Source organism: Amphiura filiformis, chromosome 2, assembly GCF_039555335.1.
Source record: "Amphiura filiformis chromosome 2, Afil_fr2py, whole genome shotgun sequence".
Classification (NCBI taxonomy): domain Eukaryota; kingdom Metazoa; phylum Echinodermata; class Ophiuroidea; order Amphilepidida; family Amphiuridae; genus Amphiura; species Amphiura filiformis.
In genome coordinates, this window is record NC_092629.1 from 68,614,446 (window position 1) to 68,681,511 (window position 67,066).

The 67,066-nt window shown below is 36.8% G+C and overlaps 2 protein-coding genes across 2 annotated transcripts; both read left to right on the forward strand.

Moving 5' to 3' along the window:
* Positions 1–12,710: 12,710 nt before the first annotated feature.
* On the forward strand, positions 12,711–47,948 carry LOC140146550 (ovochymase-like). The gene is made up of 15 exons (XM_072168424.1): positions 12,711–12,823; positions 18,373–18,568; positions 19,753–19,931; positions 26,073–26,188; positions 31,240–31,374; positions 34,854–34,986; positions 35,286–35,591; positions 36,307–36,600; positions 37,151–37,462; positions 38,983–39,181; positions 39,827–40,005; positions 40,491–40,606; positions 43,585–43,722; positions 44,320–44,464; positions 45,190–47,948. The coding sequence occupies exons 1-15, from the start codon at positions 12,739–12,741 to the stop codon at positions 45,285–45,287; spliced, it is 2,631 nt and encodes an 876-aa protein (XP_072024525.1). The 5' UTR covers positions 12,711–12,738; the 3' UTR covers positions 45,288–47,948.
* A 4,002-nt stretch (positions 47,949–51,950) lies between these two features.
* LOC140142424 (uncharacterized) lies at positions 51,951–52,340 on the forward strand. Its single transcript, XM_072164395.1, has one exon. It carries the CDS (start codon positions 51,951–51,953, stop codon positions 52,338–52,340), a length of 390 nt encoding a protein of 129 aa, XP_072020496.1.
* Positions 52,341–67,066: the final 14,726 nt, after the last annotated feature.

The window sequence follows — 67,066 nt, forward strand, 5'->3', positions numbered from 1 at the left end:
TTAGATTAATATTTTAAAGGCGAAGAGTCGTCTGTCATATATAAGCGTTAACATGTTAATGAACATGTCTAGGCGCTGTCTTCAAAGGGGAAATTTTATTTGACAATGCAAATGCATCTCAATATCCACCTTTTGGCAAAATGACTTATTTTATGTATTTTAAATCATCACTTTGAGTGTTTGCATCGAACGTTAACAATCACAACCGGAGTTATATATTGCCCTTGCAAGCTTTTAAGGTCTCAATGCAGGCTTAACAGTTTTAGCTTAGTAATGTATTACTGTTTTGCATTTTTCATCATAAGTTATATATTGCCCTTGCAAGCTTTTAAGGTCTCAATGCAAGCTTAAACGTGTTAATAGCTTAGTACTCATATTACTGTTTTTAAGGTGCCCTCATTCCTATGTTTTCCTCGCGATTTTTTTTTCTTTTCTTATCTTTCTGTTCGTTCTCGTCTGCTCATCCTTCTTGTTTCGTTTTTCTTAATTTTCACTTACATTTATTTTCTATATTATTCATCTAAGACAATAACTTCCGAAATATGCGTTCCACACACACACAATGACGGTGTCTACCAACATTAAAGGACAACACACAAAAATCGAAGCTGTTCGAAACACAGCAAGAAAACACAGCACTATCAAACAAAAGAATTAACAATTCCATGCTGTATTTCTAAACACAGCACAAAAACACCGCACTATAATATAAAACATAAGAATATAAAAATATTCATGCTGTATAATGCTGTGTTTGGAAATACAGCATGGAATTGTTAATTGTCATGCTTTCGATTATGATTATAGTACTGCATTTGGAAATGCATCTTGGAATGTATAATATTTATGTTTTTATTATAATTCTATGTTGGTGTTGTGTTTTGAAATCAGGCATGGCCTTTTTAAATTCTTATGTTTTCTATTAAAGTGCTGTGTTTCGGTGCTGTGTTTGGAAATACAGCATGGATTTTTTAATTCTTTTAAATTCTTTTCTATTATAGTGCTATGTTTTAGCATAATTATTCTGAAAAGCTAAACTACTTTAAAGGCAAAACATAAAAAACTATACTACGGATGAACAAAGTAAAAATAATTTGAAGTTGCTGGGAATAGTTTTCAATTTGACAGTGTTCCTGGTAATTTATTATTATAACTTTGTTCCTAACCATTTTTGCATGTGAGCTACACTGGTTCGTGGATGTCTTCTGACTGAATATGAAAAAGGTAGTTTCAATGCGACAACTTTCAGTAATGATCTTGGTATAAACTTAATCAAAACTAGATGAGGAAAATTACTTTACCAAGTTACTTTGTTAGGATTGTGAGCAATAACACAAGATGGTGTTAATTTGACAATTCATTCGCATTAATTAAGTGTTTTTGTTTATCCGCCTCAAAGAATGGTTTTCCAATATGATAAACATTCGCTCGTATTAAAATATAGTCAGTTTGATAACAAAAAAAATCTTTCCAAATACGTTTTCAAATTTTCGGTATACCATTTATTTTTTATAGAGAGAACGGTTTAAAAAGGTATCGAGACTGTTTTGGGACAAAATGTACATCTTGGAATATTTAATTCTTATGTTTTATATTTTAGAGCTCTCAAAGCTGTGTTTGGAGATACAACATGAATTTTATTTAAAAAAATGTTTTCTACTGTGTTTGCGTGATGTGTTTGGAAATCTAGCATTATTTTTTTTTAATTCTTATGTTTTGTATTATAGTGCTGTGTTTTGGTGCTGTGTTTGGGAATGCAACATGTGTTTTTAATTCTTATGTTTTCTATTATAGTCCTGTGTTTGTGTGCTGTGTTTGGAAATACACCATTGACTTTCTTAAACATTCTTATGTTTTCTATTACAGTGCTGTGTGTTGGTGCCGTGTTTGGAAATACAACGTGGAATTTAAATACAAAGGATGTTTTATATTGTAGTGCTGTGTTTTGAAATAAGGCATGTATTTTTTTAATTCTTGTGTTTTCTATTAAAGTGTTGCGTGTCGGTGATGTGTATGGAAATACAGCATGAATTTTTTTAATTCTTATGTTTTCTTTTATAGTGCTGTGTTTTGAAATACAACATGGATTTTTTTTAAAGTATGTTTTATATTATAGTGCTGTGTTTGGAAATATATACAACATGTTTTTTTTTAATTCTTATGTTCTCCCTTATAGTGCTGTGTTTTGGTGCTGTGTTTAAAAATAGAGCATGGATTTTTTTTAATTCTGATGTTTTTATATTATAGTGCTGTGTTTGGGAATGCAACATGGTTTTTGTTAATTCTTATGTCTTCTAAACAACTAATCCCCTTAAATAATGGCCATTATTCAAAAACGGGCAATTGTATTACAAATCTGTAAAATGTGTTGGAGGCAGAATTTTGACACCTCATTTGTAGCAATTAACTAACTATTGACGTCACAGCGTACATATAAATCAATGTAACCCAAGATTTGAAAGTTACAGTAAATTCTAATGATTTGTATTCAATATAATGGAAGGAAATCTGTGTAATGATATCTGAGTGTTTTTGTATTGTTGTAAGTCCAACTTTCAAATTGACTGATTTTTTATTGTTTTCTGGGCTATCATATCAAATGAGGTGTCAAAATGTGCAGAAATAAATTTTGCTTCCAACGCATTTTACAGATTTGTAATACAATAGTCTGTTTTTTGAATAATGGTCATTATTTAAGGGGGTTAGTTACTTTTTTTGAGATGTTTATTAAAGTCATATGTTTGCGTGCTGCAAAGCATTGATTTTTTTTAAATATGTGACCATCCAGCACAACTGAGCCCTGAAGTCGCCAATCATCATTTATGAGATATTCAACCAAAATATTCTGTTTGAAATTAGCTTTAAAATGATGTATATCATGTCTATAGTACTTGACATTTAAGAAGTGAAAAATCAATAAAACAATCAATAAATCCTTTCTTTCCTATTATGTATTGTTAAGTTCAATGGAGCATATCTCAAAAGTGGCACTGGAGACATCCGGGCTCAGTTATGGTGGATGGTCACATATGTTTTCTATTATAGGACTGCGTGTGTTGTCCCCGGGGTGCTGTCTGTCATTCTGCAGCGCTTTTCCCTCAATCGTGCAGCGTATCACGGCAGTAATATATCAAAACAAAACAAAATGAACTTGAAGGAAGATTATTGGGTATTGGAAAATATTGGTATTGGGCTATTGTGTACAACAACCATGCAGTTGCGCTTTTCACTCTTTAAAGATACATTTAAAAATGTAAACAATTTTGTTGCAAAATTATATAGGCCCGATTCACATGTATACGGTTTAAAGAAAATTTAGTTCATGGGAAATACAAATTATGGGTTACCTTACTTATTATTGGGACAAGACTCATGCAGGTATTATACTGACACTATGCAAGTTGTGAGCCATATCCCTTTAAGGTCCACAATCGTTGGCCTGGTCAACTAGTAGGTGACCATGTCCTTATAGATCACACTCCTGTATACTTGTATACCTGTCTGGACTTAGGGACCGTTCACAAACACTTATCAGGGGGGCTGATGCAAGAAGGGGGCCCTTAAAATGTTTGACCCTCCTGGGGGGTTGAAAAAATGACCACAAATTTTCCTGGAAAAATTGAGTTTATATGCTTTTATATAATTTCTTAGGTCTAAAAAGGGGGGAGAGATTTCGAAATATTTTTTTGCATCAGCCCCCCTTTACAAGTGTTTGTGAACGGTCCCTTAGCTGGTGTCTGGATTGGCATACACTAGGCCACATAACTCAATTATGTAGTTCATTATTCCAAATGTGGTGGTAGACCTTTAAAGCGATTTTGTTACTAACCATGGAGGTCAAAATAAACTGGAATACTCTCTCATAATGAGAAACACGGTTTTTTGGTCATCGCGAAAGACTGTTCAGTCGAGGTTCAACGCGTAGTTCTGGCGTAGTTCTGAGTTTTAATAATTCTGACCTTGTATTTTATATAACACACGTCGTAGCAATGGCACAGTGTATAGGAAAAGATGTTCTGCCTTACATGTACACTAATGGCGACAGTAAGAGAGAATTTATCCTGGAAAGGACACGGGAAATATGCGGTAGAAAGGTAACATGATAAATTGTGTGCGTACGTTGAGGTAAAATAAAAGTTTTCGATGATACAGTTCTTCCAGGGACACCCTACACATCAATGAAACACGGCGAAGGGAAATGAGTCTAATAGCGCTAATATTGATAAGCTGTATACGGTATATAACTTGGTAACGGGAACTTCCCTTTACATGTGGTTTGCATTAAACGTAGCAGGTTTGAAGCGTTACTAACTGGTGTAAAAAATTAATGATATTTTAACCTAATTTCTGTTGATCATGTTACAAATGAGATGACCATTCAGTTTATAGGTTATAAACTTAAACAATCGAAGTCATTCTTTCTAGAGTTGGCCAGCAAATTGTGTACATAATTCATATTAGTTGATAAAAGTATGGGCATATTATTGAGTTTAGATCTGATGTCTCTTGGCTTGCGTACAACAGGACGCCTAATGGGTACATTGTTTTTGACTGGCCTGCAATAAGCCAATAAAAATCCCATAGATAACAAGAATAGACAGAATAACTGTATGGATATTCAAAATTTAGCGATGTTATGTAGTCTTTATTTCAAATAGTTAGCATAAATATTCTAACGTTATCTGTTTTGAATACAAATACCTGTATATGAAACTATTATCAATGTTATTGTATAAATCCTTTTACAAAGGGTGAAATATTGTGCGTAGTATAAATAAGGTACCAATCCTTTACAAGTCTCTATTGGCAAAACATGACTAAATGTCACGAAATTGAACAAAGTGCTAGCACTATTCTCTTATTGTTAGGTCAAGGCATTGATGCCTGAAATTGGTTTTGGAAACTGCAGTTTCATCGCAGAATGTAAAATATGCAAATTAAGCATTTTCAGCATAATCTGCACAGAAAATAGTATTGATTTCCACACAATACTTGTTTTAAGACATTACGTGAAACTTGCTTTGGAAAACTTGATGTACGATTACAAACAACAGTCACTGTCATCGCAGAAAGTAAAATATTTTCCAAGATGATATTATTATTTTTCTTTCATATCTTGATTACTTATTATCAGTTTCAGTCAGCAATATCTGAAATAAAAGATGAAAAAATTACATATTTCAGTTTCGTTATATTCAGTATAATAATACAAACATAAGTATGCCTTGTTTATTTTGTATTCCAGCATTATGTGTGTGCTCAACACTACCATCAATAATATTTTTTGATCATGAATATGTCACTCCTCTTAGCATCTATGTTAGATCAACAGAACACTTTTGTTCAGGAAAAATATATCATGTAAATTTATTGCCTATGTTGGTGTAATGTGCACAAAAAAACCTAGAAAAATACAAACAAAAACATAAAGAGTGTTTATATTGAAATTGATTGTCTTGTTGCGACACAAAGATGTGTGAAACCTAAGTGCAATTGACCTTTTCGGTAAATCCCATAAGCCTTTGCGAGTACACCTAAGAACTCGTCATTTGACGTCACGCCGATTTGCAATGCGCAGTAACGATGTTCCATAAACGATGTGCGCATCGGCGCAGATCGACGTGACGTCAAATGACGAGTTCTCAGGTGTACTCGGAAAGGCTTATGGGATTTACCGAAAAGGTCAATTATTAAACTAGTGTGTATACATATAAACTGTATGGATAGTAGCTGATAATGACACATTTTGTGTTGTATATTTGTAAATATTGTATAAATTACTAAAAAAACAAGAGCTTGTATATAAAATGTAGTTTTATACAAAAGAGTGTACTATAGTGTAATGTCGATATACCATGATAACTGAATGTTTCTTAAAAATGTAAAATTTTATATAAATACAGACTTGACATTAAGTGTGAGTATTTTTTCGCAAAGATGTCGCCAATACTAATCTGAAAGGGATAAAGCTTTATTGGGGTGTGTCGGGAGATGGTGTCAAATAATTTTTGAATACGTGCTTTCCATGAGTTTACATTATGGTGCTCATAACGTAGTGAATGGCGGATTAAAAGAGACTGAATTTGAGTTTTTGGAGGTAAAATTTCTGAATTTCTGAAAATTGTTTTATTGAAGTTTTTTTATCAAATTTATTGAAGTTTGAGGTGATATATACTGAGCCTAAATGCCAATATGTGTTGATCAGAACTGAAATGCACTTGTAATGTACCAGTTCTGAAGCTTTAGAAAAAATGCCTACTCAGAATGTTTGATTTGTCCCCTGTGGGCCAGTGTTATAAACGCACTGTACACAAATAAACAGCGTGAGTTCATTGGACAACCAAGAATCCGTGCAGTTGTTTTTGTACCGTAAGTTTATAACATGTGACCCCAGTGAGGGACATTCAAACTTTTTGAGTACGTACCATATTTAAGCTCCTCTCAAAAAAAAAAAATAGTTACATTGCAAGTACATATTGTTAACTTCTGGAAAGCACATTTTCTATAGAAAATATATCAAACAATTATTTTGCACCCTCTCCTGGTACACCCAATTAATATTTAGCCCGCGCGGTTTATGCAGACCTCTTCCAGACTAGTCTTGGCACTTCGTGGAATAATATTCCATACTTCATGTCAAGTCTGTACTATAAGAATGAATGGGGCAAAGTAAAGATCAGAATTTAATTTTTAATATTCAACATGGTTTTATAATTGACAATATAACATTTTCACTGAATACACTAAACGTAAAACGAAAACAAAAAAACTAATTTTATTCTTATTTAACCTGGGCAAACCTTACAATTTACTGGCATTTTTCTCTCAAGGTGTCCAGAAGGAAGAAAATATAATAAATGAATACAGGAAATAGAAATTAATGCATATTAAAGGAAACATTACAAAACAAGTAAGTTTTATTGTAATAAAGTATGACTCTGTAGATTGTGATATATTTTGAACAATGTTACCAAGTACCAGTGGTAGGAGTATCCAGGTAGCTTAATATTGTAATTGTTTCTTGTAAAATATTTATTAAGGGTTCAATGACGTCAATGACAAGCACTGTAAACCAAACTGGCTCTCTCATTGAGATCAAAGATATAGTGTTATGTTAATCTGGTGTGTGATTCATGAACTATAATTAAATAAGTCCTAGAATGGGTCTAAATCACTTTATTATTATCAAATATTACAAGCATTTCTCGAACTTTGACAATCTCCTAATAATGTTATTATAAAGGCCTCGTGTTTGACGATCAAACTGTGGTCTCACACTTCAATGGGGAATACAAACAATGAAATAGATGTACATGTTACATTAATGTTTGAAGACCGAATCCATCACATGAATGCAACATTTCGTTGGAGTTTATATGCAAGCTGCGGAAGGAAAGCGCCCAATTGTTTCTTGAACAGACATCTTTATAACTTTCTATTAATAGACAGAATGTATACTTGAGCCTAGAGGAAAATATTGTGTTTTGGTAGGGTATTTTACCTATCATTATCTCACCTTAATAAATGGAAACTCCAATGTAAATAACTCAAGTGTTTGTAGTAAAACTGTTATGGTCAATTATATAGAGCGTAAATATTTTCATGTTTTACTCTTTTAAGTTTAGCTGTGTCTGAAACTTAATTTACAGCCACCACATTTGTGTCAAATCCAGAAGTTATTCACTGACAACTTTATACTTGCTGTGCATAATGGTAACTGAAATTTAAAGGGTGAAACATAGAGTATGTATTATATTTCTATAATGTATATAATACAAATATATAATCCACAATTTATATGACATTCATCTTTCATATTTTCACCTGTCCAATTTTCAATTTCCTTAGCAAAAACATGCTTTGTTTTCTAATGCAAATAAATATGATTAAGCCAAACATTTAAGGATCACAAGTTTTGAAATCAGTTTGCAGCCTGGATTAAATCCGAAATAACTTATTCAGTTATAGGTTTTAATATTCTACTATCTAAAATATTGTTTATCTAAATGTGGGCAATCAAATATACCGTTTGTAAGCAATGATAATGATACAATAAATGATGATGATGATAATAATAATAATAATAATAATAATAATAATAATAATAATAATAATAATAATAATAATAATAATAATAATAATTTCACACCTCCTTTATCCGTTTATTAAAATGTAAATTAATAATAAAAAAATATAACGCATATCGGATAAATATTAATTGCTTTGAACGTTCAAATTAACTTGTAATGATGAAAATATGACAGTGGAAATAATAAAACGTGTCTTGTGTCTATCTTTTTTGTTCTCTTCCTGGCAAAACTAAGAATTATGCTTGAGTTGATGTAGGTAAGGTTCTTGGTAACGGTAGCGACGCTAGGGTTTTTGTAATCATTATTCATAGCTAATTTAAATTCGTAAAAAGACGTACACGCAATATCGTGCTCATTCTTGTCGACATTTGTGGACACTTTGTGGCAATCTTTATCTTCTTTGGATAATAAAGGTGTGATGTGCCCTGAGTAATTTGATTTAATTTAATTATTTAACTTTGTTTACAAGCTGAAAGTATTTCATGAGATGGGAAACCCCCTTGTACGTGCAAGATAATGGTGTGGAAAGTCATTGTGGAATTCCCCAAATTAGTGTAAACAAAGTCAGATCTATGTTTGGAACTTGGAAATCCCTAGTTCAGTATATTGCACCATAGTCAGAAAACCCCCCAGGAAGTGATGTAATGTGAAAGGTGAATGTGTATAATTAATATTGGGAAATCCCAAGACTGCAGCAATGTTGTGAAAATGTGATTGAAGTAATGGTTTATTAAGAGATGATGGGTTTTTTGCATGAGTACTGATATAAAAAGCTGGAGGCTTTTGTTGGGACTTTTCAGAATGTCATGGGAGATTGAAAACTCCACATGTGTGTGATGGTCTTCGTGCTTCAAAAAGAAGTACATTTTAACCAGTTTATATAGCCAATAATTGAGCTAATTTTAATACAGCAACGAAGAAGACAGCGAGCACACAAAAGTGCTCTTCCTCATCAAAGGATTAAAAGTTCTTCTGTCAAATTGCTGGAGTTTGCTGGGTTTGTGAAGGCCACGCATCTGTCAAAAAACAGCGGAGCTGTGTTAAAGAAACCTGTTCCCTGGAAAAAGAGTGATTGGTGAAAGAAACACCATTTTTGGAGAAAGCAGCGCAAGGAGATATATTTGTGGAGAAAGCAGCGCAAGGAGATATACATGTATTTGTGGAGATAGCAGCGCAAAGGAGATTGGAGGAAGCATCATCATTTTCGTATGAGGATTTTATACGCAAGGATTTATAAATGCAAGTGTACTATGGACTTCGCTGATTTTCGCAGGACAAGTGAATAAGGATATATTACATCAGTCGTCCAGAACATTGCAAGAACTCTAGAATCACCAACAAGAAGACCGCTGGTTAAGTACCGATAGAATAAAACTGATTGTGTGATTTTATTTTAATTGTTGTTATATGTACCAAGCATACTTTTTTTTTTCAATTAAAGACTTAGCTTAAAATCAAACAGTGTATTTGTGTTGTGTATTCGTGTGAGTTCGGGTAAAAGGTGATTTTGGCCTTGAGTCAAGTACGACTCGTAACAACGTTGATAATAAAAATTGCTGATATACTTTACTAAACAATAGAATCCAAACAAAACACTAATTTCAAGACTTGGTGCATTCATATTCTTTTGTTACAATGGGCGTCGTCATCATTTCATCAACTTACTGTTGAATTTGGGTTTGGCGAATGCGGATTCATTAATCAATCGGTTATTTTTAGTCAATTTAAGGATTGTTCAATACACCAGGAGGAGTGGAAGTTTTGATAAAAAAAACATCTCGTTACCATCTCGCGTCCGCTAAAGACTTTCGGATTCTCCTCTTGTTTTCCTTTGTTTTCTCCATATAAAACTTATAATTCCCTCTATAGCCATCATGATTCGAGCATGTGATGGCCAATATATGAATATTTCAAATACATCGATCAAGCTCAAGACAAAGGGTAGTTTATTTTTTTGATAATGGTCCTCTAGTACAGGGCGCTATGGGTTTGGAATGTTATTTTCCTACAATAGTGGAACCAATGTTTTTTGGCATCCTTACACCTTCTATGCCCCCTGAGGCATGTGGTTCCCACGAAGGGTCGAAAGTCACAGTGGGCAAAACTTAAAAATAGTCCCATTATGTTATTATGTGTCTCAATTTGATCCTCTTATCACACGGAATAAAAAAATCAGTTGTCATATTTTCTACTAGTTTTGCCCACTGTGACTTTCGACCCCTCGTAGGAACCACAGGCCTCAGGTGGGCATAGAAAATGGAACCAATCATATTTGTATCCTTTCAGGTTTAAGGATGCTAAAAAACATTGGTTCCACTATTGTAGGAAAATAAAATTCCAAACCCATAGCGCCCTGTACTAGAGGACCATTATCCAACATAAAAATTTCACTCCCCTCGGGCCCGTACGCAGGGGGGGGGGGTGCGACCGCATTTCCCCAAATTTGCAAAAGTATATAAAAAGTCCCAAAATGTCAGAATTTGCGAGCGAAGCGAGCAAAAAAATCAGTTTTTTACGCTTTTTTGGTCAAAAAAGGTCCAAATTTTGGGAAGAAAGTCCACTTTTCACAAAATCGCCCCCCTTGGAAAAAAGTCCACTTTTTCAAAATCAGCACCCCCCCAAAAAAAATCCTGCGTACGGGCCTGACTCCCCTTAACATAGGAAATCTCAAACATATACTTAAAAGTATATGTTTGAGATTTCTTATGTTAAGGGAGTAATTTGAACCAGCTTTGATGAAATCGGACCATTTTATAATGTTGACCTCTGTGAATGAAATTTTTGACATTTGACATATTCGACCTTATAACTCTTGAATAATGTTATTATGTGTCTCAATTTGATCCTCTTATCACATGGAATAAAAAAAATCAGTTGTCATCCAAAAAATTATGAATTAAAATTCACAATTTAAGTGCATTTTTGTATTGTCATGTCCACCTTCAGAGTTCCTACAGGCAAAGTCCAATAGAAATATGTACAAGCATAATATATTTGACCCATAATTTCATCCGATTCTGAGGTTATAAATTTCTCAAATAAACTACTTTCCTATTTGGTCTACCGAGAGGAGTAATTTAAGACAAATTTTGGATCGGTGCATTTGGAAAATTCTGTGGCTTCTGTGCATGAGATACAAATTGACATTTGATCTTATTTACTCTATAACTCCTGAACTAAGCACCCTTGTGCAAAATGATAATGACTTTTTTTATTCCTTTAAACAATTTGATGTATTGCAACATGATAGAACAAATATTAAATTGTGTCCCTATTATGACCTACGACCCCTCGTGGGAAGCATAGGGGGCATAGAAAAATGAACAGATTCTAGTTTTATCAGTTGAGATGTAATGATGCTAAAAAAACATTGGTTTCACTAATGTAGGAAAGCTAGATGCTAACTCAAAAATCACCCCATAGCGCCCTGTACTACATTATCATATATAAGAAGTTTCATGCTCATCAAATTTACAAAAATGGACGAGATAGAGTATACCTGGTCCTCAACAATGACCTCGAATTTGGACGGCCTACCTTACCCACGGGTAATGTGGTTGGGTAAAACCAATGAGCACAAAGGATAGTTGGGTAATTACATGCAACCGTTTGGCGGTTTATTTTAGTGTTTTACGACAAGAGTAACAATTCCGGTATAGGCTTACATGCTCACAAAACAAGATCTATTTAAATGTTATTATGCTTAGTCCCAAAAGTCACAGGCATCACTACAAACACATTCTTATATGTGGAATGTTTTGCAACCTCATTATATTATGGTATCACTAAAATCACCGTCAAACCTAATGCGAAAATTCATTTAGCTGAAAATTTCTGAATTTATGGTGTAAGCTATATATTATGCATTTAAAATTTTTATCAATCTCACCAAAAATGGTTGCAATTTGTGTAAAAATCCAAGTTTTTAATGATATTTTGGAAAAATCGAGCATTTTCATACATTTGGGTGATCGGTGAACTGCTCGGTATTCTTGTATAAAACTAAAGTTTTTTTTTTTTTCATTCCCGAGAAGCCCCAAAGTAATTTCAAATCTGAACTGTTTTTCTAGTTCCTTGTCAACAAAAATTTTGTCATATATGATTTGGTGTACTGCGACCCATCAATGCATACTGCTTACTTACTTGTAGCAAAATCAGACAAAAGTTGGCATATCTAAATTTTTAGATTTGTTTAAATATTGTTTAAATGGCTCGTGTATAAGGTTCAATGCATCTCATACCTTGATTAAGTCAATTGCCCTCCCCCACATCCCTGATATCTATGTCTATCTTCTTGAAATTCGGTTATTTTATATTGTTTGTAGCCATGTTTTTAGCCTATATCTTCTAAAATGTCCTGGCGACTTTTAACTGTTTTTGTCACATGGATAACACAGTTAGAAGCCAAAAAGAGACAGGAAAAGAGAGAACAGACAGGAAGCTTAAGCTGTTTCTAATAGTCATTATTCACCACAAAGTACCCACTGGACCTTGTCCAAATCCTGTATGCCTTTCCTTATGATCTAGATTTGTGCTTCGACACTTCCTCTATTATGCCTAGAGAGTTGTGGACTTGAACTTGTGATTCAAACGAATGAAATTTATACCATATAGTTGCTAAAAAGTTTTTATTTTTCTGACATAATACATGATCATGATGAGGCATCTTATACAGCTGATGGTCGTTGGGCTGTCGTTTTTGGTAGCTATAGCATATTCCCAGCATGTCGAAGGTAAGATCAATCAGAACAAACTGTGTTGCTTGTTTTAAATATTAAATAATATAAGCGTGAGAAATTGAAAATCAAACGGAAGTAGCAGTAGCACGAATTAGATGGTAAGTTGTTGTCACTTGTTATTCAAGTTCATTTGATCCAAAAGTTAGATCACTTTTCTTGACAATTTTTTGGTTTAAGGTGTACTACACCCCCTGATCAATTTTGTGACTAATTTTGCATTTTTCTCAAAAAATAACTACACACTGGTACACAGTGAAAGAGGCTTACGCAATGCGTAATACGAATCATACACTGGAACATGGAAACATTCCAACATTACAAACTAGCGCACGAGATCAAATTAATGATGCTTAATTGTTATTCTTAATATATTAATATACAGGGAAAAGAAGAATTACGCATCGCACACTAGCACATTTAAATATGAATTTATAAATCGATTATCTGTATTCGGAGTGCCAATCACTGTGCATCATTAGCGCATGAGGCGTCTCTTGTCATTTGACTCCGTGGAACGGGCTGAAAATGAGGTAGTTGCGTAAATTCTTTTATTTCAAAAACGGAGCAGTCAATTGTCAAAATTCAAAAAAGTATGTAGGTGATATATTCCTCAACCACATCAGCTATTTAGTTGTGATTGGTTTATACGTTAAAATACCCAAACAGCTCAGTTTCCGGTGATACAGTTCTTTCAGGGACACCCTGTACCTGCCAGTAACAAAAGTTATGTATATTATAGGGGCAAGGAATCAAATTTCAGTGATTCAAGACAAGTGGTTCATTATATATGTTACCTCTTTTCTTATCATAAATAACGTACCGCTTGTCTTGAGTCACTGAAATTCCGTGTAGTAACTGGATCTTGCCCCTATAATATACATAACTTTTGTTACCAGTGTGTTATTATTTTTTGAAGAAAAAGAATAGTCACAAATTTATCAAGGGGTGTAGTACCACCTTAACAATGGCAAAACGTAAGAAAAAATAGCAATACATACCGTCGTTTTATCTTTTCAGTTTCTGTTTCCGTATCCGTAATAGTTTTTGTAAGTCATTGTTATTCTGAAGTGGTAGTCTCCCAGGTGTGACCAATCTTTTATTCTAGCCTTTTGTTAGTTACTGAAAATTTGAAGCTCGTGAATTTCAGTTTTCGTTTTGGTAAGTTATATTGATTTTTTACATAAAATCTTGAGATGTGCGGTTGGGTGCTAATCTAGACAAAAGAAGAGTCTAAATTTTACGGTCCTAAATTCACGGGAAATTGTACGGCTTCAATTGACTTGTGTTTGGTGTATATGCACTTACGCCTAGACGTAAGTGGCTCCTAAAAATAGTCTTGCATTGAAATATATACTAACCATATTGCCAAGTTATAAGCAAAAGTCTTTCATATTGGCGATGAAACGAGCGTCTAAAATAGTCAAATATCTCCCAATGAGGAGCGTACAAGTGGTGATTTGGTAATCATGTTTTATATTGAAATGCAATACAAAAGAATTGCACTGGAGCAAAGATAATGTATTCTATTCATTCGTACCAATGGTAAGCTAATCTGATAATTGGCTGGGTCTATATGTAAGGCTCGGGTTTATTTTAAATGTTATTTTGCAGAGCTTATTTTCAGTCATGGATCATACTGATAAATTTCGCAGGGAGGGAGGGAGGGAGGGAGGGAGGGAGGGAGGGAAATACTTGAAAGTGAACAAGTGGGAGGGGGGAGGAAGAAAGAGAGGAGAGGGAGAGACTGAAAGACTAGAAAGAGAAGAACTCGAGAGGAGAGAGTAGGGACTGGGGAGGGAGGGGGGAGACTGATCATGGGGGGGTCAGGAGGAAGCAAAATAGGGAGATAGACATTGATGGAAGGGCGACACTGTGGCCATGCACAAGTGCTTTGGGGTTCGACAGGCTCATAAGCGGACCTTTTGTGATTTTAGGGCTTATTTGCAACGTTTTTACAGAAAAAAAAGTGGACTTCGTCATTCGGATTGGCATGCATTTTGTCAAATCAATGTAGATCAATTTGCCAAGAGGGCGCTAGGCCATTAAAAACACTGGTGTTAACATAATTTTTTCTCTCCCAGTTTTATTGACATATCACCACTATCTAATCACCTCTATTGAAATAAGCTGATTGGTACTTCAGAGTTAACAATGAAATCAGATTACAGTAACTTACTGAATCCTTGCGTTTTCGTATCTGAACAAAGACTTACGGAAACTGAAAAGATAAAAAGACCCATAGGCTCGTTTTATCTTTTCAGTTTCCGTAAGTCTATTGTTCAGATACGAAAACGCAAGGGATTTAGTAAGTTTACTGTAACATGACTTCATTGTTAACTTTGAAGTACCAATCAGCTTATTTCAAAAGAGGCAGTTGCTTATGTCAATAAAAGCGGGAGAGACAACACCGCTGCAGGCGGTGATGGAAGCGATAGCGCCAATTTTGAGGTCGCCATTGGATTAACACATAATCATGAAATCTTCATAAACAATTCTAAATTTGTTATGTGGTGTCTTACTCTAAAACCGCCGGGGTACGACCGTGTACCACACTGCAAGTATGTTAATTTTCCATTTGTAATTGCTAACCGTGTATTTTGAATGGGGCTGTCAGCCCTGTATCTTCGCCAGCCTCGTACGTCACGTGTTGCGCTTCCTATGCCGCCTGACCGCTGTTTTTAATGGCCTAGCGCCCTCTCGTCTTTGATGCATGCCATCCGAATGACAAAGTCCACTTTTTTCTGTAAAAACGTTGAAAATAAGCTCTAAAATCACAAAAGGCCCGCTTATGAGCATATCGCACCCCAATGCACTTGTGCAGGGCCACAGTGTCGCCCTTCCCTCGTATCAATGTATATCTCCCTATTTTGCTTCCTCCTGTCCCCCCCCCCCATGATCAGTCTCCCCACTCCCTCCCCGCACTGCAAAAAAAAGTGTTCTGAACTTGCACACTCAAAATTGTAACACTTATTGAACATATTTAAGTGTACTGATTGCGAACACCAAGTGTTCCAGACTTTAACACAACAGTATAATTTGTGAACATTATGTATGTCAGAATGTTCAATAAGTGTTACAAAAAGGGATACAATACGGCTACGCAAAGCAAGGTACAATGGGTCAATGTATAAATGTACACCTTTGTCCGAAATTTAATTGTAACAACAGACTCAGTAGTAAATTACAGCAAACCTAGGCCTATGCATGTTTGACGAGTGCAACATCGCAATTACATCTATTCCATCAGGCATGCCATGGCATGAAATCGACCCGCATACTGACCAGTTGTAAGACACACTCGTCAGAGGTTTAGGCCTACAGTATAATTCACATTAGGCCTATATCAAATTGCAGACTATTTGCACACTGTCTGACCATGTGACTATTGCATGGTCATGATTGATAAGCTTACTGCGCATTCATTAAAATGCACTAAAACCATGCAATACAAAAACGATGAATTTACATTTTTAGTCTCAGGCGAGCATTGTATGCAATATGCCTATAATAGTGTTGTGAAAATTGTAGATTAAACATACAGTGTTCGTTTTATGAACATTTAGTGAATGATGAACACTATGTGTTTAAAAGTTTCCTCTGACGTTATGTTACGAACACTAAGCATTACAAAAGTGAATGCTGTATGTTAAATAGGCCTATATGTCGAATTTGAACAGATGGTGTTCTAATGCTGAACACTTCAAACACTATGTGTTAAAAGTTTCCTCTGACATTATGTTACGAACACTAAGCGTTCTGAAATTGAATACAGTATGTCAAAATTTGAACAGGTGGTGTTTTAATGCTGAACACTTCAAACACTATCTGTTTAAAAGTTTCCTCTGACGTTATGTTACGAACACTAAGCATTATGGTTACGAACACCAAGCATAATGAAATTGAATACAGTGTGTCAAATTTTGCACAGGTGGTGTTCTAATGTTGAACACTTTTTTTGCAGTGCGGTCCCCCGGTCCCTACTCTCTCCTCTCGAGTTCTTCTCTTTCTAGTCTTTCCGTCTCTCCCTCTCCTCTCTTTCTTCCTCACCCCCTCCCACTCTCGCTTGTTCAGTCTCAACTTAAGTATCTCCTCCTCCCTCCCTCCCCCTCGCGAAATTTATCAGTATGATCCATGACTGAAAATAAGCTCTGCAAAAATAAACATTTAAAATAAACCCGAGTCTTGCATATAGTGCCAACCAATTATCAGATTAGCTTGCCATGAATAGAATAAATTATCTTTGCTCCAATGCAATTCTTTTTGTATTGCATTTCAATATAAAACATGATTACCAAATCACCACTTGTACGCGCCTCATTGGGAGATAATTGACTATTTTAGACGCTCGTTTCATCGCCAATATGAAAGACTTTTGCTTATAACTTGGCAACATGGTTAGTATATATTTCAATGCAAGACTTTTTACGAGCCACTTACGTCTAGGCGTAAGTGCATATACACCAAACACAAGTCAATTGAAGCCGTGCAATTTACCGCGAATTTAGGACCGTAACATTTAGACTCTTCTTTTGTCTAGATTGGCACCCAACCGCACATCTCAAGGTTTTATGTAAAAAATTAATATAACTTACCAAAACGAAAACTGAAATTCACGAGCTTCAAATTTTCAGTAACTAACAAAAGGCTAGAATAAAAGATTGGTCATACCTGGGAGACTACCACTTCAGAATAACAATGACTTACAAAAACTATTACGGATACGGAAACAGAAACTGAAAAGATAAAACGACGGATAGTATGGTAATTAACATATTTTGTGAACATCAACGACGAACCCAGTATAAACTTGCCAGTGGTTATTCAGAGATACTGACCTTTAAAGTATTGGCCTATTGCAGCTGAAATCTAAACACCTTGGGTGACTCCATTTAGAATCCACACTCCCTGTGTGGGAAATTAAGGTCATATTTTCCATAGTGGGTGTATGGTGTTTAATTGCAATTCCTATTTCTTTGCGGAATAGACTAAGACGAATCCAGTGTAAAGTCGCAATTCTGAGAGTTTCTTAGATTGAAAATAATTGAAATCTCTTTAAAACACGCTTTAAAATGATATATCACTTGTCATAATTACTTGAGAAACGGGTGCTCAAAAAGCTATTTTTCTCTTGAAAATCAGTTGATTTAAAGAAATATTACATAGGCTTGTGTGCCTTATGTGCAGGGACAGGCGATTTGCCCGGGAAAATCTTTCTTCTTTCTCCTTCAGCAGGTCAATAAAATGCTACTAGTGCCAGTCGCTTACGTCGATTTTGACCAAACTTCGCCACAAGAAGCACTAACCCAAGCTTAATTATAGGTTACACACAGATAAAGGCCAAAGGTCATAATTTCGCGAAAATCTTTACAAATGCTACTCCTCCTTTAGATTACATGCTATGACCACCAAACTTGATCACCAAACTAGATACCCATTAAGGCTTAAAACTCGATCTACTGCGCCCCCCCTCCCCATTACATAATGGGTTATAGATTTATTTATTTATTTATTTATTTATTTGTTTATTTGCTTTCCCTAAATAGATTTATGCGGATACCCTCGTGTCCGTGGTAAAATTGTCGGCGGAAAAATTTCGAAACACGGGCAATCACCATGGATGGCCATGTTGTGGTCCAATGCTTTTAGAAAACATGTGTGTGGAGGAGTATTGTTGAACCAAAAATGGATTGTAACCACAGCTCAATGTTTCAGCGACCATGGACTTAACAGCTCGGACACGTAAATATATTTAGTAGGCCTAGTCGTAAGGTTCTTAAGCCGTTTTTACACGAGAAAATATGCCTTGCCTGCATAATAATCATAAATCCTATTTTGATGACATGCCCTGGTGATGCATCATACATGGGGATATTTTTTTCTAGCAATATGATCTCAATCTGGGTGCTGTGTGACCCATGAAACCACAGATGTGTCTAAGCAGATAATTCATGACAAATGTGTGTAAAAACATTCCAGAGAAACACTCTGCATTATTATTATGCATTATTATGTGCAGAGGTACATTATTCTTACAGGCATTCCAGCAACCATAATTTAGATAAATGGAAAAAAAAAAGTTTGGGAATTTAATCAGGTGGATGATAAGCTGGTGATGACGTTACATCTGTTTCTGCCAATCACTTTCACCTTATCATATTCCAATGATTAATTTCTTACATACAAATAGTTTAAGCCCGATGTTTATATAGGATCAGTTTGCATTAAGGGGGTAAACTTTCCGAACGGCCCGCAAAAATCGCTTGCCCCCCCTTCTCGGTCCGCCAAAAATCTTTGCCCCCCCCCACCCCCCATTTGCATATGCCAACATTTTTGGGATCCGAAGTTGCAAACCTTAAATGGCCTAGATGTATGTTGCGAGCAGGTAAATTTGCATACTAAAGAGTTTCCGGGCTGTTTTCCTAAGCCTTTTAGAGCGTTTTTAAAAGGCGCCCCATGAACGTGTGCAAAAAAAATCGCTTGCCTCCCCTCACAGCTGGCCAAAATTGCTCCCCCCCCCATTGTACCCTACCACCAGGGCTCATAATTATTACACAGCCCCTACTAGTATATCTAGGATCAGAGATGTATCCGTCTTGTATACGAGACAAAGAAATTTCAATGACATGAGAAAATATGGCGCAGATGCGGCTATGGTCTGTATTTTAGTTGAATAAATCGTCCATGCGAGTGTGCCGTCTTGAGATGTTAATTTGTATGTTGGTCACTTGGATGATGATGATGATGATGATGATGATGATGATGATGATGATGATGATGGTGATGATGATGATGATGATGATGATGATGATGATGATGATGATGATGATGATGATGATGATGATGATGATGATGATGATCCGTCATAATTTTTTGTAATCCACTGCTAAAAGCTTATAGATCACTGAATGTTCTTTTTTTTAAAGGGAGTCGTTTATTATTGTTCTTGGGGAGCATAGTAGAACAGAGGATGACGGAACGGAAGTCAAAGTTGGCGTGGAAACAGTCGTCATCAATCCGAACTTTGACGTAAATACATATGACTCGGATATTGCTTTGATTAAATTCCGACAACCTATCACATACACAGATTACATTTCTCCCCGTAAGTATATGGCAGCAGGCTCCACACGGCCCTGCATGGTGCTAACAACTCAAAGTGTTCATAGTTCTGGTCGCTAGGGTTCAAATCCCCGCACAGGCATGGAATCCTACGTAATATGTATCATGTTCGCTTCCATCTAGCGATCAATAACCTGAATAACCATTGTGCAATTCAATTCAATGCACAAGCTCATACACATGTGGTTCTTTGATGTCAATCGCATACAATATAACCCAATAATGAACGTTGGTCAAAAGACGAGCTTACTGAAGTGAAAAAGTATGTACATGCAGATTCATCATTTATGCATATTGCCTTGAAAATCATAAAAAGCAACTGATTGATCAACCCAAATAATCTTATAAGCGTTATTTCTAAACCAAATTTCAAAACCACAAAGTGTTTTACCTGACTTTTGATCCAGAAATGTATGAATTTGATGAGAAATTGTGATGAAAAATAATATTTTACAAGTCAGATTCAGAAAGAGAAAATCTCATTACACACGTTAATTACATCACAATCCAAACATAGATGGTTAAGTTCATGGAGAATGTTACAAACTGTTGTATGTTTTGCCATATTGTTTTTCTATAGGGGATAATGTTTTATCGTTAAAATCGGACATGAAAACCTATCAAAAACACAACAAAAACGTGCATTGCTATTTGTATGCATGAAACAAATTATAAGAATTGTACAGAAGTGACCTAATACTTTCTTGAGAAAGCGCATGGTCCGATGCTAGAATCTTGGCAAGGACACTCTGGTGAAATAAAGAAAAATATATGTGATTGATTTTGTGTGACTTTTGAGCGTTAAATGTTTCAAAATTTAAAAATGAACAAAATGCGAGTCACTATGATGTCATCAACATGACAATAATATTCATGATAAATAATTATTGCTCCCTACAAAAGAAATGGTTAACAAATGGTTTGAATACATCGCACGACCTTATAGTAACTGTATCTAGAAATTTGTGCAAGTTACTTGTCAATTTTCGCCAGAAACGAGCTTTTTCTACGGTTACTGCCCAGCTCATTAGCGCGATATGGGATATTCTTTACCTCGAGTTTACTGCCCTCTGTTGACGACAGGGCTTCGAACTCTTATCAAGGCGAGCTAAGAAGTGCAGGGCCGTGTCCAAGGGCTGTTCCAGGAATTTTCATAATTTGAGACACGATCCGATCCAATCAGTAGACCAAATTAGGGAATAATGAAATCAAGATACATGTATTAAACCGATTTCCCTCAAAAATATGTCGGAAACTTTGATTTTTGAAATGCCAGAAACAAACATGAAATTATACATTATGATATTGCACAGTAAAATAGCTTTCAAGTACTCTTTTTAATTTTGAAAATTGCCGGTTTTAATCTTGAAATATAGGTATTCTATACGCTACGAACATACTTCATTCTCAATCCGTTCGACAGATTACAGTAAATTATCTGTATAACGAACACCAAGCACTGCGTACGACTCGTGTATTGTCCATTATACATGTAGATTATGTTTGACTCGTGAAATGAATCAAAAATGAGTTGTGTTTTTCATATGATATGAGAGACCATAGTCAGGACAATAGAAATTGTCGCAATAAAATAGAAATATGCTCATGCGTGGATGGTATGCATGATTAAAAGTACCAAAAACATTACTCGTTGATGGTCGATAGACGTCCCAATAAATCGGTCAGTTCTACAGCATAGATATCCATGGCTAACGATGGTTAACTATGGAAACATGTTAAAGGACATCAAGAAAATTTTCTAAGTTATTTATTTTGAGCTCTTTCGAGACGAGTAATGGATATATTCTGTAGATTTGGGTTTTGTCTGTGACTGCTAATGTGAGGCCGTCGTAGGTCGTACGGGGCTCAAACTCGGTGGGTGGGTGTAGTTTTGTCCTGGCAAGAAGAAGTTTATGTTAGTTTTAAAGTCATCTGACACCGGGGTCCGCTCCCAGGGGTCATCTGAGGTCAAATTACTAAAAAGTGTCGTATGGGCATGAAACTTGGTAGGTACAGTCAACATTTAAAACAACATTTTTGAAGGTCATTTTGGGGTCATCCAAGGTCACCACGGGTCATCTGAGGTCAAATTAGTAAAAACTCATATATGGGCATGAAACTTGGTGGGTACAGTCAACATTTAGAGTTATAAGTTTAGATCATTTTGGGGTCATCCAAGGTCAACCAGGGGTCATCTGAGGTCAAATTACTAAAACTGTCGTATGGGCATGAAACTTGGTGGGTACAGTTAACATTTAGAGCCAAATTTTGGAAGGTCATTTTGGGGTCGCCAGGGTCATCTGAGGTCAAATTAGTAAAAACTGTCATATGGGCATGTCACCATCAGCCTGGTAATCGCGCCCAGGCGAGAACCGCCAAATATGGTAACCGCCTAGTCTATTTTAAAACTGATGCATCAATGACTATGTTCATCATGTCATTATTGTATCATTCTCACATACATTAGGAAATGAATTTGGAGAATAGAGGCCTTGCATGTGACATATCATCCCGTAAATATGGCGGACTACTCAAATGCATTCAACAAAAGCATGATTGCAATCAAATAGGTTGATGACAACATTTGACTGAATGGACTGCACTCCGCCATAACTACGGTGAAGGACACCGGCTCAAATCCTTTGTTTGGAGCCAATCGATAAATTTCATGCAGGGCCTCTATACTTTCTGTTAATAAAATACTATGCTGACCTCACACTCCAGTAATTTCAGATCATTGAGCTCAGTAATACATCAAAGAATGTCTTCCAATTCATGAAAACAAATAGATAATCTGCATATCGGATTAAAAGCTTGAGGCATTTCAATTGCAAGGCTCATTACTTATACACCAACAACAACATAGGCCTACAAGTGTATATAATGTAGCATGTGCACACATTATCATGTTGTGGATGGTGAATCAAGCTGCAGTGCCTACCCATTCCCAAATAAATGCAGTGACCAACCGGTGTTCACTCATGATTGACGTACTGATCATTATGTATTATTTAAACTCATAGGTTTTGGCAATTTGGGATGGGGTGGGTTCAAAATGACCCCATAGGATTATACAGGGGGTAAAAATTTCAAATTGCTCAAATACCCCTTTCAAATATATCAAATTATTTAAATAAATAAATAAATAAATAAATAAATAAATAAATAAATAAATAAATAAATAAATAAATAAATAAATAAATAAATAAATAAATAAATGAAAAAAATTGAACAAATTGTAGCGTAGCATTAAAATCATAATAACCATTGCTGGCAAGCGGATTCGAACCAACGATATTGACATTACCAGTCTGATGCTCTAACACTGAGCTATGCCATCATCTAGTAATGAGGGTCGAGTTTTTAGCGTATACAGTGTTTGTCTGTGATAATGCCGTCTTGTGAAATAAATAAATATAAAATCTCAATTTTTAATTTAAATTTATTTGGTAATTTTCTAACCTATATTTTCTTTAGAGCAGGGACAAATATTTCCCTTTTATCCAATTTGGCCGCTAAATAAGAATCTACTTCTTTTTATTACTGATTTAATTCCGCGATTTGTTCCATTCAGCAATATCAAAGATTAATGTCAAGCATCTCACGACAGATATTTAGTTGGCTTAGTGGTTTTGCACAGTGCTTTTTAACCGGGAGGTACCGAGATCGATTCCCACCTGTGCCTGCAATTTTTTTTCAAGACTGGGAAATAATAACCTGACATTCGCCGCTGACATTCGTACTGCAGAAGCGGAGTTGTAACTTGTTAAACTTTGCTCCTTCCGTAAAAGGGTACATTATTTTGGCACTACATTATTTCTTTTTTTCCACATTGCTGGTATTAAATATCAAATGGTCATAATTGGCAGTCACTTCAAATCATCGCCAACTGAACGAGGTTCAGGAATGTCCTCTCATTGTTAATTGTTGGTTAACCCACCACTTGAACAGGATTTAACCAAAGCAAACAAAGACTTAAGCTTTTTACGAATGCTATACATAAGTATAAGCTTATTATCCTCTTCAACAATAGGATTAAAGATTGGTGCTTGACTGGAATTACGTGCTAGTGTCATTGGTTATTGTTAAAAGGCAATAAGGTGTGTAATTGCAATATTTCCTCTGAATAGGAAAGACTCTCTACATCGAACCATGGGTGCTGGTGGTTCGAATTAAGCCCGATCCTGACTCCACTTTGCAGCGGTATGCGATGCTGCGATGCTTTTCAAACATCTCAGCATCCCGCGATGAAATTAAAATGTACAGGTGGAGTCAGTATGGGCTTTAGGAGAATGTATCTTCCAAACCCAATTCGAAATGATGCGCTTGAGAATTCAACAATATAAATAATGGTAGCTCTATTATAATACACATTAATGATTTAAGCAGATAAAATTCCAAAATATAATACGTTTTCTGTCTTTGCTTGTCACGTGGTAGGCCTATGTTGAAGTTGCGATTATATTTTTAAATAAGTTTCAAATGAATAACAACAAGACAAGTGGCCGAGTGGTCTAAGGCGCTAGGCTCATAGAGTACTAAGCCGTGCGCCGTGAGTTCGAACCCCGCCTCTGCCAAACTTTAAAAGAAGTAAATTAAAATTTTACTTTAATTTTAATTTCATATTTGGGAAATGTGACTGGGAGAATTTATGTATGGCGTGGAGTGGTGTGATAGGGCATGTACTTTAACTGGCCGGCGCGGTCCGGTGACTTTATTGGGCGTTTTATCGTAGGTCAACGAGTAATGATGTATGAAAAAGAGAAAAATTCATCAAAAAGGCGCTAAAAATATTACTAATACAAGGTTTGTGGAACAGTAGCCTTGTGAGTGAATTGTTATACGAAGTCTTATGTTTAAATTAGACATACCTTTCGAAATTCAAATTTCTTATTCAATCCAGAGCCTCTCTATGGTGTGCTACTTTGATTACAAAAACATAACCTTTTGAAAACAAAGGGTTCAGTAAAAAAGAAATGTTTGTGATTTCACCACTGGGACCTCCCTTTTTAATAATCAGTAGATACCCATTCGAACCAGGTACCATTAAGTGTTGTCATCGATTAATCTTTCTATCTCTTATTATGTAAAAAACAATGGGTGATAACGTCTACTTAAAATTGGAGATATTCAACATGATCCCTTACCTTTAATGAAAATGGTATAGGTCTAAAAAGAGTACAGCATCATTTCTATGTTATCGGTCTACAAAGTCGCAAAAACCGCGCCAGATTCCGTACGTTTATTCTCGAGATATTTTGAATTATGTAACAATACTTCAATTCGGCGCGAGATACTTTTTACCATAAACCAGGCAGAGTCCATACGCTATTGTGTTTATGCTAAAGTTATTACGTAATCAAGTATTCAACATCGCTAATACATACTTGTTTTGAAAGACAAAAGTACAAACTTGTATTTAGCGTTTCAGTCATCCAAGTCATGCATGAGCGGAGATATACCACAGTTGCGGGAACTTATTGACCAGCCCTCGTATAATACCTTGATAATAAAACGTTCAAAAACAGATTGGTTTGAAGTTTGATTTAATGCTCTACAAAGTCAATATGACATGTACTAATATTGTAGTCATTTTCAGTAGCATCATCACCAAAAGTCTTACAATTAACGCCTAATGGATGGCAACGTCCATACAATTTTTAAAATTACATTAGTTTGATCATGTTGATGAACAGAGAAAATTAAAAATGTTTGCCGCCGTGCTTAACTTCTTGGCTTGGGTATAAAAAAAAATTCTACTCATGAACCCGAGGTCCATCACTTTCAGACAGGTCACAAGTCTTCGTGTCCTTCTTCTTCTTAGGGACTTGATTTCTCACCAAATGGAGCAAGCACATCTACCATCTCTTGAAAGCCTCGAGTTTGCTTCAAAGCTACATTGAAGGGTAGCCTCATCAACAATTAAACCAAGATTTTTAACTGCAAATGGCTAAATATCTGCACATGCATGATGCGTTCATCATGTCCATGAGGACGTGCGTGTGCTGTAACTTAGAGAATTATTTCAGCACCTGAAGTCTACCCTTTATAGGAAAAAGAACTGAACATGAAATACTTCAATCACCTGCAAAGCTTTTTTATGTGAATATTTTGCCTTTTTCAGTGTGTCTACCAAATGAAATTCAAGAACAAGCACTAGTTATACCTGGGAAAGAAGGTGTAATAACAGGATGGGGTAGGGAGGGTGACTTTGCACCTTCTTCGAGAGATCTCAAGCGGGTATGTTTTTGAATCCCATGTTTACTCACGTAAAAGCTGTGAATGATCACATCATTTGATTACGTTACATACAAATGACATTGCATGTATAATAATGTTACGCGTTCGCCTGCAATGTACACATTGCCTAAACCTAAACCTAAACCTGTTAATAATAAGTTTGTATTATGTTTGCGTATAACAATACCAACTAGATCTGACTACAGATCTGGACCTAGCCGGGGCCGTAAATGCCAGTCTTAAAGTTTGACCTTTGACCGCTAAATATTTTTAACATGTTTAGAATGTCGTAAGAATAATTCCTGTTGAATTTGAGCTCAATTTGACCAATTTTAAAATTTGACCTTTGACCCCTAAACTTTGACATTTGTGGTCATTAATATTTTTAACATGTTTCGAATCCGTAAGGATCAGATCATTCCTGTTAAATTTGAGCTCGATTGGACTAATTTTAACATTTGACCTTTGACCCCTAAACTTTGGCCTTTGGGGTTACAAATATTTTTAGTATGTTTAGGATGTCATAAGGATGATTTCTGTGCAAGTGGCATCAGCATACTATGTTACATGTAGCAGATATGAATTTTTGAAGATTTTTAGATTTTAACCGGAAATTCCCCCTTAATGACCTTTGACCCAAAATCGGAGAATAACTTTTGTGTACCTGTTAAGGTCAATGCATGTGTGTAAGTACCAACTCTATACTACCTAATTTGTGCGAGAAATAGCATTTTGAAGGTATTTCGTAAATGACCGGAAGTGACCCATAAATGACCTTTGATCCCAAATCGTAGAGCAGCTTTTGTGTACCTGCGACGGGCAATGCATGTGTGCAAGTCCCAACTCTGAGCCATGAAATTTGTGGAAGGAATAGCATTTTAAGAGTCAACATAATCTGAGTACAAGCCGACGAACAGGAAATAAGGTTAATGGGTCAATTTGACCTTCGACCCCTAAACCGCTGGGGTCATAAATATTTTTAACGTGTTTAGAATGTCATAAGAATGGTTCCTGTTGAATTTGAGCTCGATTGGACCTTTGACCCCTATAACTTGACCCCTGGGTCACTAAATGCATTTTTTTTCGTGTTTAGAGTGTCACAATGGTTATTACTATCGAGTTCGAGCCCAATCCAAGCATGTCGGTGATTTAACCTTTGACCTCTATGACGTGACCCCTGGGTCACGGATGTGGTAAACTGTACTTGTTTTGTGTTTAGGATGTCACAAGGATTACTCCTGGTGAATTTCAGCTCAATCGGAGCTTGTTTGTAGATTTTGACCTTTGACCTTTAACTTTGACCTATGGGGTTGAGACTATCATTGACCTCCCCTACCAATAATGTTGCATCACTGTAGCAATAATGGGCCCTATTCGTCTTCCATAGGCTGAGATATAGCCCATTTGGCTAAATTTTAAGCATTTTATCGAGTGTCAGAAATAACCTTAAATGACCTTTGACCCCAATTTTGTGACCCTGCAGTAAACATCAGTCAATGGCCATGCAAGTGTGCAAGTGACATCACCTAGCTATTTCACACATAGCAGATATGAATTTTTGAATTTTTTAGATTTTGACCGGAAATGACCCTTTAATGACCTTTGACCCCTTATCTGAGCATACCCTATAGAGACTGACTAAAGTTGAGTCACATGACTTGACCATGTCATCATCGCATGAAATTTGTGGAAGGAGTAGCATTTTTTGTGAAATCAACATTTTTGGCCATGAGGTCAAGGTCAAAGGTCACAGCCAGGTCAAAGTCAAATGGATGTTTGGCCTAGCCCAGTGGTCATTTGTGTCAAGTATGGATGAAATCTGTTAATCCCTGGTGGAGCTGGATGTAGTTAATCATGTGTTGCCAGAAGAAGAAAGAAAGAAGAATTAGAACTAGTGGCAAATGGTGGTCATAGAACACAAACCTAGCTGGGGTGTGTTGGTGTTGTGGAGGTATCTGACCCCTGCAAAATGTTCCAAAAATATTCACCTGGTCATGAGGTTTGTTGTCACCAAGTTTGAGTCCCGTACTCCTTACAGATGTCCAGAAAATGCAACTTTAAGATTTGACCTCAGATGACCTTTGACCTGACCTCTGCGAAATGTTCCAAAAATGTACCCCTTAGAGATGTCCAGAAAATTCATTTCTAAGATTTGACCTCTGCATGACCTCTGCCCTGACCCCTGTAAAATGTTCCCCTGGTCATGAGATTTGTTGCCACTGAGTTTGAGCCCCATACCCCATATCCAGAAAATGAAATTATAAGATTTGATCCCAGATAACCTTTGACCTGACCCCTGCAAAGTGTTCCAAAATGTTCCCCTGATCATTAAGTTTGTTGTCACCAAGTTTGAGCCCGTACCCCTTACAGATATCCAGGAAATGCATTTTTGAAATTTGACCTCTGCATGACCTTTGCCCTGACCCCTGCAAAATGTTCTCCTGGTCATGAGATTTGTTGTCACCGAGTTTGAGCCCCATACCCCTTACAGATGTCCAGATAATGCAATTGTAAGATATTACCACCTTAATGACCTTTGACCCCAATTCTGTATGCAAGTTATAGGCGTGTGGTATAGCTGATGCATATGCAAATGACATCATTGTACTATATAATATGTGGCAGAAGAAGCATTTTGAAGGTATTTGGTTATATACCGGAAATGCCCCTTTAATGACCTTTGACCCCAATTCTGTTTATACCCTATGGGCATTGGATATAGCCGATACATATGTGCAAGTTCCGTATTTGTAGGGTGTGACATGTAGGAGGAGAAGCATTTTGAAGTTTGTTGCCAGAAAGAAGAGGAATCGGATAGAAAAACAGGACCTAGCTCGGGGGGTTGTAAACCCCCCAGCTAGGTACGAAGACAGAACAAGCCTACGTAAGACGTCGGCTTGTAAGAATTGGAAGAAGACAGAACAAGCCGACGTGAGACGTCGGCTTGTAAGAAAGAAGAATTGGAAGAAGACAGAACAAGCCGACGTGAGACGTCGGCTTGTAAGAAAGAAACAGTTAGATTTCAAGACATAGCCGGTGTCCTGGCTAGGTAATAACGTTTACGTGGTTCAACAAGTTTGATATATCCGGCATTAATATGGTGACTGTGGTCCAACATGCTTTCTTGCCGATCCATCATCTATTCATTAAAAACATTTGATTCGGACTAGCGCAGTGTTTTTCAGATTCGGACTAGCGCAGTGTTTTTCAGATTCGGACTAGCGCAGTGTTTTTCAGATTCAGACTAGCGCAGTGTTTTTCAGATTTTATTATTTATTTATTTATTGCATCATATTTACCCAAGGTTGGCCCGATCAGCTAAAATGCTGTTCTTACACGGGGCCCTGCATAACATTAAAAAACATACAGATACATGAGTAATATAAAGCATCAACATATAAAGCATAATTAAATAGAGTATACCAATTTACAAGTACTTAAACTAATACAATGTTAAGAACAAATCATTACAAAGTATTACTAATATGGCACAAAATTATAAGCAAATATATTGCACAAATCCGAATCAAAAGTAAACTCATATTGAATTCATATTCTCATATCACCCGCAAACATCCACCACTACACATCTCCCCACACACCATTCTCGTCCTTATATCCCCACTACCACACAAACACATACACCTCCCATACTACTACACCTCTCACGTACAAACTCGCACCCTATACACCTTCTCCCCCCCCACACACACACACACCCACATACACACACATAATTATATGCAAACATAAAATGAAGATACTGTTTATCATGATGTTTTGTGCGCATCAACCATGATGAACAAAAAAATAACAATATCATAATAGGATACAAATAACAACCATATTCATAAACATTTACCATATTCATAAACATTTACCAAAATATACGAATGCAAAATAGACCAGTAGGCCATAGGTCCAAAAACAACAAATGTTATGTTCGGACTAGCGCAGTGTTTTTTTTAGATTCGGACTAGCGCAGTGTTTTTCAGATTTGGACTAGCGCTGTGGTTTCCAATTTCGGACTAGCGTTATGGTTTTCAGTTTCGGACTAATGCCGTGTTTTTATTATTATTATTATTATTATTATTATTATTAAAGAACATTTCTATAGCGCTCTACAAATAACACAAGCTTTTGCTCCAAAACGAACATGACAAAATACATATAAAGTAAACAACAACAATAAATTACACATTAGGAAAAAGGTATGTCTTCAGAAGCCGCTTAAAAGCAGCCGCAGATTCCGCTTCTCTAACATAAACAGGGAGCTTGTTCCAGAGCTGGGGCCCGAAAACGGTGAAACAGCAATCCCCGGCTCTTTTATTTGAGCGAACTGTAAAGAGCCTTGTTTTGTCAGGTGATGAGCGAAGTCTGCGACTGCTTCTAGATGAATCTGGGTGATTATAAAGTGTGACAAGATCTTGTAAATAAGCCGGAGCAGTACCTGATATGCAGTTGTATATGTGTAACATGATTTTGAAATTCATTCTTTCTTTCACCGGGAGCCAATGGAGGGTATTCAACAATTCGGCAGAGCACCTGTCTCGTCCACATGCAAAGATGTGGCTGCCTTATTTTGGAGACGCTGCAGCCGTTTTAGGTCCATTTCACGGGCACCATACATGAGGGAGATTTTTTAGATTCGGACTAGCGCAGTGTCGAACTGAAGAAGTGTTTTCCAGATTCAAACTAGCGTAATGTATTTCGGATTCGTACTAGCGGCGTGTCGGACTGAAAAATTGTTTGCAGATTCGGACTAGCGGCGTGTCGGACTATTGGTTTTTCATTTTCTGAAGAGCGCAGTGTTTTTCATTTTCGGACTGACGCACCCCTAAGTATAGGGAATGTGTGTAGTCGGACTAGCGGCGTGTCGTTTTAGCGGCGTGTCGGACTGAGCGGTGCACCCCGGATTAAGATGTGTCGTGGTGAATTAAGGATATGTCATGGTAGGGTGCGGGGTGTAGATTAAGATGTGTTTTTAAGGATGATGTCACGGGCACATAAATTTGTGCTTTTTCAAGCACAACTGTATTTCTGTTTCTTAGGTAAGGCTATCCATAGTCGATCAGCAAGAATGTCTTGATGCACACAACTACTTAGTTACCAGTAATATGTTCTGTGCGGCAGCTACAAACCGAGATGCGTGCTCTGGAGACAGTGGAGGCCCGCTTGCAATGCAGGTATGAAAAAATATATACATTTGAAATTACTATATTGGACGCAATAACATTTGCGGATGATATTAATAATAATAACAGCACTTAATAGAGCGCTTTTCCAACCTGATCAAAGTACTTTACAAAGATACAAAATATAATACAAAAACATATAATACCTAAAAAAAGGCTTAAAAACAGCATCAATTAGTACAAGTGAGGTTTTAGGTTACTCTTGAAACTATCTACAGTGGGTGAAACTCTGATGTTTAAAGGGATGTTGTTCCACAGTTTGGGTCCCTGTTCACTGAAAGACCTATCACCAATTAATCTGTTGCTCCTGGGGACAACTAGACGAGTTGCGTCTAACGCCGAGCGTAAACCCTCTCTGGTTGGGATATAGATCGTCAAACAATAACCCTTATTTCTAGGTGTACAGAAATTTCGTTTACCCCCACTTCCAGGCCGTAATTCGCCTGGGTCACCATATTGGAGTATTTTTAGTGTATATATTTCTGTGTATAATATTTGTGTATTTGCCAAATGCCAAATATGGGCATTGCGACCAATATTTATGAATATTGCATTATATGTGTAGGAAAAGTAGCCGAATGGTATCCAAATTTGGCTAGAATATACTTTATGGTCGATACTATCGAGTGAGTTTGATATTTTTATGAATAAATTGTAGTAAATTTCATTTTAGTATGAATGGCAGCCATATCCACATTCATTACGAAACAGTGAAATGATTGGTTGAAATTGCATCAGGTACCTGTGTCGGTAACATATTCAAATCAATAGTAATTGTGATGTTTTGTCCAAAATATATTTTTAGCAAGATACGGCTTTCGAAAGGAGTGGATACGTACAATTGGTCTATACCCTTGAGTGTGTGATTATTACGTCGTCAATTCACCATACACTCAAAAATGTACTAAAATAAAAATCGTAAAAAATGTTAATATCATTTTCAAAATTTAGATTTAAGACAGGATAAAATGTACTTTTGTGCTACTTGTCTGCAATTATCATGTCTGTAGCTTTATATTAAGATACAAAACAACGAATATTTTGTGGAAACTTGATGCGTATTTTGTGACTTCTTCGCTTAGTGAACGATTTTACTTGCTCATTAATTGAAAGATCTCCACGCTTTATTGAAAGGAGAGGTCACATCTACAGGTAAGCATATGGGCGCAGAATAATAATAATAATAATAATAATAATAATAATAATAATAATAATAATAATAATAATAATAATAATAATAATAATAATAATAATAATAATAATAATAATAACCTTTCATTTAGAAGGGTTTAGAATAGACCACAATATCTCTATTGGGTTAAGACCTTTCTTCATCCATTCTCTAGCAATTTCTCTCTCCTTGAACAAGCCACCGTCGGGTTTTTTTGGACGCCATCTTTAAATTCTCTGAGGTTTGTGGTTCTCTAAATTCCTCAAAACACACGTCTGTCCACACTACAAGAAATGCATAATGCCTGGAGAATTTTTATACCATGCATGCCTTAAGAACATTCATAGCAAGTAATCCTGAGGGCAAAAGCTGATGGCGCTCTAACTATAGTGATGATAGGCTTGGGGCATACCGGACATAAGGGCGGAACGAACTTTTTGCGCACCGTATAATAATAATAATAATAATAATAATAATAATGAAATTTATAACGCAGTATCCGTAGTTGCAAAATTAGCAATTTGGAATGTACTGAACTCAGTAAATGTAATGCGACCGAGGACTGTTGTAAACATCGGGTTTTTTTTCAGATAGTGAGAATGAAGATGATGAACACTTCTGATAAGTAAAGTTAGTTGCATTACTAGCTCGTGTCATATTGTAATTTTAAGCCACTTTGTCCCGTATGCACAAAACAAGTTAAACCAGGTCTAACTTTAATCCTGGTCTAAACAATGAGGTACAACAAACAGTACCGACTTCGCCATTGTTGCTTGTCATTTACGGAGAGCAAAATGGTTATTTCGCTATGGGCCGGTAAAATAATCCAGAGGTGCACTATTTTGCACTCCATGAGTGACAAACTAACATGGTGAAGTACTGTGCAATATGTCCCATATGTCCGCTTCACTTAGTGACGTATAATATTAGAGCTAGATATATCCTATATTCTTAAACACTTGAGAACGTTCCTGCAATCTTATTGGTTCTTACCCGTGTGATATGACACGATATCACACGGGTCAGCGCGTGTGCAGCAATGCGATACGCGTACTTGCTACTTGAACCAATCGGAGGCGCATAGCAACAACGGGACTGATCGATTTTAAGCCATAGGTAGTTCCTTGTAAAATGTAGGATTTAATTTGATTAGAATTTGTTAATACTTATGTTATTTCTATTTGAATTGAAGTGTTTAAGAATGAGAATAAAGGTACTGTTTTTAACCGCTGTCGTGCATCTATCGTCTCATATAACACGGGCGACATCATTATTTTTGGCGTAAAAGAACTCGGCTTCGCCTCGTTGTTTTGATGTCGCCCGTGTTATATGAGACGATAGATGCACTCCAGTGGCTAAAACCAATACCTTTATTCTCTAAATAGGTTTTCCTTTCTAAGTATAAACATTACAGTTGAATAGTTTAACTATGCTGACGTTCTAGCTTAGACCAGGTCTAAATTCGACTTGGTCTAACTTGTTTCGTGCATACGGCTCTTTAATTTTAATTCATTCCCTTGCATATTGCCGTAATTATAATCATATATTGGTACGCGTCATGTTCCTGTCAATAGACTCCCATTTTGAGGCAAATATGCCACACAATGACCCCCTTTTTCATCAGCTTACACCCAATGACCGCTTTTTAAAAAAATCTGCCACCCAATGACCCCCTTTATTATCAGCTTTTCGCCAATTTTGCCAATTTTTCGTGCGCATTTAAAAAACATTTTACATTTCTGTAGCCATTTAGCCGCAAAATTGCTAGTTTTTTGCACATTTTTGCCCAGAAAGATACATTTTCACGGCCAATGATGCCCAATGTTTAACATTTCACAACTGAATGACCCCCATTTTCTTGGAAGCCCCACTGAATGACCCTCTTTTTCGACAAAAATCGCCATGATACACCCCTAGTGACACGATCTGGTCCATGGGGGCTAAAGGAGGCATGAAAATTGAGTTACTGTAATTATTACATTATACATACAATAGGCTATCATTTACTGAAAACACCAAAGATCTAGCATACTTGATTCTAAAGTTTATGAAGTTTTTTGATGCTTATTTTCATATGTATTTTATTGTTTTTACTCCATATTTTTACCATTATCTCAGTTTTAAATTTGCCGCCTTTGGCCCCCATGGACCAGATCGTGTCACATTCTAGTGCCCCCCCCGGCCTTAGTCTAACCTGCCGCTTTTGGTAACTTATGATTAAATACAGCGGAATCTTTCCGTTTTTAATGTTTGTATTGGTTTCAATAATGAATGTACGTTATTACTCTTTTTGTTTTAGGACAGTGATTCGCGATGGTACCTTGTTGGATTAGTCAGTTGGGGAATTGGTTGTGCAAATCCTCGGTATCCAGGAGTATATTCAAGAGTTCAGCGATTTAGACAATGGATTGATTACACTATAGACGATATGGGTGCGTTAGAAGGTTATTTCAACATTTCTAGGATCTTTGGTTAGATAAACCACGATATTTCAACGTCCTTGGTAATATTGATGATTTATCAGCATAATAAACGCAGCGGTACAAAACGCAATGCAGCCGACTCAGTCGGCCCGACTGGGCACTAAAATCGGTGTCTGATATTATAACCTAATCTTCAAGATCCATTCTGGTCATTTGGCTTGAAATCTACCGGCCCTCATCAATTTTCCAGGGTCCAAACTTAAATAGTGAACTTAACATATATTGGAACACATGCGTTGAATTTTCAGATGACCGTGTTTACAACGTAACTGTTTTCGCTGGTGACGATTTACATCTTGAATGGCTCAATGCAAATTCTTCCCATGTAATCTGGATTAAAGACAACGTCACCATTACAAGCAGCAGCGTTGCATCTCGGGAAGGACGAATCATCACAATACCGGAACAAGGACTACATATACTGAACAGCGAAATGGAAGACAGTGGATTGTATACTTGTGTAGTGACGACCAGTCAAAATGAAGTTTTGAGGAGAATATTTAGGGTAGATATCACAGTTCCATCCATACGCGTAGATGAGAACATTGATGAAGGTAATTTTTAATTTCTATATAGTCCGTATGCCGTCCTCAAGTGAGTTAAGAAACGATTTTCGCAAAAAATCTCATTTTGCATTAATATGTTATGTTAGTTGAATTCTTGCGTCAATTCATTTCGAACAGGTATACTTTTTATGCTTACCATAAAAAAAAAACAATACTTATATCCCCGAAGAAGACGGAATTATTAGATTGGTAGATATTTTTGAAACCTGAGAAATCACCATTGTATAGGTCAACAGGTGTGAACCTGACAGCCACCAAACGTAACAAAAAATATTGAAATATTTTAGAATACTGATTTAGATGTAGGTGTTTTTATTTATTATGACAGTAATGAGTATCAATAATGGTAGATTTCTGACCAATTTAGGTTAAAACCAAATGATGAAATGACAGATGACGTTACTTTTCACTATCAAATATGTGGTTATTTCGTTTTAAATAAAACGAAAGAATATTTTATTCCGGCCTAGATCGTAAATGCGTGTATAGGAGAAACAGATTAAATATTGGGATGCCAAGAATTATTTTAAAGTTTGTGACTTAGTCACAAATACAAGATGTTAGACCTGGTTTTTCACATGATATTTTGTATAGTTCAACAAAGTACATACAAGATTGTGTAAAAATACAAATTTCGAGGCACGCCTCTTGAACATAATACAATAATATTTTCCTGTACTTTATTTAAAACGTTGATTTGCAGATAATACGGAGGGCTCGATTTACAACGTAACAGTTGCTGATGGAGAAAACATATATCTTGATTGGACGAATGAAGATCAATTGTATGTCAACTGGAACAGAAATGGAGTAACTCTTGCAGATCAGGAAGGAAAAATATTCATTATACCAGAACGAGGACTGCTAATACTGGACAGTGAATTGATAGACCAAGGGTATTACACCTGTGTGATGATTACCAGGCAACTTAACGTTATCGAACGAGTGTTTAGAGTGAAAGTAGTTCCACCTATTCACATGAATCACAACGTGAAAGGTAGTACCAGGATCCTCACTTACAAATTTGCATGGCAAAATGACCCCTTGGTTATGTTTGTTGACGGTTTGTGCACGACGACCCATTCTAAGAGGCACTCTTAGACTTGGTGTTTCCTGGTAGAGTCCATCAAGCAAACTACTAGAAACGCTTACACCATGATGGTAGGATATAGCGTACATTCTTAGTCGTTGCGTTGTGAAAAGAAACAACGTAAATTGAGTGTCAGGCCCTTGCATTCCCACAGAGATTTTACTGCTGCCTGACCAACTCATTAGACGGTAAAGCTGATGGGTACCAATCATTTTGGTAAACCCTGTATACACAAGTGTCTGTCTCGCTTGACAAAAATAACATGCCGAAAATGTATGTTTTGGGTTCTTTTTACAAGAAAGTGCTAAAATAGTGAGCTTTCTCACCAGTTAGTGCTAAATGAATGATTAGGATTTAGATATGTTTCATTATTTTTTAATCCAAAAAAAAGTGCAGTATTTTTCTGGAATAAGGAATCTTCTTCAGCTTTGTTTATGTCACATACATTGAATTTCAGATGACCGCGTTTCGATTCGCAATGTAACCGTTCACGCCGGACATGATGTACATCTTGAATGGCTCAATGTAGATCCTTCTCATGTCATCTGGATTAAGGATAACGTCACTATTATCAGCAGCAGTGTTGCATCTCGGGAAGGACGAATCATCACAATACCGGAACAAGGACTACATATACTGAACAGCAAAATTGAAGACAGTGGGTTTTATACCTGTGTTGTGATAACAAGTACACATTACGTTAAGAAGCGAATGTTTTGGGTAGATATCATGGGCCCATCCATAGATGTCGATGAGAACACTGATGAAGGTAAGTGTCTCTTTTTCAGTCGAGTATGTGGGAGATTGCTTTTCATTAAATATTTTTCATCATTCGCTACTTGCACGGTTCCGCCATTATGCACTATGTGCGGGAGAGCCTCGAACTGGCAGCATACATGAAAGGAAGAATTATGTAACCTTACACAGAACGTTATGACTAGTTCAATTCCCATTCATGTATGCTGCCAGTTCGAGGCTCTCCCCGCACATAGTGCATAATGGCGGAACCGTGCAAGTAGCGAATAGGCCGACAGAGTGTCCAAAAAAACAAAAAGGTATATGTTAAGCAACTGGAAAGAAAACCAGCAATGTAAACAAACTTGACGTGGCGGAACAAGTAAAATACAGAACAGATGGTATGCAGAGGAGGACAAAAATATAACTAATGTAGGCACAGACAAAAGGAGATAAAGTTCATCAAAAGAAAAAAATTACCAAATCCATGGCCCACAGAAGTGTTAAACCTGAAAACAACAGGGATCAATGGGAATACAAATACAAAGTGCACTGGCACAACGGATGAAAATCACTGTGCATAGATAAAGTAGGCACGATTAACCAAACCACAAAATTTAGGCTGAAAAACAAACAAGGTTTGATGTTCAAAAAATGAGCACGACCACCTTTATACCCCCAGGACTAACCCAACCCAACAGTTTTGGTTCTTAGATACTCAAAACACATTCAAGATGTTACCGAAATTAAAAAGAGGCCCAATGCGTACAGAGGTCAATCAAAGGTCAACAGAGGGGTCAAATTTATTTCATATTTGGTACATATTAGTGGTTTTAAGCATTTGGTTTCTTTCTACCAAAACACGTATGAATATCTCAAAGCGGCAGATTTTACTTCAGTATTTTTTCAGTGTAAGAGCCCTTCGGGAAGACCAAGAACAGAGAAGGACGAATAATTTTAAGTATCGATAAACTATTACCTTTAATTACGACAGACTTTTAAATCTTTTGAGATTAATTGGTTGCGTGTATCGCCCGACTACAAATATTAAAGAAAAGGCACAAAATTAGTCTTCTACGGAGTTTATTTGAATATAGATATCGAATATTTGACAGCTACTACTACCTTCATGGTTAGGTGTGTGGGTGTGTGTTATAAAAATCGTATATTTTTGGTTCTTAGGATTCAAAGCATGATGGGGGTCATTTGAAGGTCACCGGATGTGGTAAAACTGTTACATTTTTATAACTGGCTGGATTGTTATGAAACATAAAACTTGCATTCTTCATATTAAGACAATTTTGTCCAAGGATATCTCAAGGCCATCAGATGATCTAATTATGTTTTGACAATAAGCTGTACATTTTGTCAAATGTCATTTCAAGGTCATCAGAGGTCAAGTAAAGATACTGATGCATTCAAGGCCGGATTTACCTGTTGCTGTACTGCGAATATAACTTTTATGTAGAGGCCAACATTCTTACACAGAAACATATGACTAAGGTCTGACCACATTTCTAGCTTACATGTAGTATTCTTTGTTGTTCTAAATAGATATATGCGGATACCCCCGTGTTCGTGGTAAAATTGTAGGCGGAAAAATTTCAAAACACGGGCAATCACCATGGATGGCTATGTTGTGGTCAAACGCTTTAAGGAGACCTGCGTGTGGTGGAATATTGCTGAACCAAAGATGGGTCGTAACTGCAGCTCATTGTTTTAACGACCCATCAGTATTAAACATGTCGGACACGTAAGAATAATTATTATAGTTTTAATGTTCTTTAGAAGAGAAACAATTAGTGTCTATCTATTTATTTACGGCAAATATGTAAACAATTGCAATCAGAGTACTGAGGTGGGGGAGGGGACAATTTTTATTCACTAAATGTCGTATGCGATTGGCCGTGCAAGGAGTAGAACACCGTGGGGATGAGAGTTGGGGTGTTACTAGATCGGTGCCTTAATGAAGAATTCTTCATGAAACTATATGAAACGTGGGTAAATAGTTTTCGTTAAGGTTTGCCTATTATAATATGCATATACAATACACAATTTTATAGCGCTTTCGTAAAGTTTCACAGTGTTGTTGCTCATGTATGTCAGAATCCGTTTTGTTTACATGTGTCTGTACTTTTATTGTATATAGATATACATGCAGTTCGGGCGGATTTGAACAGAGATTGTTAATCCATATATTCTGAAAATATCCCTGTTGTAAGCTACATTTCTGAACAGGAAAAGCTTTTGGTTTTATGAATGTTATTACGTTTTTATCCCCATTATATAACCCGAGATTTAAACCTTTTCTATACGTTGTGTGTTTGCTGAGTTCTAAGGAACCATACATAATTAGAATACAGACGTGAACATATCATTAATACTCTTTTCTTGCAAGGGAATCATTTGAAATTCGTCTTGGAGAGCAGAGTACAACACAAGAAGACGGGACAGAAGTCACTATTCATGCGAAAAAAGTCATCATCAATCCGAATTTTGTCGAGAGAACCTATGACTCAGATATAGCTTTACTTAAACTCAGGCAGCCTGTCCCATACACAGATTATATTTCTCCCCGTAAGTATTGCAACAGCATGAACTTGTCTTCATGTACAGCAGTTTGTGCGTGACACGTACACGAGAAGATCCAGTACCACGAAACCCGGAACCACCTGCACCTCTATTTAATACCGTTATAGCTTTGTGCACATGTATACCCGCGTAAGCCGTTGAGGTTGTCGGCGGGACTATGCATTCTTTCCTAATGTAGATATACGCATGAAGCTGTTCAATCACGAGTTACTTATCCTTTCACAAAATTATCCTTGATGACTCATTTTGCTGAAATAAACAGCTTGTTTTTTTTCAATAATAGTGTTTCATCTGCACATCATGACGGGACGTTGGCCAATGTTTCCATTCTGTATCTAGTTTTTAATGCCTCCAAATCGTATATACCTGTTCTTACCTGTGATACATCCTTATTCAATACACCGGATCAACGTCTGAAAACCTGTTTGCCAAAATCAGTTCTTAATCTTCTGCATATTCTGCTATTCCAGTTTGTCTACCAAACGAAATACAAGCGCAAGCACTAGTAAGAGCTGGTCAATCGGGTTTTGTATCAGGATGGGGAGATATTGTGGATGGTGGGACTTATTCAAGAGATCTCAAAAGGGTATGTTGTCGAGTATCATGCTTATTCATTACACATAGATGATTTTGTATACAATCCCACCGAGTCCCCCTACTAAAATATTAATAATAAGTATTTTACAACAGGTTTAGTACACAGTATATATTAAAGGTAACTCAATTCATTCATTCATTCATTCATTCATTCATTCATTTCATTCATTCATTCATTCATTCATTCATTCATTCATTCATTCATTCATTCATTCATTTCGTTCATTCATTCATTTATTTATTCATCCATCATTATACAAAAGTTACATTATTATTAAGATAATAATGCTTTTATAATGTAACTATATAAACACGTCCAAAATGTATTTTCCTTATGAAATAAGTGAAGAAAATTGAAAGGTTCGTGTCAGTTATGTTAACCCACCTCCACACTTTAATGCTTGTTTCATACTTTCTGCAGCTTGCCCATGAGCCCGCTTATCATGCCGCTTTCAATTTTCTAAAAGCGGCAGCGGCACTCCGCTCAGCGGCAGCGGCATGACTATCAAAGCCAATGTTGCCGCTCAGCATCGCCAAAATTCGTATGGAGTGATCGATATAATCGGCTTGCCGCTGGTCACCGCTAGCGTTTCTAGTGCGACTGCGCAGTGAAACAAAATCTTCATCAGAGCGGCAAAACAGCAAGCGGCAGGAAAGTGTGAAACCAGCATAAAAATGGAATTTCATCAGAAAACACCTAGAACCCCGATTAACATAAATACGTTATTCTCATACTGTTTCATCTACACCAGGCACAAAAAGAAACTCGTCAGTTATATTCATCCATGCTGTTCAAAAACTTGATAATTTTGGATTATTCTGAAATATACATTTTGTTAATTGGACTTTTCTTTCTCATTTGACACCCTGTTCGTGAACATTGAGCAAGAATTGACCAAGATATGCGCCTCCAAACTCTCAAATCCCAAAATGAAAAGTTGCAATTTTAACGATTCAATTGTGCATGTTACACAGTGTACTTTATTGATTGGCCCGTGGTTCTTGTGTGCAATACAACGATACGTACCCATTGAAAATCGTTGAAAATGCAACTTTTGATTTTGGGGTTTGAGGCTTTGGAGGCGCATATCTTGGTCAATTCTTGTTTGTTTTTCACGAATATGGTGTCAAATGAGAAAGCAAAGTCCAATTAACAAAATGTATATTTCAGAATAATCCAAAATTATCAATTTATTGAACAGCAAGGATGAATATAACTGACGAGTTTCTTTTTGTGCCTGGTGTATACACAATAGATAGTAAAGCACCTAGTATTCACATTTTACCATTCATTTGAGATTAAGATTATCCATTACAAATTATTAAATTTCTATTTACACTGGATTTTGTAATATTTACAGCCTTATATTTATGAATTTGAGTTTCCAACATTTTGAATTAGCCATCTCAGCTACAACAATAATCATTGTACGGAACACCAGTTCTTACAATAGACCTGTTATTATATTTACATCTCTTTTATTTTAGAGATAATTGATGTCATTGTTCAGAACTTTTTTCGGAACTATGTTGCTTCCCTTCAAGTTTTTAAGTTATTGTAAGTCCACAAAGTCCAGCTGTGACCTTAAAATGGCCTCTGATGAGCTTGAAATTTCTTTGGACAAAGATATTTTTCCTGTAGGCACTAAGTTTAATAAGTTTATAAAAATGCCTCTGATGACCTTGAAATGAACTCCACCATGTTTTGAATCATATAAATATCACGTAGCCTATACTAATTCTAAATTTAAATAACGTAATTTAATTTAAATTGGACAAACTTTATAAGTTTACACCTTTTAACCTTTGGTTGACCTCTGGTGACATTGACATGAAATACATCATATTTGGAATCATGTCAGGCTCACATATTCTAATTTGCATTTGGACAAACTTTATAATTTTGTCACTTTTGACCCCAAAATAGATCCCTCCTCATGTTTATTCAATATCTGATTATAACCCTATATACACCTAATAGTAGAATCTTTTGGGCATGATTATCACAGCACAGCAAAATAAACTGCTCAAATAAAGAAAGTCCGCAGTCATGTAACCCGTCCTACACCAAAACCTGATCTTGTTATGACAATTTGATTGATATGGTCGTGTGCAGAGTCCTGTTAGCTCCAATTTGATACCACATTTGCTACCACACACTCAAAAGTGACAAAGATTGATACCAGTTTATGGCATTTGGTGCATTTTCAAAAGTTGCAAATCAAAACGAAGCACGCGGTCGAAATTGCTTAGCGTGGCAATGCGGTCAGGCTTGCTTGCCCACGATGGGCCCCTGTCGACTATCCCAAGTGCGCGCTTTATTCAATTGTTAATTTAAAACGCATGGATTGCTACAGTGCTTTAGTGATGAATACTAGGGCATGATGTGATCGATACGACCTAGCGGTTGTTTCGGGCTATGTCAATGGTTGCGCTCTGCCATTCACCTCTACAGGTCTGCGTGGTTCGTTTTTAATTTGCAACTTTTGAAAATGCACCAAATTTCATATACTGGTATCAATCTCTGTGAATTTACAGTTTTTGGTAGCAAATTTGGTATCAAATTGCAGCTAACAAGATTTTGCACACGACCGTATCAATCAAATTGTCATAACAAGATCAGGTTATGGTGTAGGACGGGTTACATGACTGCGGACTTTCTTTATTTGAGCAGTTTAATTATGAAGTTTAGGGTAGTTTTCAATAATTAAATCATTCCTATTTGACCTTGAACTCAAAATCTGTGTTTACCCAATGCATATGTGCTAGTCGCATCTCTGTACCATATGTAATCTGTGGAAAAGGGAGCATTTTGAAGGTATTTGGTTATGTACCGGAAATACCCCTTTAATGACCATCGACCCCAAATCTGTGTACACCCCATACACTATCGATACTTTGACACAAGCATGAGAACCCATCAAACACCCCAGAACCTAAAATACTTGTTGTCTTTTTCTTCTTTAGGTACGCGTGTCTATAGTCGATTATATAGATTGTGTTAATGCTTATAACGCGTACACTGTAACCAGTAATATGTTCTGTGCGGAAGCCATCGACCGAGATTCGTGCGATGGAGATAGCGGAGGCCCGTTTGCTATACAGGTATGAATCACATGATACATTAAAGGAGGATTTCGTGATCCTAGCATCCTCTTTTTATGACATATTTCACTAGATATCCACGAAAAAAGCTTATTCCCAAACTTTGAGTTGATTCCGATTTTGCGTTTGCGAGTTATGCATGATTATGTGTATTATACTGCTCCATAGGCCACTGTTGTAATTTCGTTCTGGTATACCAGAACGAAATTCAAATTTGACGATATTTAAAACGAATTAATCTACAAGAAAATGTTGGTACATAAACATTATGTAGCCAGAGGTTTCCAGTGGGATAGAAATCGCAACTTTTTTTGAAAAAGTGAGGGGATAAGGTATGCCAAATACAGCCAATTTAACACAATTTGGGCGATTGTAACGGGAATTTATGGCACTATAAGAGTAGTTGAATTAGTTAATATGATCAAATGAAAAAAGAATTATCTGGAAAAACATATTTGTACATCCAACCGAACATTTTTAACCAGTCGAAGGAATCGAGACTCATAACCCATGCTCCCACACTTTTGAAATAATGCGCACGCCACTGCTCCTGATCAATGCTAAGATTGCACATTAAATATATTTAAATTGTGTTAGGATGGCTCGCAGTGGTACCTTATTGGGTTAGTCAGTTGGGGACTTGGCTGTGCAGATCCTCGGTATCCAGGAGTTTATACAAAGGTTCAGCGATTTACACAATGGATTGATGACGTCATAGATGACGATATGGAGACGTGTGAAGGTAAGTAAATGTCAATGTTTGAAGCGTCCTTAGTAATTTGACGGCTAATGGAATACCATTTAAATCCACACTACCCCTGTGGAAGGTTTTGGAAATATTTTTCACAGCGGGAGTATGAATTACAAATGGAATGAACACATTTGGCAGCTCCATTAGAATTTCAAACACCGTCCCCTCTGAGAAAGATTCAACCTGAATCTTCCACAGAGGAAGGGTGAGTTTCAAATGGAGCTGCCGAATGTGTTTATTCCATTTGAAATTCATACTTCCCCTGTAAAAGATATTTCCAAAATCTTCCACAGCGGTGCTTTGGATTTTAAATGGAATAGCCTAATATACTACATCAATTAGAAAGGATTCACTTTCTCTTGCGCTAAAACAAATCACCATTTTGCGTCCATATTCACCTTATCTTTCCACATTTTCCCTCCTTTTCTAGTCTTTCCTATTTTCCTCTTGTTTTTCTTCTTCTCTTCTTTTCCCCCTTTTTCCTCATCAATTTTATTCCCTTTTCATCATTGTACCCGATGTTTCTGATTTTGTTTGCGCCGTTTGTGCAAGTCGCCCACACAGGGATGCCCAATGCTTTATCCACTACAGCAATGCGTGATGAAAATTAAATGATCTAGTACAACGAAGTGAAGATATCATGTAATTGACCAATCAGAGGCAATGTTAGATCGGCAGGTAGTGCTCAAACAAATTTTATCTTCTCTTTTTTTCAGATCTACGAGCCGATATAGTCCAAAAGGAAACGAAGATTGGTGTGCTGGAAGCTGTCGTACTGCAGTTACAAGAGCAGTTACAGGGTTATGAAGGTTAACAATCTTCGCCGCTGGTGTCATCTCTGATATTGTTTCTCATGCAATAGGGGGAAATATATATTACATAAAATCATATTAAAAATATTATTTGAAATCGCTATCCTCTAGACTCGAAGACTCTAAGGGGATAGTCACTCACCCTTGTACAGTATTTTGAGGGGCCTGAGAGCACACCAGACACGTCAAATTGCATTCTGAATGCGAAGAATGTCCTTCTGATATCAAATAATTTTGATTTTTTTTTTTTTTTCGCTATATAATACATTTTATGGCAATTTATTAAAAATTTATATTTTTTATATTTGCGATATTCAACAGTCCTCGAAGTAAACTTTATCAATTTAATGATGTACTTAAACTGATGTGTATGTAGCTGGGAAGAAAGGCCGTCCATCATTTGAAAAAAATTGACCTTTCGTATTGAAGATATACAGTTATTTCTCCAAAAGACCTAAACTTTTCCCGACCTTATGGGAGAGGAAAGGAATTCTCACCTAAGGCAAGCCCAAACTAAAAATAGATCTGGCTTGTGAATGGTCGCACATATCTAATGATGATTTCAATCCTCCGGGCACGTATTTGATAGATGACCTCGGTGAATGATCTCGACATGTCATTTTGATGCGTAATTTTGAATAGAAATCTGTTAAATCCTCATCGGAATAGTCTCCCTTGTAAAATTTAACAAGTTCCCATTCAAAAATGAGTAGATAGTTTAAGAGTGTTATCTAATACAGCATAATTATCTTGACATAATTACGTAATTATAACAAGGGCTCACTTACCGAACATTTCTGATTTTGGGATCTACCAATTTATTAATCGCAAAACCCCCGAGTAAAACTCGAATATATACTTGTAATTTTAAGCAAGACTTTGTCCCTAACACCCACTGTCAATCATACTAGCCATCTATTTGCTATACTGCATGCACCATGCATGAAAGTACGAGGCGCACGTCCATGCACCAAGTGAGAGTTTAACTTTCACGCCAACACACAGCGCCCCGAATTCCACAGATATGTCCGTATGCTGTAATTAGTGATAAAGGCACGTGCCCGGAGGATTTAAATCATCATGAAATATGGGCGACCAATCACAAGCCAGGTCCATTTAAAGATGGATAACATCAAGACTAATCTTAGTAGGTCAAAAAATCGATCAGCTCTCTATAAACGCCCGTGTTCAGCATTTTAACCGAAAGTAATCCACTTGGTTGAAATAGCAAACAGAGGTAGTACTGTGACTGAAAAGATCAGATATGAATTGTGAATCAATTGAACACAAATTAATACAAATAAGAGTTGTATATAAAATTAATGTAATAGCCACATACTGCAGTTACTGTCCGTTTTCCTATACACAATACACAGTGCTCTCACCATTGACGCGCGACCTTTACAAATAGTCTATGTTAGAAGTATATTGCATTTGCCTAGTTAACATCACTGTGTGAAAAATAACCGGCCAATATTTTAACTATTCTCCAAACTTCTAGCAAATATATTTCTCTAACATGACCTAAAATTACAGCTAGGTTAGGTGTTCAGAAGGGGTCGCACTTTCGTAGAATATGAGTGAGGGCAAAGCATAGCTAGCTCATAGCTAGCCATCTCCCCGTGTTAATTAAATGGAGATTTGACCGAAAATATTGAGCTATATTGGTAACGGACCGCTCCGTTCTGAAGGATGCCACAAAAAAACGGTACAAGCTACTCTACTATTCTACGAAATTCTAGAAAATATAGTTTTGTAACATGTCCTAAATTTTTAGCTAATTTAGGTGTTTGGAGAGGGTCGCACTTTTTGTTTTAGGAAGTATATGTAAACGACAGATAACACCAAAAATATGAAGAAAGTATTTCCAAGTCAACAATCATTATGTTGCTCATTTTCAAGAATGCTGGTTAACAAAAGGAGGCCATTGTCTCATTTCGTGAACAAAGGTCCACTACCATTGTTTCCTTTCGTTTCCTTTATAATCGGTTACCCAACTGAAGCTATAATACCAGCTTTATTGCGATATCGCACGTGTAAAACAGACACATGTGCACAACCAGAGAAGATCCGATTTAATCAGTTGAGCTGTTTCAATGAGTGTTATCTTGGTTTAATAGCTTTTAATGGGGTTTAAGTCCTGCAAAGGTCGAGATTCTACGGTAGACATGACTGCATCATGAGAGCATGTATAACGGGCCAGTGGGCTACGGAGTAGTCTAGCTGTTGGATAGACATTGTAACGGGTATCGACATTTCGCGAATTGTGTGTGCTACCCCTTGAGAACAGCTCAATTCACATGTCGGCGCTCCTAATTGATTGACCTAGATAAATTATGTGACCTTTGATTGTAGAAATCCAAATTGTTCGAAGAGATCCACCCAAAACATAAACCTTTTAGAGCTGTGGATTCAGCTTTTCTTTTATTTTCGTCAAGTTTCGTCAATTTTCTTTGAACAGTAATAATGCTCTGAACAGATAATACTCTCTATATTATTTAATACTATGAATAGTAATAATCTGAAGCCGAATGATCTTAATATCTGAACAGTATTAGTTGTGAGAACTTTCCCTCTTAGCTGTGTGTAAGGATAGGATAAATAAGAACTGTGTTGCAGATTGTCAGCGTAAATGCATTATAGGTGCTTTATATTTCGGCTTTCAAATAGCTTTTCAAGTTTCAAATTCAGTAACAAATCTTTAAACCCTGACTTCCCAATATCAAATGTTCCAGTGTCAGCTTGCAACTCTTGATCTGGAACAAGCAGCCTTTGCTTTCTTTTCATTTTAGCTGCCCCACTTGTGTTCCTTAATCTCTTGTATGAGTAAGATATTGGGATGTTATTATACCTTTTATTGAGTGCCATAAATAAAGATCATTTTGTATAGCAGAATGTAAACAAAGTGTCACTGCCGTTCTTCCATTCATAAACATCTCAAGTACGTAGCCGGATTCCAGCTCCGGCAGACCCACCCCTAAACCATTTGCCTTGGAATATCATCGAACAGCTGTTTCAAGTACATTCATACTCTAACTGATGTTTAACAGTACAGTCGTGAACAGGGGCGGCGCCAGGGTATTTTGATAGGGGGGGCGATGCATTTTAAAAATTTTGGAAATTTGTTATGCAGCGTGATAGCGCCGGCCCTCGCGCTTGCGCGAGGAGGGGGGTGTCTGAGGGGGGATGTGCCCCCCTCAGAATTTGGAAAAATTTCAAAATGAAAGCACAAATGAAGCCATTTGATGCACCATTTTCACCCTTTTTAGTGTTATTTATTTATTTTCCAACCGCATATTTTTATGGATTTCATTCACGGTCCCGACTTTCAGCCCGCTGGTTTTAGGCATGGACCTATACTCAATTAGTAAATCCAGCACCTTTTGGCAACAAAATAAGTTCATGGTACAAATGTGCACGACTGTGAAATATGGTGGAAATGTTAAATATAGTCCAATGTTAAAGTCTCGCGAAGGCTGCGAAGCGCGAAAAAATTGGCACTTTTTAGGCTAAAATGGCCAAATATGAGGTTACTTTGGTCAGAAACCCACATACAGGCGTCAACATTGGGGAATGATTGTATGAACCATCTACCCTATCAACGCATATGATATGCCGGTTTTTTTTATAAATTGGCACGATAAAATGATATGAATGGGGGGTGTCTTGAGGTTGGAAATATTTCAAACTGAAAGCCGTAATCAGGAGCGTAGGGGGAGGTAGTCGCCCCCTTTTTCAATCAGGAAAGGACAACATTTGCCCATTAAAAATTAGGTTCTTTATGCTTTCTTGGTCAAAACTTTAGGAAAAGGTCCAAAACAGGTCCACTTTTTAAAAATCAGACCCAATAAATCCTGGCTACGCCCCTGGCCGGCCGTAATGAAGCCAATTGCTTATTTATATTGGTGCATAATTTTTACACTATTTCTGAGAGAGGCGTTTTGGATATACAATGTGATGTGATGAAACCCCGTAAAAGTTGTGTTATCTATCGGACTGAAAGTTAACTTATTTATAATGATTATTTGCTGCATGACACAGACTTACATGTGTTGCCGCGCCAGGAAAGTGACATAGCCAGGAATTTTCCAAAGTATAGTTGGGAGAAAAGGCAAGAGAGGCCATGTGACTTTTATGGAGGAAAATTTGCCGAAAATGGGCCCAAAATATAAAAACCAACAACTTTAAAACCGCGTAGGTCAGCATTCCACAAGGGGCAAGATGTCCGAAGGGGGAGTTTCCTCCTTCTAACCATGGCCAGGGAGGGGAATGGCTCCTTTTCTTCTTCTCCCTCCTCTCTTTCTCTCCCCTCCCTTTTCTCTCTCCTTCTTCTCTTTCTCTTTTTCCTTCCTTTTACCTCTTTTTTGAAAATCATAGGGGGCAATTGCCCCCCTTGCCCCCCCCGTGGCGCCGCCCCTGGTCGTGAAGGTGAACGGGCATAAAATTTGAGTTGAAAATATAAAATTTGTAGTGTTAAATACCGTTTGCTCTGCGTTCTATCATCCGTGGTTTAGTCGCCTATCATTTCAACTAAGTATGATAGTTAGGATTTTGAGAAGGTCTGCCAAGGACTAGTGCTCATCACAATAATTATTTGTTTCCAAATGTTACCTTCAACGGAACAAAAACTCACCACGTCACAGCGAGCCATGGAGAGACGTATGTTAAACATAACTTTGCGTGACAAAATCAGAAACAGTGACATAAGAAGTAAAACGGGAGTCAAAGACATCATGGAAAGGATTGGGGAAGCAAAATGGAGATGGGCGGGACATGTGGCAAGAAAAAACGACAACAGATGGACAAAAAGAGTCACCGAGTGGCAACCAAGAACAGGAAAGCGTAGAAGAGGAAGGCAAAGACGAAGATGGCGAGACGACTTAACAGCATATAGAGGCACCACTTGGGCAAGGGATGCGCAAGACAGACAGAAATGGAAGATTCTTGAAGAGGGCTTCATACTACAGAGGATGAAACAGCCTAGGTGAGGTGAGGTGAGGTGAGGTTACCTTCAAATGTCGTGAATGATCTTAAATCTGTCATGAATCCTAGCCTGGTACACCCTCCTAGGAAGGAATGCACACCGACATCGCCTGGCTAATAATTACTTGGTACAGCAGAGATACTAAAATAAATACCGGGATCGATACACGTGAATGTGCTATGCACGATGTTGATATTCAGACGAAAATCTTTGGATACCGGGGTAGAAAATGATGAATATCTCCCGTAAATGATTTCGTATAAAGAAGCCAGATGTGGTTCCTTGCACTTGAATATACACGTTGAACAGATATGATAGTCGTTAGCTAGCGTCTTGAGAAAGAAGCTTGCGTCTTGAACTCAAAAACTGACAATAATTCCGATTTTATATGTGCCGAATTATATAGCGCAGTGTATAGGTCAATCGTGGAGGTAGACCTGGATGATGTTAACTATGCCTTCCTTTATTTTGAAGCTGGCTGTAAACAGTCAACATTATTGGGTAAATTTTCACGGGAAAATTTTCTGGACACGTGACCAATGCATATCAATGTAAGTGTAACCTCGAGCCTGATCTCTGACCCCCGGCGATGACCTCGCTATTCAAGTCTTAGTAATATTGAATTGTAATAGTATTCTTGGCCGCAATTTCGATAGAAATTCCTGTATTGCAAATTTATTGAATATCACGCAATCTTAATTTCTTCACAATATCATCAAAACATAATTTCAAAAATATCTACCTACGGAAAAAATATTTATCTACGGAAACTCTTACCATAATATTTGTAACTTGCGACAAGTTACTTATTCTGCATCAAAGGGGGAATTCTTTCTATTCAAATACATTGGAAGACCACCCGCTGTGCTCGGGGTCACATTCCATAATGCTAATATGTCTACGCCCATGGGTGTCACGTGTCCAGAAAATTTTCCCGTGAAAATTTACCTATTAATTCTGACTGGTAAAGATATTTTAGAAGAGTTTGCGATATCTTCAACCACACTCCCTCTCTGCAGATGCCACATTTGTTTCTATATAGTAGAGAGTAGGATATTCCTCTTTATTATGAGGATCTTTTTTCGGGGTCTCCCCGTCAGTCCGAAACACCGTCAGTCCGTCAGATTTAGGGTTAGGGTTAGCTTTAGGGTTAGGGTTCGGTTTAGGGCTAGGGTTAGCGTTAGGTAAGCTTAAAATTCGGACTAGCGATGGTTCGGACTGACGGGGTTTCGGACACACGGGGTGTGGCCATTTTTCAGTCAGCTCTGCCATAAGCTTTGAAAGTGAGCTGGGAAGTGTTTGAGATATCATCAACCACACTCCCTCTCTATAGATGCCACATTCTATATATAGTAGACAGTAGGATAAGATATTCTTCTTTATAAATGAGGGTGAGCTTGGAAAGACAGTTAATTGAAAGTAATATAATTTGTTTTGTTTTTTCGGTAAAGACAATCATATTCTTTATCAGTGTTTTGAAAAGATACTAAAATGAATTGTCTTCTAATAATAGTTTGCTGGAAAACAAGTGTACGCGACACATGCAATCAGATGCATTGGACGGATAAGACACTATCTGGATCAAGCAACAACAGAGAAACTCGTTCACGCCTACGTAACATCGCGATTGGACCAGTGCAATTCTCTTCTATACGGACTGCCTGACGAGGAGATCGCGAAAATGCAAAGAGTGCAAAACACAGCAGCAAGGCTTGTCACACGCGCAAAGAAGCAGGACAGCATCTCCAAGATCATGCGCGACTTACACTGGCTCCCTATCCGCAAGAGAATCGCTTTCAAGATCAGCCTACTTACTTTCAAGGCTCTTCATGGACAAGCACCACCATACATCTCGGAACTCATTACACCTTATACCCCATACCGGACTCTTCGATCTTCGACGCAAAACCTCCTCAAAGCTCCTCGCCGTCGACCACGCACAGCGTATGGTAGAAGATCATTTGCAGAAGCTGCATACAAAGAGTGGAACAATTTGCCTTTGCATGTACGACTTGCTCCATCCATCAATGTCTTCAAAACACAACTCAAGACTTTCCTATTTAATCAATAATGTTGTCATGTGCAATCTCATTCAATTGACTTTATAAACTGTATTTACTGTATTTTTTGTGCAATCATGCGGAATAATGTTCAGAGGAAGAATGTCCTGATGTCGTGGTTTTGTTGTTGTTTTTTCCTTGCTCATTCGATGGCCTGATATACAGGCTACCACGACATGACATTCTGCTCTCTGTTCTCTTTTATTGTGTATTATTTGTCTTCATTTGAATTTGCTATTCCTGTTGTATAATATTAGTTTTTAAATCAAACTGTAGTTTTGACTGTATATTGTAGACTTAAGTATACTGGTATTTTTATGCTGTACTTTGTTTTTTAGTTTGTTAAGCGCCTTGAGACCCTCTGGGTTAAGGGCGCTATATAAGAGCCTGTTATTATTATTATTAAAACCACCCAGGGAAAACCACTTAACTTAATCATCTGTTTCCATGGTAAATTCATTATGATCTTACAATAATTGGTTAGCTTCAAAACAGAATATACGACAAAACCACTTAACTTAAAATGGTAGTACATAATATTACCGTATCACCAAGGAAACAAACAAACAAGCCCAGTCTCTGATCGGAGGTAGAATAGGTAATGTGGGCATCACTTCTGACAAGGCTGTTGGAATTGACAAACATCATTTCATCTCTAGTGGATTAAAGAATATACCAGTAGTAATTTGTTATTTGAATTCACAAACATTTGAAATTATTTGAAAGGACATTTCTGCTAATTTAAAGCAAAACTTGTCAACAGGAAAATGACAAAAATGGATCAATCGAAGGCAAGATGCAGTTGGGTGTGTATCGTTGTAGGACTAGTGACGATGATAGTATCATATATTACACTTGCTTACGGAGACAAGGGTAAGTACTGTGTAATCATCTCTTCTTCTTCTTCTTCTTCTTTTTCTTCTTCTTCTTCTTCTCTCTTCTTCTTCTTCTTCTTCTTCTTCTTCTTCTCTTCTTCTTCTTCTTCTTCTTCTTCTCTCTTCTTCTTCGTCTTCTACTTCTTCTCTAGTAAACATATTATAAAGATTTATTTGTCTCATTAATTCAATGATTTGAATGGACAAAATGTCATGTTGAAAGTGGACTTCCGATTTTTAGGCTTCTTAGTAATTTACAGATAGCCACAAAATGAAGTTAGAAGTTGTCCTTAATGCCCCATGTAGAATATGCTGCTGTACTCCAGAAGAAGCAGCAGCTGAATAAGAAGTTAAAGCCAACCAACAAAAATAACAAGTACACTAAAACCATACCAGTAAAGAAGACAAATAAGCAAAAAGTGGACAATGAAGCTGATCCTGCCAAATATGTCAGGATTGTGGACTGGAGGACATTGGTGGTGGTCGGCCCCAGTGCTTGTTTTGCAAACTTCTGGCATTTTGCATGTGTAAAAGTTGTGGGCTCGAAAGAGGACTGGAAAGACAAGTTGTTCCTCACATAAAATAAACACCATACTGATATAAGACTTTTAAAAAAAAAAACTCTAAAGAACTATTAAAGGTCTTAAAATGGTTAACAAACATGGGTGTGGTTCGTGGTACCTAACGCCCTACCATCAGGGGCCATAACGAGCACTAACGTCACTGTAAAGAAATGCATTTGAATAGTGAATTGTCGCAGCCTCAATAGCGAGCGCAAGCAACTTGACCTACTGGACCTAATAGAATCCCATAAACCTGATGTTATATGCGGTCAGGAATCCCACATCGATAGCTCATTTGCAGATGGAGAAATTTTCCCTGCAGAATATAATGTGTCTAGGAAAGACAGAGATATTCATGGGGTGGTGTCTTTGTTGCCGTTTCAAACAGATTGATATCAACCACTGAATACTCACTTAAAGCCATATTATAACATTTGCTGAGGAAGACGCCCTCACTGAATTTTTAAAATTCCTTTTTTACACGATTAAATTGTACTTTATTAAAGCAACATACCCTGCAAAAATCAAGACTCTAGGTGCTGTAGTTTTGTCAAAATCCGAGATTTTGAATAAAACGCCGGAACCGGCGCGCCGCGGCGCTTTATTATTACGATGGAATTATTAGTCGAACGCATACACGATGTTCATAACACACAGTACGTACACGGCGTGCGGGACGGTGATATACACAACAAAGGGTCGTACCACAACACGACCGAAGGAGTGGTACGTATTGGCGACATGTGCGCTGGTAGTAAATTCCAATTTTCTTTGCTTTGCGGTAGTTGTTCGGCTCAAAAATAAAAGGGGTTACAGGTGTTGTCAATGTCAAGGCTAAAGTTAACAAACAACCACCCCGGAAAGTATATCTTTTTCGGAAAATGAACGTTGAAGAGATGAAAAAGGAATCCAAGGCTTTTCAGGAAAATGTCAAAAAAAAAAAAAAACGAATTAGGAAATAATCCCAACCTGGCAAGCGCCAGCTGGAATAATTTTAAGACCAAAGTCAATGATATGGTGCAAAAACATGTGCCTCAAAAAACAATCAAGCAAAAATGGGACGTCCCTTGGATGACTCCCGAGATCAAAAGGCTAATACGCAAGAAAACCCGCGTTTACAAAGTCTGTAAAAAATACAATAGTGAATCGAAGTGGGAACAATTCAAACAGCTTAGAAAGTCTGTTCAGAAAAGTATGCAGAAAGCCAAAAATGACAACTTCATGTGTTTGCTTGATGACGGTACAAAAACTATAGGCAATGATGAAGTAAACCCAACAACTGGTAAGAAATTTTGGACGCACGTGAAATCTTTTAAAAGAGATGGATGTGGAGTGGCCACACTTAGTGTGGATGTCGAGGAAATTTCTTCAGCAAAGGGAAAGGCAAAAGCTCTAAACCAGCAGTATGAAAGTGTGTTTACTTCAGAAAATCTTGAGCAAATTCCACATATGGAAGGTAAACCATTTCCCGACATAGATCCTTTAACAATAGACCAGGATGGAGTAAAAAAGCTCCTGCAAGAAATAAATACTAGAAAAGCAAGTGGACCAGATGGCATACCTTCACATGTGCTAAAAGAGCTAAGTGAAGAGCTGGCCCCTGTCATATGTTATATCTTCCAGCAGTCACTTGACACAGGTGACCTGCCGGAAGACTGGCTCACAGCCAATATAACTGCCATATATAAATTTCCAGAAAGCATTCGATGTTGTACCCCACCAGAGGCTGTTGCAGAAGTTAGATTTTTATGGAGTGCGCGGCAGCCTCCTGACATGGATTAACAAATGGTTGACAACAAGAATGCAAAGAGTTGTGGTGGACGGTGAAACATCGGACCCAGCAAAAGTTAAATCAGGAGTTCCTCAAGGAACGTTATTGGGCCCTTTAATGTTCCTCCTATATATTAATGATATTGCAGACCACATCGATAGTTCAACAAAATACGATTGTTCGCTGACGACTGTCTTCTATACAGAGTCATTCACACATCTCAAGATACAGATATACTGCAGAAGGACTTAACATCTCTTTGTAATTGGGCTGAAAAATGGCAAATGTGCTTCAATACCGCTAAATGTAAGACACTCAGAATCACAACCAAGAAAACCCCCTCATTAGTACATATACGATGTGTAATGATGAGCTGGAATATGTCTCTCACCATCCCTACCTTGGAGTAAACATTTCGCATAATTTAAAATGGAGCATCCACATTAATAACATCATAGCTAAGGCAAACAAAGCCCTCTGGTTCCTGCGTAGAAATCTTTGGAGATGTCCGCAGAAGGTAAAGGAACAGCTATACTTCATGCTTGTAAGACCCCATCTAGAATATGCCTGTGCTGTATGGGACCCTTTTACATCATCGGATATCCATCGTCTTGAGATGATACAGCACAGAGCAGCGCGCTTTGTCACAAAGAACTACAACAGAACAGAGGGCTCCATGACACAAATCCTCAATAAATTTCAATGGCCTACACTGGAACAAAGAAGAAAACAAGCCCGGCTTACCACCATGTTTAAAATACAACATGAATCGCTTGCAATTCCAAAACCAGACTACGTCCAACGCCAGATTGATAACAACACTAGGCAATACCATCCAGCTAAGTACAGAGTTATGAGAACCAGAATCAACAGTTACAAATTCAGTTTTTGGCCCCGTACAATAGTTCAATGGAATGATCTCTCACCAAACACTCTCAACATCACCAATATTTCAGCTTTCAAAACAGCTTTAAGTAACAACTAATTTTTGTTTGTAAGATTATTAGTGTCTATATGTTTTTGTGTTTTTCATGCAATGCCACCACACTGTTTCTCAATTAGATATTGCTTCAGCAACTTTTTTGAGTATAAGATAGATGTAGATGCAGGGTGTTTGAAAATGAACGCATTGCTGCCAGGATTTGTTTTTCTGTGGTACATAGCTTAATAACAGATCTATCAAATGAAACCTTTAAAAACAGAAATAAGTATTTAAAGTCAGGTATGATGAAAACTAAATATTGTAGTCCCTAATGCCCCTCTTTGCCATATTTAATTATATCATTAACAATCATAGTGTATGAGCATGACCCCTTCAGATGGGGTGTTTGGTAGGGGGCAAAAATAGTTCATGTACCATTGAGGCCTGTTGACCTTTACATATTTTGATGTGTTACCTAGGTAACGAAACATCCAAGATGGTGCGATCCTATCCTTATTTGAACTGTTTGCTCAAAACGAACATTTTGACACCTCTTTTGGCAAAGTCGGAGTACTTTGATGTTTTGACCCCCACAGAGCCAAAAACGTGACATTTGACCTTTTTGGTTATAACTCAAGAACGGTACGTCCTAGATAGGTCAAACTATGCATTTTCTGAATCCATTGGAATGAACACAATTTGCGCAAGTTTGAAATTTGCCCCTGTGTAAGGTTCGATGACCCCGCCAAAAGCTTCTCCGGTTCGGTTGGTATCAGACATTTTTGTTAGCCCATGATGTCAACTACATAAGGATAAAAGCAGCTCCCCCCCCCCCACCTCCGATTTTCGATTTTCAACAACATTTTAGATTTTGGAATGCTTTAGGAAGACTTTATAGAAATAAATAAATTTATTAGAAACAAGAATCACATTCAAGACTTTTGTGGTGCTCCAAGGAACTTTTAATCATCACTTTCTTTAAGCATTGTTGGAAAAGACCGACAGTACTAAAAATGCTAATCTCGCATAGAAAAAAACACCCCACCCCATCAATTCATGAGACGCCCCCAGACGACAAAAAAAACACAACAAACTAATTTTATGTGACCTTACTAAGGTTGGTCCGTAAGGGACACACGCTTGGGTACAAGGAAATTACAGGTCCAGAGCTATAGATGAGTTAACCTATGATGTCACATGTTTACATTCAGACCGCCCTATGTTGTCTCATGCCAGGCAAAATAGCACAGGAGTATCTATAGCAGACCACATAAATTTCTTCAAAATCCAAGTTTTAAAAACCTTTGAAGTTATGTGTGACACTATGTATATAGCTTGATACATCTGTAAACAAGTTTGATAACATTTTTAGTAGTATTTGCTTTGAAACCAAAGTTAGAAAAATCAACTTCTTCCATGTAAACTATTGTGTTTTTTGCCTGGCAGTTTTGATCTCATACCAACAGAGGGCGTATCAAATGTAAACACATGTCAACTCATCTATACAAAATGTACAACCCAGACCAGCTATATAAAAAAATGCAGGCTCATAAAGGAAGAAAAACAAAAAATAAAAAGCAAAAACCACTCCTGACAATCAATGTAATAATTTTGCTCTTATACCTTAGGTCGAGAGATAGGAAACTGGATATTCTTATCCCGTGCTCCTTGTTTTGAATATTCAGTTCATTATTAAATAGTATTGGAACTTTGGACTACAGTTGAATCGCTGAAATACACAAAATACATGTAGATAAGACGAAAGTGAATTGATGCTAATTAAGGCCCCAAACTATTCAACATCGTTGAGTTTATTAGTAGAGTTACGCTAATTAAGTTGCCAAACTGTTCTACATCGTTGAGTTCATTAGTAGAGTTACGCAAATTAAGTTGCCAAACTGTTCTACATCGTTGAGTCTATTATAAACTATCTGTATAATTATTATTAAGTGCTGTTATTATTATTCCATTACTACAACACACAAGAACTGGAAATAAGTTATAACAATTGATTTTATTGCGTATCTATTATCTAATCGAGGATTGGTATTCCCAGCGAACACACAACGTTTAACAAAAAAAAGGTTTAATAACATTCATAAAACATTTTTGAAAACTTGATGTAAAACATTCTAATAGATTGTTATTGAACTGTTGAAAACAAATGTTTTGCAAAAATGTTTGCCAACAATATTTTACACTAACATTTCAAAAACACATTCATTATCTTTATATAACCAGACATTTAAATGTACGTTTTGATTAAAGGTTTTAAAAACATTGTTGCTGGGTTGTTATTGTGCAGTGCGCATCAAGCAGAACAAATAAAAAAGACTCTATTTTCATTTTTATTTAAGGTTCTATTGAAAAAAATAGTACCTCCGTGACAACAAGGGATGTTAAAAATAATTCACAGAATAAAATAATATCAGTTTTGCAGTAAATAATATATAGGCCTACAGATAAACTAATCTGGTAACAATATTAAATGAAGAAGTGGAGCAAGGAAAAACAGGCTGGAGCAGGATTCGACCCGGCGACCCCTGGTTTGAAATTTAATAAATCCACTTTGACCGACGACGAATTCCAGCCCTGGTCCCATATCCATATTCGGGCGCTGGTCAGAATCACGAAACCGTGCTTTTTAGTGGACGAGGATAAGCATATGGTCGAATCCAATGAAAAGTGTTCACGGCATGTTCAGGGCCATAACTTAAAAGTATTAATCAATTGGCATTTGTTTTTGTATTGTGTTTATTCGCCTTGATCATACGCTTCGCGCCATATATAATAAGACCCCTTCTGTGAAAAACTTAGACACAGAGACCCCAAAACATGCTATTTTTACCCATTTTTTTCAAAATATTTCTTAATGTATTTTTAAAAACATCTAAATCAGTTATGAAAAGAAGTCATTGGATTGAATCTAAATTGATTTCCTGAAAGGTGTATATTCAAAGATTGCCTATTCAATTTTTCACATATTTGTACATAATTGTGCATTTTTGTGATAATTTTTGAGTGGTATTTTTTTTTTCATTACCTACGAATACAATTTTTCATAGCACTAAATATATCTTTAAAAAATGGAAATCACTAATAAATGCGCAATTGATACAAGCTTTGATATGTCCAATACTGAAATGCATTGCATTCGGACATCTTTATTATTGTGTTTAGCTGCCAGAAATTCTAAATGGCACAAAGGTAGGTTTAGTAAAAATATGCATTACCTCCGAATACATGTTAAAAGCTGTGTCATTTCCACAAACTGAGAGAATAGTAAACAATAGTTAAGCAATAGGTGCAGGGTAATACACTCTTTATTTCTATCAAGTTTCAATAGCCTGCGTTTAAATATTTCTGAGATGTCAACAATAAAAGCAAGTATTCGTAGGTAAATTTCGGTAACCGAATGTTACCTACGAATACAATTTGACATCATGACAGTATTGTGAAACACCGCCATTCATGCCAATGCCCATATTGGTACATAACGAAGGCCTGTATGTTTGCTATCAAATCATATGTCAATGAAAGTTGCGAATTCACATACATGCCCACCATGCAAAACTGAATACGGCTTAATTGTTGAAAAATATGTACTGAAATAGACGACGGTCTGCTCATTTGAAAGAAAAATCAGATTCGAAGAAGATTAGAAGGGGATAAATACTTGGATTTGTCAGCTGTCATGTGTGTTTCATTTTAAACGTTTACCGACCTTCTGGTTTGAGTAATTCGTGTCCAAATTGGTTTATTCGAAGGTAACCTTTGACGTTTTCGCTAAGTTTACCTACGAATACCATGGACAAAAACGACTTTTCTCATTGTCTCATGATCTAGACAACACAGTGGTGGACCCTAGTACAAAGCTCACGGTTGTTTGATGCATATAGAATTGGCTTCATTATTAACTAAATGCAAACTATAGATGGCGCTATTTATCCTAAATCATATTTCGTTATTTGCAAGGGGTAGGTGATTAATACTGCCATTAAAACAGCTGGAATAGGTGAAACAAGCAACAAGGAAATTTTATAAACATATTTCATCAAACAATAAAAGGAATTATCCGTATTAAAAGCTTGAAAGAGAAATTTCCAGTAACTAAATAGCGCCACCAATTTTGTCATTAATAGATACATTTTATATCCGAAAAAGCTATAAAAATGCTATGAAAGTGAATAATTTTGTAAAAGAGGGGAATTCCAAATTGAGAATGACTCAAAAGCATCTGTATACATTAGCACGATATCACATTTAGCTGTTTAAGCCTAAAATTTGGTTGTACGTGATGTTTTGTTTGAAAAACTAATAAATGATCCCATCAAACAACCGTGAGCTAATTATAGTTGCCCTCAAATGAAAGGCCACAAGACGTAGCTGACACCAAGATGGACTTCACAAGTCTGCAATAACGGTTTTAAGCGATTTGTGTGCAATTAAGCAAATTAAAGTCACTTTAGTGCCTTTGTTTCTTACTTCAATCCTCTTTCAACCACTGTGAACCGACATTAAATATACATGATAGGGTCTCAAGTATCAATAAACGCACATAAAGAAAATAATACATTCAAAGTGCTTTATAAAATGAAGATTTGATTGCGATATCCACCAAAAGTCTAATTCTTACCTACAAATACTGAAATGTTACTTACGAATACAGCATAATACATGACATGTGTAATGAAGTGTCCCTACCAATGGAAATTAATTGTCAAAAACTTAAAGCGGTACCCCAGGACACTATTATTACCCATATACGGATTCATTCAACAATTATTTATTATGTAAAATTGCTGATTAACTACTTGTATATCAAAATGAAGTGGTCAAAATCTTGCTAAAAGCATCAAAATTTTTTTGATCTAAGGTAATGGCATTTATTCATTTGGACGTACCATCTGAAAGATATATAAAAACTACTATTTTATTAATTCATTACCATAATAGCAACATTTAAACCTCTAAACTCAATATAGATATTGTTAAATCGCTCATGTTACCTACGAATACCCGGGTTTCTTCACCTTTTCATTGTATAAAGCGTTAGGTGTATGCGTATAATTCCTAGTATTCTTGAAAGCATATATCCTACTCGTTCTTATACAATGTGTAAATTGATTCATACTCATTTGATAAATAAAATACAGAAACTGACCTAAACTTCGTTTTCAAAAATAAACTAGCATAAATTGACTAAAATCATATTAATCGCGTTATAAAAATAAAAACAAATATTTTCAGGTTGAGCTAGCATTTTCCTGACACCCTGTGGTCTACATTACACGAAAAAAGCGTTAATGGGAATATTCTATTTGTTTTAGGTTGATTAGTATTGCGATAATGAAAGCATCCTAGTGGTATTCGTAGGTAACATTGGGTTTTGATATCACATTTACTATCACACGTCCTGGATTTATTTTTCAAGATTAGTAATGGCACTTTTGGTTCCTATAAGGCCAATATGTCATCAATCAATGGGCAAAAGGAAAACATTGTGGAGACATTTTTATTTCGGATTTTATTTTTGGCCCGTGGACACTTTTTGGTTGGATTCGACCATATACATTCCAATTAGTACCAAAAAGATTGGCAAAAACGTATGGTTTGACGCTATACAAGAGAGCTGCAGGTACATGTAGCACAATAGTAATAAATGTACCTTATATACTTTGTGTACAAAATGGGTTCTATTCAAATGGCTCTACCTACCTTACGAAGTGACTCAATTTTTCAAAGTAATATTTTCCTGAAAGACATTTGGAATTGGTGACCATCGAATTTTCGAGCAGACTATCAACTTTGTTCAACCCATTTTCAGAATAGCGTCATTTGTGATTTTACTTGGTGGCTTGAGAAATACATATAAAGCAAAGAATCATCTTGGTATACATGTATGCTTAGATTTAAGCCTATATTAAATACCTGGCACAAATTTTTCACAAAATCTGCTCAATTTGTTTGGATTTTAATATCGATTTATTAGTGTGAAACGCTATTCAAAATGTAAAAAGACTCCAAATCTGGACGGAAGGCCACAAGAGACATTATTTGGTGTTATGGAATCTGCAAATGTAATAGGAAGCGCTGTCTGTTCAAAAAGATAAAGAAAAGCAAGTATAAGTTTGCAGCCATAAGGGAATACAGTCAGGTTGAGAAACAAGCCAGAAGAAGATACAGCAACAATCTCATAGAAGCTCTCTCGGATGGAAGCCTAGTGGTGGAACATGATTAACACTTTTTCTGGCAGAATAGCCAGGGCCGACATATCTGTAATAAAAGATCAAAACCAGGTCAACACCACGGCAAAGGAGAAAGCTGAAATACTAGGACAGATTTTTTCAAAGATGTGCCAACTTGAGAATGAGCTATTCCAGTTAAAATCCATACACCCCCATTGAAGACATGTCCTTAATCTCCGACACAGGGAGTGTGAATTTCAAATGGAGTTACCTTGAATGTGTGGTTCCTTTTGAAATCTACACCCCCTGTGTAGGAGATTAGGACATGTCGTCCATAGGGTGTGCGTGGATTTTAACTGCAATAACCCAATGTGGCAGAACCTGTTCCTAAGGAAAAGTGGATACCTACCAATTCCAAGGACACCGTAGTTTTCAATGCCAAGGGCATCAGGAGGCCCTTGGGAAAATTAAAACCTGACCATGTCTTCCATAAGGCGTGTATGGATTTTAACTGAAATAGCCCAATGTGGAAGAACCTGCTCCGAAGGTAAAGTGGATACCTACAAATTCCAAAGACACCATAGTTTTCAATGCCAAGGGCATCAGGAGGCCCTTGAGAAAATTAAAACCTGACCAATCCAATGGACCTGATTATATCCCACTATAGATCATGAAATAGCGCAGCACTGAATTAACAAGACCTCTCAGTCGTCTATTTGAGCAGTGCTTCGCAAAGGGAGTGCTCCCCAGCCAGTGGAGGTGTGCTTCAGTTGTCCCGTTCCATAAGAGGGATACGTCGAATTCATGTACCGCCCATCTCTCTTCTTAATTATATACATCAGTAAGATTATAGATGCAGTCAGAAGCCGCTTCATAAGTACCTGTTGCAGCACCATCTCATATTAGACAGACATCATCACAGCACAGCTGACATCCTAACCATCCTCTCTCAGCAATAGTCCGACGATCTGGACAGAGATTATGAAGTGCCCTGGATATCAAAGAAGTATCCGACAAGGTATGGACTTCCAAGTTGAACTGAAAGGTAAATGACCTGGATTGAGAGCTGCCTATCCGGCCGGTCCATCAAAAAAGTTTCTATCTGGCCTCAAGTGCTTCATCTATCAATGCCTCTGTACCACAGTGGACACATACCAGCCTAATGGAAAATTGCTGATGTGATCTCATGTTTCATGAAAGTTGATAAACACTCTCCGAGCAACTATAGGTCTAACTCTCTTAGATCATGGAGAGGTTGATCAACAAGGTTACGTGGAAGCATCTGAATCTCAACGATCAGAAGATGATCTCCAAACAGCAATTTAGTTTCAGAGCTGGTCACTCATCATCTGATTCTCTAACTTATGTATCCCAGCGTCTCAATAACACTATCAACAACATAGAAGATGCTCATGTTTTCTGCCTAGATATTAAGAGTATCTAAGAAAGGAATTTTCCGTCTTTCTCTTCTTCGAAAGTAAATTTGATACTGTCTGTTTGGTCTATAGTTGAGTGGAACTGTTAGATTTTGCACTTGACCCATTGTTGATAATCTCAAGAATATCGTCGACGTTGGCATTTTTACTAAGTCATGCATGATGAAGTCCTCCGTTGTGAAGGACGATATATTCTGTTAAGTAAATACTCACTTGGTTTTGTCAAGTAAAAATGCTAATACGTTTAATTAACTAACAAACCTGATAAACTTATTGAACTATTGATTTTGATTATTACAGTTTTTGTTGGATGCCGAGAAAAAGACGGAAGGGCCGCCGTCTACTCAGCTGATACTACTTCCAATGTGGCTCACCTGGATTTCCATCACAGTATTGCATTGAGCGGCTATCCTTATGGGATTACTCATGACCCAGAGACAGGTCAAATATACATAACAGAGGACCAAACGAGGATACTGAGAGCAAACCAGGACGGTTCGGGAGAGGAAACCGTCATCGATCTAACAGGAGCATGTGAGTATGATCGTTATCCCATAATTTTCTTGGAAAATACTAACCATGATGGCGAATTCTATCATCAAACTTAATTGTTAGTATTATACTAGCATGAAAGTACATATGTTTTGGTAGGCTTCGTAATTAATTACTGTATTTTGATTCCTGATTCAAAACAGTGTTTCTTGTGCTTAAACTTTGTTTACTTAGGGACCGTTCACAATCACTTGTAATGGTTGGCCTGATGCAAAAAAAATATTGCGAAACTTTTTCGGCGGCCCCCTTTACAGACCTCGAAAATTTCTGACCCCCCCCCTTTTTTTTTAACATGAAAATTATGGGGATCAACCCCATAGAAAAGCATGGAAAAGGTGTGGCCATTTATTTTCAGCCCCCCCCCCCCTTAGGAGGGGCAAAAAAATTTCACTACCTACGTGTCAGTTGCTTATTTTGAGAGGATTTTATCCATTCTATTTGTTAGTGTTTTTCTCATAAAGAATTGTAAACTGACTCATTCCAGAATGCAGTTTTTACAGTGCTACAACTTTAATGATATCATTATCATGTTCTATTATTACTTTACACATTTCCAGTAAAGATTGAGCAATTTACAAATCTATTTTTGAAGCCCGTAAATAGATTCAACAAGTTTGCATAAATTGTTCATATTCGAAACCAACCTCTTTTTTTGACGAACTTCGACCTGGATGCTGTGCGGACTTTCATAGACAGGATAGATACCATATCGTATTTAAAGTGCACTTTATACTGGTCTATCTCGAGATAGACCAGTATGTGATGCGTCTAAAGTCACGTCACCGTTCGCGAAATCGAGATAGCCCCCAAGATAGACCAGTATGAAACGCACTTCAAATACGATATCGGGAAATTAACTATTTCACATACAGAACTACAACTTAAGTGTAGTTCACTTTCCAATGTGTGTCACCTTTAACTATATTGGTTTTGAAAAATGAACGTTGCAATCATTATCTGAATTTTGAGGAAATCCCATTTAATAATATAGCTATACGTTAACATTTTACATTGCAAAACTGCCTTATAGAATTTCCCCGATATTCCACTTGTGATGATTGTTTTATACTTTTTTAATCATATGTTTTATTAGTATCAACAGAAAAGAAAATCAGCGAGGACTGTTATAATACACAAAGTGGAGGTCTTTAGAGAAACAAGAGAAAACTAGACATGTACATAACTGTGGTCTAAGACCACGAACACAGCTGTTGTGTGACCCTTAATGACCTTTAACCCCAAAATTTCTGAACACCCCATTGACATTGGCTAATGTCAATGCATATGTGCACGTGGCATCACTCTGGTAGTCTGGTATATGTTATTTGTGCATGAAGCGGCATTTTGCAGGAATTTCCTTTTAGACCGGAAGTGACCCCTTAATAACCTTTGACCCCAAATAAAAAATTACCACGCATACACTGGGTAATAACAATTCATGTATAAACATAATGTTACAATACTATGTTTTTCTTGGTTAAATAAAAATGTTTGAAGATATTTCGTTTTATACCGGAAGTGACCCCTTAATGACCTTTGATCCAAAATCTGTGTGGACCCCATAGACACTGGGTATTAACAATGCATGTGTGCAAGTGGCATCAGTCTCCTATGTAATTTGTGGGAGAAGAAGCATTTTAAAGGTATTTCATTTTATTCCCGAAGTGACCCTTAATAACCTTTGACCCCAATTTAAAAAATACCACATATACATTGGATAACCACAATTCATTTATGAACATACCGTTACGGGCCCACGTTTTTCTTACCAAATAAAACTTTTTTGAAGGTTTTTCGATTTATACCGGAAATGACCCCTTAATGACCTTTGACCCCAAATCTGTGAGGACCCCATAGAGAAATATAAAGGTCGACAGAAGAAGAAGAAGAAGAAGAAAGAAAGAACTAGAGTCAACAGACGCTGAATACAAGCCGCAATTTGACCCTATAACTTGACCCCTGGGTTACGGATGGGGTCAACTGCTCTTGCATTGTGCTTAGGATGTCATGAGAAATATTCCTGGTGAATTTCAGCTTAATCGGAACTTATACATGGATTTTGATTTTTTGAAAATTTTTGATTGACCTTTTGACCCCTTAATGACCTTTGACCTCAATGAAAAAAAAAACCTTATGTACACCGACAAAATGCATTGTTCCAATTTTAATTAAAAATTCTAACATGTTCAGTTCTTGAGATAAAAATTCTTGAAGTTATTCAGCTAAAAACAGGAAGTGACCCCTTAATGACCTTTGACCCCCAAAATAAATACCATGCATCTTCTGCCACAAACAACATAGAAGGGTGATGCCATTTGCACACATGCATTGTTATTACCATGTCCCTTTAGGGTGTTCACAGATTTGGGATCAAACGTCATTAAAGGGGCATACCCGGTCTGAATCGAAATACCTTCAAATTGCTGCTTC

What these genes read in the sequence shown, in the direction of transcription:
- LOC140146550 (XM_072168424.1), top strand. Translation starts at nt 12,739, where the DNA reads ATGATCATGATGAGGCATCTTATACAGCTGATGGTCGTTGGGCTGTCG. An exon ending in CACAGATTACATTTCTCCCC is followed by an intron (nt 19,932 to 26,072) that starts GTAAGTATATGG and finishes TGCCTTTTTCAG; the next exon opens with TGTGTCTACCAAATGAAATT. An exon ending in GAGGCCCGTTTGCTATACAG is followed by an intron (nt 43,723 to 44,319) that starts GTATGAATCACA and finishes AAATTGTGTTAG; the next exon opens with GATGGCTCGCAGTGGTACCT.
- LOC140142424 (XM_072164395.1), top strand. Translation starts at nt 51,951, where the DNA reads ATGCAAAGAGTGCAAAACACAGCAGCAAGGCTTGTCACACGCGCAAAG.